General features: G+C 45.5%; 1 protein-coding gene across 9 annotated transcripts; it reads left to right on the top strand.

Moving 5' to 3' along the window:
* Positions 1-3,702: 3,702 nt before the first annotated feature.
* Positions 3,703-59,009, top strand: LOC135916523 (ankyrin repeat domain-containing protein 13C). Of its 9 annotated transcripts, XR_011508416.1 has the most exons (16): positions 3,703-3,870; positions 4,827-4,868; positions 6,789-6,893; positions 7,514-7,645; positions 9,150-9,216; positions 12,933-13,077; positions 20,574-20,729; positions 25,565-25,632; positions 25,914-26,007; positions 29,864-30,013; positions 41,024-41,052; positions 41,253-41,353; positions 48,693-49,270; positions 49,382-49,457; positions 55,952-56,010; positions 57,170-59,009. XR_011508416.1 is itself a non-coding variant. In XM_065449921.2 (13 exons), the coding sequence occupies exons 1-13, from the start codon at positions 3,741-3,743 to the stop codon at positions 48,824-48,826; spliced, it is 1,353 nt and encodes a 450-aa protein (XP_065305993.1). In that variant the 5' UTR covers positions 3,703-3,740; the 3' UTR covers positions 48,827-51,859. The 9 variants fall into 9 exon arrangements, 2 of the variants coding, with proteins under 2 accessions (XP_065305993.1, XP_065305995.1); XR_011508415.1 differs by having other exon boundaries at positions 48,693-49,457; XR_010568968.2 differs by lacking the exon at positions 55,952-56,010.
* The last annotated feature ends 13,080 nt before the right edge of the window (positions 59,010-72,089 follow it).

The following is a 72,089-nucleotide window of genomic DNA, read 5'->3' on the forward strand; positions in this document are numbered from 1 at the left end:
AATTCGTTGAATGTCAGCGCAATGCGTCATAATATCGGCCGGCTAGTTTCCTTTGCGAAAAATATTTTACTGTTACTGACTGTGGCTTGCTGCTGGGTGCTGCTGCTGCTCTTACCGAGAGTCACTCACACGGCGAAAATAAAGCAAATACACGTGCTTGATAGTGGGATCGCACCTCGGGCTCTGTTGTTGTTCTTGTTGTTGCCTATCACCTGCGTGGCTCCTACCCACGATGGGGGATTGGCCAAGAAATGGGGGGAATATTCCAAAACCTCGGGCTCTCGCAGCAATAGCGCCACAACCTTACACCCAGTGGCGTAGCTAGGTCGTCTGGCACCCGGGGCCCACAGGTCTTCTGTCACCTCCCCCCCCCCCCCCCCCCCCGCCTGTAGTCGAGGAAGGCGAGGATATCAAGTTCCGGGTGCCTTCAGACGTATATGACCCCCCCCCCCCCCCCCCCCACACACACACTTTACTGGCCCCTTGCACCCGGGGCCCACGGCCCCCCGGCCCCCCCTGTTGCTACGCCACTGCTTACACCACAATCTTTCTTTTTTTCTGTTCTTCCTTCATTGCATGTTCCGAAGACAGACAACTCAGAAATCAAGAACAGTGTATAAACCGTAATCATCTTAGCACTGCGGAAGAGCATGCATGTCAGTTTCTCGAAGCGAGTGACCCAGTCAGGAGCGCATAGCTAAAGGCTGGATGGGCCAACGACGCAGGACTGAAACCGGCTGATAACAGTGAACCTTGTAACTGTCTTTCGCGTCGTGCTTTTCTCAGCGTACACCGGTCCTCTCCTCACGTTTGTTTTCTATATATAGACAAATATCGAACATCGCCTTGGTCCTCGTGACACCAGTGCTTCGACGTCGGACAGCGCGCGTTGTTGTGAAGTGTTGTTTGCATTTCGTCATAGCCTGTGAGAAGTATAACGTATAAATATAAACATTGCACGAGATTACAAACTGCATAGAATGAGAATAATACGCATATAATTTAGTTTGGGAAAAATCAGTACTGCGGAATCCCGCAAGATGGAGTAAAGTCGATGAAAGGGAAAACATTGCCATCCATCCGACTGTAGCACGAAGCTACAAATTAAAGGAAACCCAGACGGCTTCCTCAGAAAGAAAGCTCCGCAGACGAAGAAAAATTTGCTTTGTCCGGGATTCGAACCCGGGACCAATGTCTTACTGGGGCGGTAAGGTGTTGGTCGAGTTCTGAGGATGGGACAAGTCTAGGGCAGGTCCAGTGCGATTGTTAGACACCTTCTCCCCTCCCTCCTGCACGGCCACACGTTCTCCTTCTCTCTCTCTCTCCCCATCAGGCGAGGCCGCGAACAGCCGGGACTCTCTTCAGTGCGGTGTTGAATGACATCACGGGGGAGGTTGAGTGAGCAGCCTGCCTCATTAAAAGCCTGGACTCGTATAACGGCGGGAGGTGGGGAAAGAAAAGCTCGCGTGATTTGCTGGAAGAATGGCCGCGTACCTCACTTTTTTTAGGGCTTGTTACATCAATACAAGTCAGCTTACATCGAGAGAGCGAGCGAGCGAGCGAGAGATAGATAGATAGATAGATAGATAGATAGATAGATAGATAGATAGATAGATAGATAGATAGATAGATAGATAGATAGATAGATAGATAGATAGATAGATAGAGAGAGAGAGAGAGAGAGAGAGAGAGTTGAAGGCAGGCAGAAAGGTCGGCCTGAGCTAGCGCTTACATCGGGGATATAACGCGTGTTGATTACTTTCACGAAAGGTAGTTGGTTGGTTGGTCTATAGATAATGCGGCTAACCAACACATAAGGCCATAACCACAAAGTATAAAGTTGTGAGTGCGTAATTTTATGCGTTTTCACTCGTCTGTTACAGCGGAACGGCGAAAGCCTAATTGTTTATTGAACTGAAATAAAACGCTTGCTTCGCTGCAACTTTTTACTGTCAAGTTTCACTTCAGTTGGCAGTGAAGTTTCACGAGTAAAACGGGCTCAGCAATGAAATGAACTGCACCGAGAACTTTTGAAGAGTCAAATGCTCAGACTCGATCCATACACTTTATCCATGTCTGTTGCATACCTCACTGCTTCCGCCGATGAAAATACTCTTCAACAACAGCAGACGCTGCGGAGGTATCAAGTACGACGCCATTTTGAAAACGTCGCATGACGCGACATTGTTTGCTTCTTTGATTGGCTAGCGGCGCTAGCGGAGTAACGCAACGCCGCGCGGTCCGTGTGCCGTGGTTGCCAGTTTTTTTTAAAATTATATCATACTATAGTCATTCGTGATAATTATAAAGAAGAGATAATTAGTATGGCAGCCCCTGGAGGCTGCATTTTCTTCTTCATCAAATGTTTCTTTGTTACAAGCGGCATGACGCTGAACGCGTCTGCACGTAACTGGCTTTTCCTCAAGTAGATGTCGTATGCGGAGAAGCCCACTTCTGTAATTATTTGCGTCATAGCCGCGTCAGCCATTATACTTGGACGTGTGGCGCGAATCGAAACAGAGGGCCTTACCACAGTAACGCGAGGTGCCGTCGTAAACGAGTGGGTGATAAACCCACGTCAGCCAAAATCTCTTTGACTAAGGCCGGCCCTACGAACAACTCGCGGAAAGCCGGAGAAAAGAAATCTGCGTGTATTACAATTTATTCAAATTTTAAGGCGAAAACGTTAGGTCTTTAGGTTTCAAGGTCGCGTTGTGAGGCACAGAAAATCGGAGCGCTCGCGCGTTCGTTGTCATCTTCCACACCGCTGCCACATCGACGCCGCTAATCATGCCAAGAAAATGCACAGTTAGTCGAAAGAGTTAAGGCACTCGAACCTACGGCCTTTGGTGTTAATTAGGGCAAATTTGATTAAAACGTAATTAATTAAAATTAAGCCATTCGAGCCGTAGACCTTTGGTGGGAGTCTAACACACGACATTTGGCGTTCATTAAGACGACGTTGATTAGGCCACAGTTAAGGTCGCGTTAATTAAGGCACTCGAGCCCACGACCTTTAGTGAGAGAAAACAAGAAATAAGAAGTAACGCATTCGAATGAGAAAGTCAAGTAACTTAGTGGATGTTTCTTGAGCGCACAAACTTTCGCCTTCACCCTCTTTGACGTAAGCTGTAGGGACTGTCATCTTTTTCTTAGTAATTACGGGAACTTGTTTTTGTCAGAAAAATAACGCCTTGTTTCTATAGCTGTTACCGCTTTTTGATATAGTTTTCTTTCTTTCTTGGCTGATCTTGAAGTGCACGAATTTAATCTTAAAACTTGTAATCCATCAACTGAAAATTAAGCGCAAGAGTAGTTGGTTTAACTATGCTAAATTATCGCCATGTTGGCCTTGCTTTAGGCTTTCAGCTTCTTCTTCTGCCCCCCTTTCTTTCAACCTGATTATGAACATCGCATTTGAGTTCTACTCGACCCCAAATTTGAGGCTTCAATGAATAACGTCGTTCACGCTTTCGTGGAAATGAACAGAGTTTGTGACAGAAGCGCCACTGCCACTACACTCTTTCGAAGAGCAAGATCGCGGACAATTTTAGAAAGTGTGAGGTCACTAAACTTTTCGCACCGAAAAACGCGCCTCTCTCACCTTTTTGTTTGTTTGTTTCCACGTGAGAAGTACCGTCGCGCCGCGTCGCGTCGGCCGCTAACATTTTTTTTTTTTTTTCCCTTGTTTCGTTCTCGCATCGTAACGTACGCCTGACGAGGCGACGCGAGAGGTAAACATGGCGGACAGCGACGGCGACAGTGAAGGCGGCAGCATGTATCCGTTGCACGAAAACGTATTTCTAGGCGATGTCCGTCGTGTTTCGGCGCTCCTGAGGACGCACGACGTCGCGCAGAAGGACGTTCACGGTAAGACGGTCCCACACTACCCGGTCGTCTGCTCTCTCGCGACGAGTTTTCGTTCCGTGCCTTCAGCCGGGCATAGGAGAGCTCGAGAGCTCTGCCCCATCGTTTCGATTTCGGGAAAGCTAAACCGTTGCCCACCCGTTTGAAGGAGCCAACGACGTCGGAAGAGAGTCAACCCCGAAATTAACGAACTTGACCCACTGTTTATCTCGTCGTTGAGACAACCGCCGCGAAACACCCTACGAAAAACGTTCCGAATAGGTCTGCCGCGTCTGTCGGTGTCCAGGGGCGGGCGGACGTGAACCGTGTTTGACCGAAGGAGCTGCAGTTGGGGAGCGCATAATTTTCTTACTGCCGCGTTTCCGCCCTCAACTTTCTTTCGGCGTGCCCCGTGGGCGCACTTGTTAACGGTTGCCCGAGAGAGGAAGCGGTTTAAGGGATTTCCGCTCCAGTCTTGACAGTATATCGGCCGCTCACATGTGCTTGGCCTTGGAACGCTTTCGTTCCGTGGGAAAAACTACGGCCGTGGGAACGTTGACGCTGGGATGTCGGCGAGTTTTACGCACCACAGCGGAACGGCATAGGTTACTAAACGGATTATGTGTCGCCTTGCATGGAGCGACGATGTTTATGCGCGTGGAGCCTGCGACAACGAAGCCGATGTGTGAAACGGGAACTGGTAGAAATGAATGAGAACGTTCTGCTTCGCGTGATGTGGCATCGTGCCGTAGCCTGCTGGTGAACGTACAGCGGCTCCGAAGGCTCGGCGTTCGAGCCTGTGTCATGCCGATGTACTCGACATCGTTAACAAACGTAAAAGATGTAACGAACAAAAAGAGAAACACAGATTCGTGTTCTAGTTTAACCTGTTTCCGTTTCAAGTTCAGATGACAGGACGTGCTTGCGTGACGAAAGTACGAAAGCAACACCTGACTTTTTTTTTCTCTCATTTTTTTTAGGAAACACGCCACTTCACTTGGCTGTCATGCTGGGTCAGAAGGGTATGTCCGAAGAACTTTCTCTTTAATTCGAAATTTATAATGCAAGCACGTAAGCAGTGTTGAGTGGTTTGTACTTATTTGTTTCGTGCTTAACTGCAGAGTGTGACAGCACATTTCTTTGGGCAGTGCATTGACATGTCTTGTTAGCTCAGTAAAGGTCACCTGCTGTATTTGAGACTTGTCTTTACGTCATACCATCTGTTCCTTTATTTTCTGAGCATTGTTCACACAAAAAAATATATTTTCTGTTTCGTCACCCCTCTCGTTTCTCGTCGATTAAGGCAATAACTTGTCGAGAAAGGCCATGCTGAAAGACGTGCACATTTTTTTTTTAAGTTCAATTGTTGACGCTATCCCTTGTCTAGACTATTGTATGAAACCAGATGCAGTGTTAAGTTGAAAGTCGAGTTTTTACACAAACTAGATTGTTCGATAGTTCCAGATCATGCCCAACTCATTACACGTATTGTGGTGTTCCTTTTGAATTGAGGCACATTATGTTTGCTTAACTCACAGTTGTGTTCTGCAGTTTATCAATATATGGGATCAGCTATAATTATATGAAGCATTGATAAACAGGGGAAGATAACCCCTCATTATTTTAAACCCTTCTGTGCCTCGCTATATCCCGAATTCTTACCAAATATGGCCAAATTATTTTTAAAAACCCCAGTTGCCAACATTAATTTAGTTCCTCAGAAAGAATAAGTTCACTGTTCCATGTGTTGCGCATTGCCATCTACTAAAAGTGCAAACAAAAAACTTGGTTTGTCCATGGCATTGCTAGAAAATGCAAAGTGCCGCTCATGGAGCTGAACTCGACCGTTTTTACCAGAAATAATGTGAATGAACACAGCTCCTCCAAGGCAGGGAAGAGGATAACTGCTTTTCTCTACATTAGTTTTTCTTCAACTAATTTGTGTGAACACGTAAGTGGGTGCCTGTTTGTGTTCACATTTCTCTAATGTGTTTGTGTGCCTGTGTTTGTATACATCATGCCTCTTGACCTAAGTGGCTGCAGCTGTAGTTCTATGCAGGATGCTTGCCTTTGCTTCTGTCCTAACACAGTCGAGCTTTGTGTACAGTATGAGAAACTTGGCTTGTGGTCATGATTGCCCTTACTTTGTGCTGGTGTTTTCAATTACATGTACTATGTGAAGCAAAAATGTGTTGTCACAAGATAAGAAAATTCACACAGTTTGACATTTCACTCTTCTACATGGCTTGTTTTGTTTAGCATGATGTATGGGGTAATGAAATTGTAGCCTTTTTCCAGAGTTGAAATTATTGAGACTTAAGGCAAACCAGATTACAGGTTGCCATTTCTTAATTCAGTAACGTTGCATATTGGTAGTTGCCTTTTAATTGCAGGTAATGTCACACATTTGACAATATTCTTGCTGCATTTATGCTTTCTCCTGTGAACGCTAACTAGAGAGATGTTCATCTTTTTATTTTTGCACGTAGGGCAACACATGTGCATGAAACACAGAATCCACATAGATATGTAGAACAAACGTTGCACTCTATTTGTTTATGTATCCTTGATTCCTGTGTTGTACTTTTTGTGGGCGGAAAAATGAATTCCCCTGCTCTTTTGAGACATTGAGAGCTTATTCGGTATTGGTGACCCATGTGGTCCACATTATTCCTTTGCTGGCCACAATTTTGTAGCAACGTCTTTCTCCAATGCTAATGCCTTTCGGAACTTATTGTATTTGTGAGTGGCCATGTATGATGCTCCATCCAGGGCAAAGCGTCTTTTGACCACTCGCAAACGCGAAAAGTGCGAAAGGCATTAGCATCGGGGAAAGGCATCGCTACAAAATCATAGCCCTGTGTGCGTCTTCTTTTGTCTTCTGCAGCAGTGTGAATTAACTTTGCATTACCATGTGTTATGTTTTTTTTTTTATTATTTAGAGTGTGTGCAACTACTTTTGGCACACAATGCTCCTGTCAAAGTCAAGAACAGCCAAGGTTGGAACTGCCTAGCAGAAGCTGTCAGTTACGGGGATCGTCAGACAAGTGAGTTGATTTCTGGCCAACGTTGTTCTATGAAACATTTTGTTTTTCTGTTATCACATTTGCAGTGTCCTTGTTATGTACCTTTAGCAAGGAAGTTTGAGGGGCAACTTTAAGGATCTTTTGAAGATCCACATATCGCAGTGACATTGGTATTTAGTATACTGTAGGACTGGGTGCCAGCGTGAGATGTCCGCTGCGTTGACCAACCTGCCAGCCATGTCTTGCTTGTGTACAAACTGTGAAGTCAAACTGCAACTGCAAACTTCAAACTGCAAATGTACCAAGCAGATGTACTTAACAAGATGGACAGATATCATTTTTGTGAAACAACTTGGTCGTTGCTAAAATAATTTGCTTCAATATTCCGGAGCCGTATTCTCACTGATTACTTTTGCTATATCGCTGTCAGTGTGCTTTGAATGGCTGAGCCAGTGGACGGGATGCCCATCACTCCAGTGAGGCATTGTGGTAGACATCAATGCACACAAGTGAAGTGCATCTGAAAGCAGTCATTGTAAAATACACGGCCTCTGTGTATAATTCACGTTTTGATAAATGTATGTTGCATTAAATGGAACTGTGTCTGTTGTTTCAACATGCTCTCATGTGGGTATGCGCAGTACTCTCCCTGTTAAGGAAACTCAAGCAGCAGTCGAGGGAAGCAATGGACTTCCGGAGGCCAGATCTCGTGCGTATTTTGGAACTCATGGGCGATTTTTACATGGAGCTCAAGTGGGACTTCCAAAGTTGGAGTGAGTTGACTTCACCTCATTTCTTTGCAATTTTTTACATGACAAAACTGTCCATATACAGGTTGTTTAGTGCAGACGAATTTGTTGCAATTAGCTACTTTAAGTGTGATATAGTGTGTAGTAGAACTGACAGTTGGGCAAGTTGGTAATGGTTCATTTCATCAGTTTCCCATCTATAGATGTCATTTGGTCATTCTGATTATTTTGTGTGTGTGACAAGGCAGAATTGTATGAAGGATGCTTGTTAAGCCTAATGTTATAAATGCTGTTTTATAGACTTGGGAGAAGTGCTTTGTGCTTCACCAGCCTCTATAAGCTTCTTTAAATTTTGTTTACAAGTTTTCACTTTGAGAGTGAAGCATCAAATTTAGCAGCTTTATGTGGTTATGCATCCTCAGGTTATTTCTTGATATATGTATAGCTTACTAGAAATGTCCTTCGGTTGCATCGACTTAGGCTAAACCATTTACAATAGTATTTAGTTTGCATATTTTACAGCGTAAGCTGTTATGGGCTCAGTTCGATAGCCGTTTCGGTTAGCGATGTCCGCTGCTGCCGGTGTCCATTGCAGCTATTGCCAGGAATGAGGGGGGGGGGGGGGAAGCAGTTCCCGCCAGGATTGAACCCGGGCCCTGTACGCGGGAGTCGGCTACTGTACCACTTCACCATGCGAGCATTTCATAGCTGGTGTGGAAAAATGCCCTATACAGGTGTCCTAGCGTGTGAAGAGTCATGCAGTGTGGGATGCGTGTCCCGTAGCATCGACACATGCACACTTTGCATTGCAGTTGGATATTATTGCACCAGGTAGCATGCCATGTATCCTGTCACTTGTCACACGATGTGAGATGTGCGCGGCACAGTGTCGATACATGCGAACTTTGCATTGCAGTTGCATTGTATTCCACCAGGTGTCATGACAAGCAGCAGTTGCGTTGTATCATGCCAGATGTAAAGGGATGTGACATGTGCTCCGCATAGTCTCGATACCTGTGTTTGTTCTTCGTTACATGTTATGGCACCTCCTCGAAATGTATGAACTGCTACTGAAGAAGTGAATTGTAGAGCTATACGCATGGCGGCAACCAGGCAACGTCAGGCTCAGCAGAGAGCAACGCAAGCTGCAACTCGCCGGCAATGCCAGGCATACAGTTCGGTTCATTTTAGTGCAAATAACGCAAAGAGATAGCCTCCTATTTTCCAGCTTTCACTGTAACTGTGTAGCTTGTGTCATGCAGGCCTGTGACTTTCATTGAATCTTTGTTTTTTAAAGATTTCAGTGATGCTGTTTTCCTTTGTGACATGTTTGCTTTATCTGCAACCAGTGAGTGCATTTTTAATTGTTGCCTGATATTTTTTATGACCTTGTCTGTCTAATTTCTCTTTTCACGATTGCAGCGGGTTTCTGTTCTCTCTTGTTCAGTTTTGTTGCACTCTTGTGACTGAGTAGTTCCTACCGTTTTGTTTGACCAACTACTTTTCTTTCATGTTTTTTTCCTTCCAGTACCATTGGTCTCAAGGATACTGCCATCAGACATCTGTAAAATTCACAAAAAAGGATCAAATATTCGGTTCGTTTCTGTTCCTCAGTTTCACCACACTCGCAGCTGTCTCTGAAATTATTTATAGTTCTAGGATTCTTATTGCATCCTTTCATAGGTAAAGCTTCAAAGTGGCCTTCTTTCTTAAGCTGAAACTTTCATGCAAGCCTTATCATTTGGTTTGAATGCTGTTTGAATGTGTGTGGGAGGAATGTTGTTGGATGGCCGGATGTTTTCCTTGCCTAAAGGGGCCGCCACTTGACTTTTACAAACTCCCCTTTTCCCGAGGCAACGGAAAGCATGTAATTGAAATTTGCCAAGACCTTCAACAGTTACATTGAAAGGCATCGAAATAATGCTTAAGAGATGATTGGGGAAATGTTTACATTGTATGATGCTGGCAACACTGGTAGCAGAAAGCGATGATGATATGGCATCAGAAAAACAGTAATTAGACATTACCACTTTTCCAGCATGCAAAATAAATTTTTATTAAATTAGTAATTCAAATGCGGCTTCTTCAGATATCTGTGACATGTAACACATTCCTACAATAACTTGCATGTTAATAGACAGGCACTTTTATTTCTTGTCAGAGATTCTCAAGCACTTCAGGGCTGTACTTGTATTGCCATTGTATATTTACGAGTGATTTTGAGGGTGCCTGTTTGCATGACACGTGTTGAACTGATAAGATACTTGAGTAGATAAACTTGAGAGATTGAAAGTGTGGTGAGAAAAACTTGCATTGCTGCACATTGTTACATGATACACATTGCACATTACACATTGCACATTACACATTGCACATGATACTGTACGATTAAAAAATCCGGTGAGGGCAAGGAAATGTGTTGGAGTGTGCCTATGTGTGATGTATTCGTAGCCCCACTTTTCACGAGAAAGTACCCTCAGTTCAGTCAAAAGCCCATCGGAGGTACAATGTTTAATTTAAGCAATTTAAGAAAATTTTTTGATGGAATGTAAGAGATGCTCTGATGATGAATGCGTGTATATTTCTGAGAGCTCATGCCACTTGATAACAGTGGTTCACCATGGAATAGTGCATTCTTTTCTACCATTTTCTGCTCCTTAGACGATACTTTGTAATGTCCAGTAAGCAGCAATTCTGACAAGGCTAGGCAAAGTTGGCTGTGCTTGTGTTTGTGGCAGTTCTGTTGAAGCTGGCATTTGCGTTTTTAAAACCTGGATGAGCATTGGAGGGATGCAAAGATGGTGGAACCAGTCCATGTTAGGGTGGCTTATTTATGATTCTAACCTGGAGGTACAGCATCTTGGGTTAGGCGATACAAGATGTCTGGAGAAGCGCACTTGGGGATTCCACATATAAAGAAAGTGAATTCGTCATTTATGGAAAAGCATCTAAGTTCTTTGCATCAATACCCACTGTGGTGGCTACAGCACTCTCTGGTTGAACACAAGGAGGTTTTGGGTTCGATTCTCGGCTTCAGTGGCCACATTTTAACGGGCTAAGTGCAAAAACACGTGTGTACTTTGATTTCGGGAACGTTAAAGAACGCCAGGTAGTCAAAATTAAACAAGAGCCGTCCATCTCTCATAGTCCTAGTGTCAGTCTGGAACGTGAAACCCCACGAATTAATGAACCAGTCTTTTCATCTATGGGAAGAGTGATGTATTTTCCTGCATTGTAAACCTGTTGCACTTGTAAGTGTCAGACCCTTTCAGACGCATTTATATGTAAAGTTTGCCAGAACGCGTATGTCATTCGCATTGTTTCCTTGCTACGCTCTATTTGAGCTGTCCCTGAAGCTGTTGTTGTTCAGAAAGCTTATCTCGTCTTGCCAAGGTGAGAAAGCGGGCTGCTGTCTTAGATAGCAGGCAGTTTTGAGACAATACAGCACTAGCACATTTGTTATTGCCGTCCCTGAACGGTGTACAGCAGGAGCTCATTTCATTGTTTTCCTTGCTTGAATTGATTCAGCTACAAGTTACTTGTGAGTAGAAAAAATTAACAGCAAAAGGCTGTGTGTTTTTGTTTGTATTCCTGATTAGTTCTGTGTTTTAGGTGTCTCTGAAACCCTTTGTTGCCATTCTGGAAGGCTTATCTCTCCCTCCCCCTAGTTCTGAGATAGTACGGTGTATGTTTTGAGGTGACATAGTATTTGCGCACTTATCACTTTCTCCGGATAGTGTGCAGCGACAGTGCAGGTATTTGTCAAATAACCGGATGTTTTACCTGCCCGAATAGATTGCCCGTAAGGACGTTGCCCTAACTTGTCAGTGTTGGAAACCTTGCCGCTGCAACTGACTTTATGTTGTGTATTATTTGAGTTGTAACTCTGCAATCGCAGTAATAGGGTTGTAGAAGAGCAGTTGCCTTGCTTGTACTACGGATAGTTTCTTTGACGTTTTAAGCACTGTAAGGGCTCATATATATCTGTTTTCTACTTGCGGTTCATTTGTGAAGAAACAACTGCCTCAATGTTTTGGTCCCGGCCTAGCTATGAATTTGCTAATAGCGCTATCATAGAATGTAGAAGTGCTGTCATTAAAGGGCAACTCTGGCGATTTTTTTATGTACACTGACCTTGATAAAACTTGAATTTACCTTTTGCATTCTGATTACCTGTGCCAAACAATATGACTACAATGCAGTTATGTTTCCTGAAAATGAATTTTAAAGAGTGGTTGCATCCTCCCAACTCATGTCCACGAATGTGACTTTTTGCTGACCACCATGTGTTTGTGACGTGAGAGTCTACACCGCCAATTCACCAAGGAATGACGAAGCTGGCTCTTTTTCCTGTGACATGACGGCCGACAATCGTCATTTTGACAAACGTGATGACCGGTTCTTTTCTTTGTCTTACTGTAGCACAAGGCATTGAGATTGGGGCTTGTCAGCTGCCTCGTGCGGTGACGGTGGCGGATCAAAAGCAAATGGCGATCCTTCAGCGCTCATTATCATCGCTGAAATTGTCGCAGAAATTGCCGCTGTCTTGTTTGAAAGAGTTCCAAAGAGCTGGAAAAACTCCCCTCGTAGTTGGAATACATTGTCAGCTTCGCTTGTTTGGCATTAGCACCATGTGTACTGCGTGTTCAGCACGCTTTCTCCATGGTTGCATTAAGGTGGTGTAGGATCTGACGTCATCAACTCATTGTAGACGTCGCACAAAGAAGCTGCCTGTTTTGGTTTCAGTACCTAATTTATTGGTTATATAAAATTATGGATGAGTTTCTAAGCAAATTGAACCACCCTACTGGTGACAGGACTATCAGTGCCATTTGAAAATGACAATATCCTAATATAGCTAAGAGAAATGCTCAAGTTGCCCTTTACGTGGTTGTAGACTGCCTTATGGAATTTGTTGCAGAATTTTGGTTTCACTGTTAAAAAAAAGAAAGGTGATGAAAATTGTGAAATTAAGGAAGTTATAAATTAGGTCTGTGATTCTTTAACTTTACAACAGAATATGTATCAAAATTATGCAAAATATGCACAATTAAGAAGCGAGATTTATAATCACCCATGTCTTTTCACCCTTCGTCACTGGTTTGTGTGTGCCACCGCAGGCCATTTTCGTTGGGATTGACCGCTCAGCCCAGTTGTCATTGGCACACAAACGTTATCGCGTTCACTGGGGCTAGTAACAAGAAAAACGAATTGTTGCAAAAAGCATGGACCTGACATTTCATGTTCTGATTACATCTACCCCTCAACACTGTCCTCTTCCTGTACCTGACATTTTGTTCTGTCCCTTCAGGTTAGACACAACACTCGTCGACTTCAACGACATGAAATGGGAGCGCGGTGACATTACTTTTCTTTTTACGGGCAACGACAAACCGTCCAAGTCGCTAACAGTGCTGGACAACAATCTGAAGGTCTACCAGAATGTTCGTTATGAGGTGAATATTTTGGCTTTGCATCCTGTAGCAGCGACTTTGTCATTTGTGACAGCAATGGCATGGGCTTTGCTCTTGCTTTTGTGCGTGGACTTTTACATACTGTTTGCACAAAAATTGTTGCAAAAGTCATGTGATGACTATATGAGGTCGCAGTAGCATTTCAGCATTACAGTGCATTATGAACACAATTCACAAGCTTTTATATATTTATTGTGACAAGATCTACTATATTAGGGTCATTCTAGTGCTTTTTAGGTGATTTGCTGCCCATTACAGCAAGTATGGGGTGGTGTATGCTAACATACAATATGAATCTTCCCAATTTCAAACATTTCTTTTATTCCTTATGAATAGAGTTGCTCATTGATTGACACTCTGCAGGGATCGCTTTGAAGTTAATAATTGGGAGTACGAACAACTGGATTCGTCAGAAAATAACTTTAGTCCAGAAGTGGCCACAAATAGCTTGTCAAAGCATTGCAGCTCTCATATATTCTTGCATGCGACCTGATCAGGCTGTATTTTTGCCGTTGTCATGCTCTCACTACAGATAGATGAAACACCCGCCATGGTTACTTAGTGCTTTAGTGTTGGGGGGGGGGGGGGGGGAGGTCGTGGGATGGGGCAACTGCATTTCAATGGGGGGGAAATGTGAAAAACACTTGTGTACTTAGATTTAGGTGCACATTAAAGAACCCCAGGTGGTAAAGATTAATCTGGAGTCCCCCACTACAGCATGCCTCATAATCAGATCGTGGTTTTGGCACGTAATAACCCATAATTTAGTTTACAGTTAGATAAAAGTATGCCACATGCGTGTACCAAATCTCCGTTCACTGCCAACTTGAGTCAAAAATGGCTGTGCCTTGATAACGGAACAATTGTACAATTTCTTTGCAACAGTCATTGTCCGGCATTTTCCTAGCTTCATTGTCATCCTTGCTGGTGCTGACATTGAAGGTGGAGCTCTTTTTAGTTGGAGCTGTTTGATAATTCCGAGTGTCAAAAGTTAGTAACAGCAGCCAGTAATGTCTCTCAAGAACATGTCGCTATTTAACCCTTTCAGGATACACATATTAATACCAGAAAGAAATGTTTATATTCCATCTGAATGGGCAGAGTGCATCAGAATAAGCAATCAACAAAAAGAAAGAAGAATATTTTGCCCAGACCTTTTTTTGGTTATAGGGTAGCTACACATCGCAGTAAACTGGAAGTAGGCTTCAGCACAAACCATCTACGACTTAGTTTGGAACTATTACAGACACCTCTCATCATAGGCTAGGTGTATATTGTGAGGGTGTCTACCAACCAGGAATTCTCAGGGATTTTGAGTAGTCCGGAAAAACTCAGGGAATTGTGCTTCTACCAGGGAAAATTAGCTGTAATATTATTGAGAGTCGAAAGTCGCGGTAATGCTGGCTCGAGTAACAGACAGGAATCGTAATGAATCGTCTTTGACACCCTGTCATCGGCTGGAGGAGTTGCCAGTGTACAGTCAAAGTTTGACTTTCCGGAGTCCCAATAATTTGGACGGCCCCGCGGCACCACCACGTACCCCATAGAGTTAATGTGTCAGAACGTCTGAAATTTCGGACGCAAGAACTCTTCGCCATCTGATTTTCCGGTCGTTTCGCCATGACTGCATGTCCAAAACGGCATTAGTCAAAGTGACCACTTCTGCCATTTTGATTACCTCGCCGCCTCGAACCGGCGCTCTCGCACGCAGATTCGTTGGCAGCCTGCGTCAACTGCATCAACGCTAGGCCTAGCTGCTTCAACGTTCGCTATGAAGCCTCTTGCCGTTGGGTGCCGTGTTTTTTATTGAAAGGGTTCGCTGCTGTCAGCAATGGCACAAACTCTGCCTTTGGGTTCCTCGTGATTGGCTTAGAAGCTTGGTAAGCACGGTGTGTTGCATAATGCCGGTGCCCAAAAGTCGGCTTCACCTCTCTACAGAAATCTTATTTGGTGAAGCATACGCAAAAGTATTAGTGAAGCATAAGCGTGGGAAGGCGCTATTACCACGGGAAACAGTATGTATTCCTTAATTATACATGCGTGCGCCCAGTATTTCCTGTCACAGTAAGAGCATTGATATGCCTAATACGTGTACTGACAGGCGTTTAGAGCGTTTTCGAATGTGCCTGTGGCGGTTTTAGCCCTTAACGGCAGTAAATGACATGCATTTATTTTTTCCAACTCGCCGATTTTTTGGACGTTTTCGCGGCCCTAGGTAGTTCGTAAAATCGGACGTGGACTGTGCACCTGACCAAGAAGGTGCTTCATATGGTCTGTGGGGCGAGCGAGTGGCTGAAGGAGGACAAGAACAGAAAGGACCTACGCATTGGGGAATGAATGGGAAAGGAAGCGTGCTACCGCTGTTTTGATGGAGCTTGAGCTCAACAAAACAAAGTGTTGGCAGATGTCAAGATGCAGGTGTCCCTCATCCAAACCAAAATAAACCCTTTAAAGCAGTGAAACAAAACACTGAGGCCTCGTGTGCGGGCTGAGAGTATGTCGGGACAATTGAGGTTGACTTACGAGCTGTTGAGAGGTAATCTCTCTTGAGACATAGTTGGAGCCTCATACCAGTGAGCTTACTATCAGTTGATAGAAATAGCTCATATTCGAAAATATTTGTTTCCGTATGCATCTTCTTTTTATTCTTATTTGAGAATGTCTGGCTTGATTTGCATTTTTTTTTTGAAGGCTTACTTGCTGTGCATTTTGCCAACCCCTTCTTTCTATTCTCCTTTTGAATAACACAAACACTACTGCTTAGTATTCAAATTGGACTACGTCGTCTTTTTAAAATTTTTTCATATGCTTACTAGAGAGTGACAGCATCGGCGATATGGTGTCAGCCTGTCTTGACATAAAACAGTTCCGCGTCACTCAGGGAATTTTGCAAAGGCACTCGGGGAAAACCTGGAAATCTCATGGAATTTGGAAATGTCAACTTGGTAGACACCCTGATTGTATTTGCTTAATGTTAGATCCATGATTTCATTGCTGCCGGAAATCTTCCATCAGCCTGTCTCCTCCGACTGTGCTCTCAAAAGAAAGTGAATCGCGCACCAAACTTTTTTCGTGATGCTGTGCTCCTGCTCTAAACCAACAAATGTCACTTGCTGCCTGGCACTCACTGTTAACTGAAGATACCAGAACTTCAACTCGATACCGACATCCAGCAAAAAATTTTTTTTCTTGTTAGTTGCCCTGTGGAAAGAAAAGGTTAACGTGTAAAGGAACAAATGCTTAATACGTGAAAACCATTTGACAACCTGCAAATACAGCCTTTACAACTTAGCGGCTTGGCTTGTGCCAGGCACTGTCGGCGACTGCTTTTTGCTTTCAGCCCATTCAGGGGCAAATTCACATGGCCGAGTAGTAAATGGCTGTGTCTCTTATCATTTTCTATTTCTTTTCATGCAGATTCATTGTGTTGTAAGTAATTTCTTCATGCACTTCCATAACTAAAGTTACTAAGTCAGCATAGCGACGACAGTTAACATAGCTGCCATGGCGAAAGCAGCTGCTGCCTTACATTATGTTGTAACAGAAAGCAAGGTTGTGTTAACGAGTTGCATTTCCCGCTGGCGGATCTGTGGCAGTGAGGTTGCACAGCTGAGCCTGAGGTCGCAGGTTGGATTCCCGGTTGCCGCGGCCGCATTTCTGCGGAGGCAAAACACAGGAAAACACTTCTGTGCTTGAATTTAGGTGCACGATAAAAAGCCCTAGGTGGTCAAAATTAATCTGGAACCTTACGTTATGGCGTCACTCATAATCTCTGTGTTGTCTCGTGATGTTAAATCCCTCGAATCAATCAATCAGTCATATGACAATTGATATTACTATATATGGTAGTAATAACAAATGTTTACTGCCAAATATAACTGTTGGAGTCAGCATTATCAGTTGTGAGTTTGGTCTTTTGCCTGTTGGTGACTCACTAGTTTCTGGTGCCAACTGAGGGAGTCGTCAAAATGTTGGCAGTACTGTACGTCTTACTTACAGTGTCTCTACGGCATATAGTAGTAGAAATTCGCTACCACCAGCATAGTAGCCCCTTCAAGTGCCAGTTAATTCTGTATATTGGAAGTTTACTTTCACCACATTTCTTGCATCATCAGGATCATGAACAGTGTACAACTACAGAATAAATTATGAATTTTCGATTCTGCAGTGGGTTTTTGTAAAGTTATCAAAATGTGGACTCCATGCAAGGGCTCTGTACAGAAGCATCAAATGGAAGAACCGTTTCATGTCTAGCATAATTCTAAAGTACCTATCCAGCCATTTGGAAAATATGCCAGAGGTAAAACATTGCGAAACATAGTGGAAGAAGCGAACCCGCTGCATGACAACAGATTGAGACCGAAAACAAACACCCAGCCATCTACCTACCAACTTGTTTTGCAACTCTTTACAGTCGCTGACTGATAATTAAGACACGGCGGGGATGGCCATAAAGTCAGAATAAATGAGAGTGCGAAATACCTGATCCACCAGAAAATAAGTGACCTTAGTCTTCAAGTGGCCAAAAAAAGATGTGGCATAGTCTTGGATCGTCACTTTGGGGGATACCTTCAATTTTACATGACTACTGCAAGAATCCGTTACGGCATTCTTGGCATTGTGCCAAGCACGCTACCTTATCACATCGTGGAAACGCTGCCACCCGTCGACGTGTTTGTTGGTAGCCATTCGAAATATCAGGAAAGTGAAAGTACCTTCGAAAGTGATTTTTCAAGAATACAGTTGAAATTTGTCAACACCTTGTTGCATGCACGTACACGTGCCTTTGGCCTGACAGTCCATGATAACAATTTCCTTGTGATACTTTTATGCTATATTTCCTTTCATGTTTCTTGTGCTTTGTTAGTGATCAGAGCGATGCTCCATCCCACGCTGTGGATAGGAATGGAACGGGAACTTGCATGAAAAATGGCACAAATCACAAATTAAGCCCTTATGACTTAGGGGCTTGGCTTGTCCTGCGGTTTGCGTGCAGTCAGCGACTGCTATATTGACTTGGCTTCTGTAGTTTCGGCTTCGAAGAGAGTCGCTGGCGATATGACTGACGATGTATCGAAACAATAGTATCTCTTTTTCTGCTCAATTCGGTGAAGTTAGGACACGGCCATGCCCTCGGAGTCTGAATTATCACATGATGCACTGTGAGGGGTCATCAATTTTGGCCATCTTTATACGTGAGGTCTATGGGGCCAGTGGTGGTGCCGCAGAGCCTTTTGAATAATTAAGCATGTCTAAATTATCAATTGGTGACTGTACGTGTAATTCAAGCGTCCAGTGCAGGCCCAATCAGTAGTGTTCCCAAGATGTATGCGACCCATTATGAATATCATTAATTTGATTGCTGCATTTGCTTTTGATACACTATGTGAACATGCACAATTCTGTAAAGGACACCTGAAACGGGTGGTGTGGGTTGTTTTGAACAAATTTGTGGCACCTACCAGAAATACACGGTTACCACTAGGCAGAAAACGTTTCTTCCAGCTCACATTCCTGATGAGTGAGAATGTTAACTCTCATGTTCTGCAGGAATTTGAGCTAGAAACATATTGTATATCTGAAGGTATTTTTTCGTTTCCTTCTATTTCTTTCAGTCTAAACCTGTAAGCATTTTTTTTTTAAATTTCAGTAAAGTTAGTATTTATGAAATTATATATTATGCCCAGACATGTATGTTTCAAATATGTATCTGGGGGATGCATTTCTGTTGCCTTTTTCTTATTATAGCATTGCTTTTTTCTTATACATAGCATGTTATTATAACCATGATGACATGTTCAGTAAAATTCAATAATAAGTATTAAAAAGAAAGGGCTGGGGGCATTATTTCAGACATGGTAACGAAAGGGTTAACTGGCCCTCACAGATTCACAAGTGGCAACTATGGTATGAGTTCCGTTGTAGACTATGACAGAAACATCAGCCAGAAACTTATTCAAGAAAGGATGGCGTGAAAACACAGGAACGAGCGCAGATGTTTTTCTTTCTCATCCCTGTGTTTTTGCGCCATTTTTTATTGAGTGTGGAATGCGAGCATGTCCAGCATTCATTACTTCTCAACCAGATACTTAGAGATGTAAAACGCCTCTGCAATCCACTCTTTCCTTTCTGTGGCCATTGAACATGAGTCGCGAGTGACTCATGAGTGCCAACTTTAAGGGTTCTCCGTGACCGTTTTATAGGCCACAATGTGTAATCCAAGGAGCAGACTTTCATTTTCGAAGTTATTTCTTTGCCCTTGTCGGGAGTTGCGATTATTAACAAGCAGTGTGCACCTTGTGATTGTCACGATATGGCGTGTGCTCCTGTAGCTGGGCTCTGGACGATGGCAGTCTTGCAGTTATGTTGTGCCTTCAAATGATTGTTAGGATGCTGCTAATCGCAGTAAGATTGAAGATGAGGTCAGATCATTAAATTTCAGTTGGACAGTGGCAACCTGCCAAACCAACCTGGACACTTGCCAGCTGTTGGGCAGCAAGTTTCGTTTGCTGCCTTCTGACAGGATTTGTTTTACTGATAATGTGACATTTTGTGCAGTATCTGTGCCACCTATCTGGAACGGGCAATTTCTGCTTGGGACCCAATATTTTTTGTAGCACACATCACTTATGAGCTAGAACATTGAAACCTTCATCAGCTGTTGGAAGTCAAAGTGAAAGCATCAAGTATATCCGAGAATGTTATTTTCATTTAATGATGCAAAAGCGTCAAATGGCCCACTGAGTGAAAAAGTCGGAGTGTCTTGTCTGTAACAGTGAAATGGCACCTAAATTTGCATTGCCATCGACTGTGATGCCACATTATGAGCGCCCCTCAATGGAGCAGAGTGGGCAAAAGGGGCCACTCGCTGCCGCAGTAGCACGCCAAGTGTTGCGTGAGGGGAGAGGGAATCGCCGTGCCGCCACGTAACTGTCGTTGTTGCTCTCGGAGGCTGGCGTGCAGTCCGTGTCTCCCTCTCTCTCACCCACTGGGCTTAGCTGCTTGGCGCCCCTGCCAGCCTTGGTGGCCACTGCTGCTCCCTCGGTCTCTCATCATGCAGGACGTCGGTGGCATGCGGTGTTGGCGCCGCAGGCTGCTGCTTGCTGGCTTGGGCAGCACGTACCACTATGGCTTATTAGCCGAAGCGCAGAACCCGAAAGACCGCTCAGCAGCCTTCAATTGGACATTGGTGCTTTCGCATTCACCACTCAAAAGAAGTGCTTAGGCTTCCTCGGATTTTCTTTTTTATGTTATCAGCACAACATAGTAAACATTTCCTGTGTTTTTCAGTAGTTTCCTTTCTTCACAAAGTATGCATTACACTCTGAAATTTGTGTTCGAAATTTATATCTTTGGATCATGTGTTTCACGAGCTTTCCATTGATATATAACATGTTATGGTAAACATTTTGGTGAGTTCAATAAAGATATTGTACTAACGCCTTCAAAAAGCTTCTTTTTTTTTTTTCCATGGTAAGGAAAGAGTTGACGTCCTTGTGCAGGATACAGAAACTGAGATTGAGGACGAGGTGGACATACTAATGAGCAGCGACATTGTGGCTGGCCAGATCTCAACCAAGACGGTGACCTTCCAGAGGGCGCAGTCCGGCTGGCTGATGCGGGAGGACAAAACCGTGAGTGGCACAGTCTACTTGCCGCAGCTTAGCTCTTGTGCTCCAATGCCTGCACTTTTTTCACCATCATGCAAATCGCACGCATGTTAAAAACCTGCTGAACACACTATTGTCAAGCCTGATTATGATGAACCTCTGTACAGCAAATTATTCTTGATGTCGAATATGGGAAATTTTGTTAGCAATACCTTCGCATAGTATATACACCAGCTGCATAAAACCTAGGATTCGATGAAAACTGGTCTGGTCAGCAGAGCTGCGTAAAAGATATGAACCGTGACCACAGAAGATTTAAAAACAAAAGAAATTTCGACTTGTGAATATCTTATGAACAAGGCTCCTGATTGGGAGCTGTACTTTCTTTTGTTCCACTTAAACTTTTACATGTTCGTACCCATGTATTTTATGCAAATGTATCAAAATAGATTGCTTAATGGAAGCTGGACATCAGGTGTATTGATCACGGAGTACCTGAACGTTAAGTCATGAAATTGCCTGCAGTGTGTGTGTTCTTTTTTTTTTTTCCCCGCATGCTTTTCCAAGCAAAATTATGCTAAGTGCAAGGTTGCGAAGTCAAATCCCGGCCACGGCGGCTACATGTTGTTGGGGGCAAAATGTGAAAGCACCCGTGTACTTAGATTTAGGTGCACGTTAAAGAACCCCAGGTGGTTCAAATTTCCGGAGTCCCCCACTATGGCATGCCTCATAACCAGATTGTGGTTTTGCCATGTGAAAGCCCATAATTTAATTTTGCAATTATTTATAAGCATCCTGAGGGAATCTCAGGGCCCCATCAAGATGCCCCAGTACATTTTAAACACTGTTACTAAGGTCTGAATTTGAGCGAGTTGGTAAAGTAACATTTTTGAACTGTCATGTCCTCTCCTTTCTGCCGTTTCGTCCTAAGAAGTTCATTATGTTGTTAACTTGGAAGCCAAAAGGAAATAAGGCAATGTTGACGATGTAACAGAGTAAGATGTTTCTGTTTACTCTAGAAGGGAGCCTTGTTCACAAGACAAAAAAAAATTGGTGACAGGCGAAGTATGCTTAAAACAGATGCCTGTGATGATAGGCAAAAAATTAAGTACACTTAAACAGTAGCAAAATGTCTGTTTAATTAAGCATATTTAACTCACACTGACCTTTTGTCAGCATATTGTGAACAAGGCTCCCATGAAGCCTGTTCTACATGAAAGCAATTTTAGCTGAAGAGTAGTGCGACAGCCCCGAATCCTGTTCTTTGTGTGGCGGGTGCCGTTGCAATCACATTTGAAACATTTGGAGAAATTCGCTGGCAGTGACGTCTGACCACTTGTATAGCATCAGCAAGCATTAATGTGAAGAGCATGTAGCAGGGGCAGCGCTGAAGCATCAAGGAGCTTCAACGCTTGAGCTAGTCATGCTTTTCTGGCAAATGACAACCAGTGTCAAACCAACTGATGGGAACTTCCATTATCATGGCACAAAATTGTGTGCACTTGGTGTTGTTCCGCTTCTTGCCCGACTGGGTTGTGTCGCCGATGTGGGTTCGGATAGAGGGGACAAAGTGGCACTCCACTGTTTTTGTTTGCAGTGCATGCAGCTGTTTTTAACTGTGGTTACATGTGCTCGTAGTTAGGTTTCGTATTCGTTCACGAAAGGTCATTCCAGTTTTATAAACCCAAGAGACTGCTGTTTTTCTGCTCGAAGGCTCTGTGGGGAAAAAGGGGACGAGAAATTGGTTAGAAGCCAACCATTCCTACTCACCAGGCTTTTTTCATCTTTGTGGTACAGACTGCGCATGGGCTGCATTCGAGAACAAGAACTGGTAACAGACGCATATCATGCCAAATTGCAGTAGTACAGTTGGAGGACGCTTTAAAACAAGAACTGAAACCAAAATAAATGGGAATCAGCACAGTGTATTTTTACTTAAAAATGCAAAGACTAATGTTGCTCTTCGAGCAACAAAACCTACATCTCACACTTGCTGAAATAGTTTCTGCAACACCTTTTGGAGAACATGGAAACTTCCTCTGCTTGCAGATGCTTTCTGTGAGCACCCATTGCAGACACTCATTCCTTGAGATTCTCATCACAGTGACAAGCATTGTGCAAGAAGGGTGCATGTAAAATGAAAACTCGTGGTGCCGTGCAGTTCCCGTCACTGCTGCGGCACAGTCGCTTGCATGTGAAATGGGCTTAATGAATTGAAACACCTGTGTCCTTTTATTTGGACAGCTTTGCCTTGTTTCCTTTTCACAAAGGTTTAACCTGACAAGATGAAATGTTGTCACATTTTTGATTCAATATTAAACTGAGGGATTATATGAAATCTGTATTTATGAAAGAGGAGGTTGGTGTACATCTAAATGTAGGGGTTATGCAAATATCCAAAATTTCAAATATCACTTGGAACAGCCCCTGCTGTTCAACTTGCATTCGATTCAAGGATTCACTATTTGAAGATGTTGAATAGTGATCTCTTGCGAATATATGAGAAAAAAACACTTACTGAACTGTTAAATAACACAGAACAGTGAACGTTACAACCATATTTTGAAGGGTTGTTGCGCAGGCACACCAGTTCTTGAGTGAACGCACAGTGCAGATAAATTCTGCTTCATAATTTCCAGTCACTCAATATAAAGGGTTCACTTTTATGCTGCATATGGACTAATTTGTTACGTTTTATTGTTTGACCAGTCGGGCCACATTTGCATCCCTTTAAAACAGTGTGCGGTGCTGTAATGTCACACTTCTCTCCTTCTGCCAACACAACACTGTATGTGTCCCCATTTTATTAAATACTACAGTGGAATCTTGATAAACGGAAATCGCTTAAATGGAACTGCCTCTTAAAACGGAGCATCATCCTCATAGTTGGTTAGTTTTGTATTCATGTAATTGCATTCAGCTTAGTCTCTCAGTAAATGGAACTCCTGATAAACGGAACCTATTTCCCTGGTCCCTTCAGTTTCCATTTAAAGAGAGTCCACTGTGTGGCTACCTCTGGGCTTGGAGCACAAACAGCGACAGTATTGGCACAACAAATATACTGGCAAACAACACATTGCTTTTAGATCACTGTAGCATTTTCGGTGGCTGGTGCTGCCGATATTGCCTGCTTGGGAACTTGCCTGTGTACATTTGCTCAATGCTACATTTGCTCAATGCAAGTGTACACCCTTTTGGATCAGTTTACCACTAGAAGACTTCCAATGGGAGGCTCGGGGACCGTCGAGTGAAATTTTTGGACGAACAGAATTTAGTCTGTGTAAAATTGATGCAACATTCATGATATAGTGAAACAAGCCCAAATGCATTAACTTTGTGGAAAACTTGAGTGAGTTGGCAGGTATATATGTCTCAGTGTTCTTGAACGATGTTTAGGTACACAAAGATGTGCGAATCGTAAAATTTTCTAATAAATTGTGACCACGAAATGTCAAATCGAATATGAAATATTTTATGAAGACAGCATCTGGTCCATTTGGTAAAAGAGGCAATCAGGCTAGTACAGTTGAACCTCGATATGACGAAGTCTGTAAAATTGGCAATTTGCTTCATTATATTGAAATTTCATTGTATTGAAATTCGACCTTCTGTGCAAGTAAGTACAGTCGCTGATCAATATTTTTTACAGGGAGAGGGGCTGTAGAATTTTCTTATCCATTTATTGTTTTTGCATTCCTTTGCGGCGGCAGTGAAATTTAGTTATGTTGAAATCACATACAAACACACTTCGTTACATTGAGAATCTAAGTACATGATGTTCTATGTACAAAAGGTTGTCAAAAGTTAAATACTTCGTTATATCGAGAATTTCGTTATATTGTTTGTTATATCGTGGTTATATCGTTACTGTTACTAATTAAATGTCTTGACAACTGAGAAGCTTGTAAATAATAAACAACTGCTTTCAATTATCTAGAAATCCATGGCCATGGCAGTAATGAAACTTGTTAGTATAGAAGGCGCATGTTCAGGACAAGATCTTAAAGGAATGCTTGCTATCCCCCCCCCCTTTCCTTTTGGTGTCCTGTGGATTTTACAACATTTAAAGTTCACAGGTCTGCAGGAACATTAGGAAAAAGTAAAACTGATTCCTCACAAGGAAAACTGCATAGACGAAAGCTTTTGTCCTGGTCTGCAGGTTGAACCCAGAATTGCTTCCTGACTGGGGCATTAGCCCTGCCAACTGAGCTAAGTAGGAGGAACTTAAGAACAACAGCATTAAGGCAAAATAATTGACAACTTGAATATGCTTGTGCAATGATTAAATGACCTCTAGAGGAGGGGGGGGGGGGGGGGAGGCTTCCTGAGCTAAACAAAGGTTTTCTCGGGTAGATGCCAATTTTTCTCATTCAGGATTCTACCTCTGCCTTGCCTGTTTCCGTGTATTTAATTTGCTTGAATCTATTTTTAACTTTGCTGTGCTGAGAGCTGCTGACGAACAAAATTGCACAGTAGGACCGCGTGTACAGACTCCCTTAAGTAAAAGAAGTGCAATTGGATTCATGTGCCAACACTTCTTTCACCATAAGGTGATGTTTGTAACAAAGTGCCCATGCCCTCTGCAGTTGTAGCTGCTGTAATTAAGATGAACTGTTTCTCACTATTGCACAATTGTCGTGCGGTTAAGATGGACATACGGAGGTGGGAATGTTTTCTTAAGCCTAAAGACAAATTACCAGAAGTTGAATGCATGTAACTGCAGGTTGAAGTTGTTAGTCACTGTAGTATAATTGTACACTTTTCACTGCTTTGAAAGCAGTGACCCAGGTATAGAGCTGCGTTTGTATTGGGGCTTTTGATGTGTTACAATAGCTACTGTGGAATGTTTTGTTTTGCAGGAGATGGTCGGGAAGTTTCGAGCAGATTTCTACAGCATCAATGGCCTAACATTCGAGTCTCGGAAAAGGTTTGTGTGCATTTCTTTGATGTCACATAACAAAAGTAGAGGAATTGGCATTAGCATATTGTGCAACTTGTTAGAGGTCGAGATGACAATTGAAAAGACAGTGCAGTAGCGAAAGTGGAAGTTACATTGCTGGTCACATGTGTGGTCACCAGAAGTGACTGGGAGGCACTAATGAGTCACTAATCAATTGAAACGGCAATTATGATTTAATATGTGACTAGCTTGATTCCTACTTAAGTTCATGTTGCCATGTAGTCTGACTTTTGTGTTTCCATTTGCAGGAGGGAGCACCTCACTGAGGAAGATCTTCACAAGAACAGGGCAATAATCGAGAGCTTTACGAGAGGCAACGCGACGGTCCTAGAAAATGCAGAGGTGTGTCACCAGATCTAAGCCAATCACTACATACAATTGTGTTCTGCACCTTATCTCGTTGCCTCTAGGAGGATTATTATTATACTGATTAGGAGCAGCTGTGACCCAACCGTCTATCCGTTTATTATTGTGCCCAATATTACAGGTGGCCAGTTTAACCCTTACCTTGTTTCTATGAACTGTTCATCTGCGTGGTTTTAACTATACAGTGAAACCTCGTTAAACCGTAGTCGGCCGGAGCTCGGAAAAAGTACGTACTAAACGGTAGTACTGTTTAAGCGAAATAGCATGAGATCGCCCACTTACCTGTCGATAACGGAACTCAGAGAGAGTGCGATGAAAGGGGAAAAAACATGCAGTATTTATTCACTTCGCGGGACGTAAGTGTTATTTTCGTTTGATGTCGCGGCGGCCTAGCACGACGACAGCGGCCTCAAACTTACTGAAGCTGCATGCCAGCTTCTCAGCCAGCTCCCCTCTTCTCGGCAAACACTCGCACGGCACGACAGATTCCTCGTTGGCGTTACGTATTCTCCGTGCACGCGCGCAGTAGTGCTGCATAAGTCCCGTGGCGCCTTTTTCATTGCCGGGTGCCGGAGTTCGGAAAACTTTTCGTTTGGAATAGTTACGTTATTGCGCCCCTGTTCTTGCGACGATCGCATTCACGAGGCTGACGTAACGTGCAGCTTCTGCCACTGTCGGGCCTGAATAGCCCGTGCTGTCGATTTCCGTGTCGTACTCATCACTGTCGCTAGTTGACACTTCGGCAACAGCGGCAACGATGGTGAATAGTCGAACCTCGTAGCCGACATCGCTTCGCGGTCGCAGCAGCGCTGCCGAGCAACTTCGCATTCCAAATGCCACACACTGTAGTCAACAGCAGATCCATGTCGCAGGCCACCGCCGACTTCTTCGTGTCACGTTCGGTAGCACGGACGATGTCTAATTTTTCTTCTATGCTGAGCACCCGGCGTCTTTTTTATCCTAGCTTTGACATGACGTGAGTCCTCGCTTGCACGTCGCCACAACGCTCTCTGGCATGGCGTCCATGCGGCGTCGAAATGATGTTGATGTTGATGCGGCTTCACATGCAAACGCACAGGGCGCTTGGAGGCCGTTGTACCGATCTCTGAGGCTTGTTGTTCTGCCGGGCCGCCCGATGGAGACGACGCACCGCCATGTTTGCGCGACGAAAAGTGGAAACGCTACGTTTTAACCGATGCGTACGCAATAAGCTGGTACGGTTAATGCGGATACAAAATACATTATGTTCAATGGCCGCTGAGTCGGGGAATTGACTTTACTACTTTTAAACCGAAACTACTGTTTAAGCGGGTACGGTTTAACGAGGTTTTACTGTAACTGTTTTGGACATGCTTGGCTTGGGTTGTAACAATTATGAACGCGCTTTTAGCATCTGAAATGTTTAAAGCTGCCCCTGTCAATTTCACGTGCTTATTGTAGGGGGCAGCAGAGCATTGTGGTGCTAGCAGGATAATTTTGAAAGAGATGTTGGTGGAGGACATGGCTGTTTTATGTTACCGTTATTGACAGGGCGTTGCAGGTAAGTCTCACCAAGCCACCAGGCCTTCTCCCGCTCAAACCTGAGAGGAGGTGCGGTGAGCCGAAGAACGTGCAAAAACAAAAACAAGTGGCGCTGCTGTCTTGAAGTTCTCGCACCAGCTTGCCATGACGTTGTGGATTTTTATGGTGTCTGGTTGAGCCTAGTTATTCTATTAGGAAATGTGAACTAAATTACATTCTAAAGGAGCCAAGGTCTTCACTTAGCATGTTTAATCAAATTTTACATTGCTGCAATGGTTCAAAACATGAGGAATCTACGACGTCACACTGACATGCGAGTGATGGCGTTTTGGATTGAAGTTCGTGAAGTGGAAGTTTGGTGGTCATATTTTTTTTTCTCTAATAATCAACCTCTTATGCAATAGTATGGGAAATAGTTTTGAAAGAATACTTGTCTAAAACAATTTTTTGTTCTTCAGCATCATTTTAACCCTTTAGGGCTGGATTTTTTTCCGAAGTGCAACAAATTGCACATTAGCAGGCTTTATATACAGATGCTTTATATAAAAATTTATTGGCGATATGTTGCTAAAGATGTTGCAAAATTTTAATCTTCAAAATAAAAAATTTAGACATGGTACAGTCAAGTCTCTGTAATTCGAACTTGAAGGGGCCTGAAAATTTGTTCGAAATAAAAGAGGTTCGAATTAAAGGAAGCTAATTGAATGGAGGACTTACCTGTGCATTGAGCTAACACGTGAGTTGGAAGTATTTACAATTTACAATCAGTTATTAGGTGTATCGGTGCTCGTACTGTGATAAGAAACGGCGGGTGCATGCATGTATAATTAAAGGAAACGTACCACGTCCCGTGACAATTGCCCCTTCGAATTTTTGGTATGCGTCACCGCGTAACACTTCTGTATTGGTGCGAAGCTGATTTTCGGAAACCGGCATTATGCAACATGCCATGCTTTCCGCACCTCGAAACTATTGGCGAGGATTACAAAGGTGGAGTAGGCGTCATTGCTAACAGTGGCGAATTGTTTCAATGAAAAGCACTGCACTGAACAGCAAGACGCTTGTTAGCAAATGTTGAAGTAGCTAAGCCTAGCATTGCCGCTGTGAGGATAGGGCTGCCGGTGGTTCTGCATGCGAGAGTGCCAGCTCAAGGCGGTGCGGCAATCAAAATGGTGGTGGCGGTGGCTTCGATTAATGTCGTTTCGCACCTGCGGTCATGACAAAAAGTCTGGACAACCGGACGGCGAAGGTTTTTTGCGTTCGAAATTTCAGACTTTCCTATATATTGACTCTATGGGACACATGGCGGTGCCGTAAACGTGCCTGAATTAGTGGGAACGTCTGAAAAATTGGGGGTCGGGAAAATTGTTCGTTGACTGTACAGGACACCTGTCACTAACAGAATTAATCGGTGATACGAGTGTGCACAAACCTGCGCACAAGTTTCCGCCACGGTATTTTTTTCTTTGCACGTGGCATTGAGGGTTCTCTCCTAAGCTCTCTGGCGAGGTCAGAGGAATGCTTGTTGGAGGCACTGCCACATGATTTGGTGCGCTGCTGAAAGCATTGTCAGAGTGCAGTATGTTTGAATTAACCGTCGCAAATGCTTGCATGTTCGAATTATCATGTGTTTTCGCCCATTGGAAGTGCATGCTCCAAGGAGAGCAGCAGACGCCACTCACATCGAAGTATAGAGGGGACGGCATTTTGGCTGGCTCAATGCAAGCAGCATAGCGTGACTGGACGTAAGCGACGCTCGCCCGTGTGCCGATAACGTCGGACTATAATTGTACCTTTAGAGTGTCCATATAATTGCTACTGCAATAAAATGTTGCCGGAGCCCATGTTTTAACAAGGAAACTTGTCTTTGTCAGGGCAGCAACTTCCTTTCTTAGCGGTGTTTTTAGGTATGCACATGGGGGAGGAGGAGTGTGAGGCAATACTCTGAGGAAACCTTGTGGGGACAATTTAAGTGTAAGAATTGATATGGATTTCAGTGCAGTTGTTGCCACAGCTTATTTTTTTAATTAATACCCACAGAGGGGGCATAGTGCATTGCGCTGATAAGCTCTGGGCCATCATGTCAAGTGCCGACCACAGCAGCCTCCTTTTGATGGCGTCGAAATGTGAATACGCCCACTTACCCTGCATTGGGGGCACGCTAAAGAACCCTAGATGGTAAAAGTTAATTTGGAGTCCTCCACTCTGGTGTGCCTCAATCATATAGAATTTTTTTTCGCATAGAAGCCCAGAATTTGATTTTAATTTTAATAAATTACTGACGAACTCCTCCTTGTGATGCCCTCTGCAGCCGCAACGGAGAAAGTCACTACCTCCGCCTCCACAAAGAGATGTCACGTTTGAAGATTACATCTCAGCTACACCGGGAAACCCGCCCATTCTGGGGCGAACACCAGTCAGCAAGACAACTACCAAAGTTTTCAAGGCCACCCTGGCCATGGTGAGTGTGTAAAAAGAAATGTTACTTTGCCAACATTAGACAAAAAATTTTCTGTGTGAATGAAAGCAGATGAGCTTCCCTGAAAAGGTATTTAATAAAAATGTGTTCTGCAGATGAAAAGAATGAAATAGGATATTTTGATGCTTGTTCTTTGCTCGTCGTATAGTAGGAAACGCCGTGGAGCATTATCGAGGTGTTGCATCTCCAGTACATGGATGGAGTCTAGGAATAGTGCGAGCCCAGTCGGATTGAAATTGATGGGTTTCCAGTTCCATTATGTGAGCTAAGGTGTTGCCAACCAAACACAAGGAAACCCAGTCCAAGGCACGCTGTACGGCAGCTTAATAAACTGTCTGTAATCAGACTGCTGTCTGAACTATCCGCAGGTAAATTTAATGGCATCTTCATAGCGCTTCTACTTAAAAGCGGAAGGGAAAATTTTTACACCCTTCCCCAGCTGACTTTATTCCTTAACTATAATCACCATATATCTCTCATGCAATTCCTTTCTATGGCATTCTGCGCTTACTCCTTTTTGGTCAAGAACACTATGTCTTGCTCATACGTGCATGCTGTTCATGACTTGAAAGTACCATGCTAAACCCACACCACACATAGAGTTGCCTCCGTACGCAAGTTTTTCGTCTACTTGCCTTCGCATGTGTGGATGTTGCGAGACAGCTTGTGCGTGTCGAAGCGCGTTGTAAGCTTGGATATCTGTTCAAGGCAGATATGGCTGCTTGGGCTGGCTCGGGTTGCCATTAGCCTGGAGCCACGTCACCCAGGTCCAAGTGTCTTTACAGCGAGAAGGCTTGTCGTGGTACGTCGCAGCAGCCATGGTATCTATGATGTGCAGCAGATGCAACTACGTGGAACTGTAGTGCATATAGGCCATTGTTTGCTATGTGCATGGCCGAGCTGGCCATGCACATTTGCTCCAGTCTGGCCATGCTGCTTGGTGCAGGCTTGGTTTGTTCTGTACCAGCTTGACCAATGGATAGGAGCTAAATCCATATTGCGGATATTGAAGCACTGTCGATTGCTCAACATGAAGCAATGTCTGCCAAGGCATCTAGCCATGAGTGAAAGCGTACTGGTGCATGTCTCTTGTAGGTGCAAACTGCCTTTTCTCGCAAGGTGCGGCAAGTGCAAGACACATAGAGGTGGCAGCCTATGTGTGGTATGGGCTTACAAGGGGCATTGACCAAACATTGTCGCCGTGCTTTTATTTCTTTATTGGACAGCTGTCAAACCATTAGTTAATACCGTAGTGCATCAATTCATCGAGAGTGCAACATAATTGATTACTTTACATTTTATTGTGACCAGTTGAAGATGTGCGCTAAGAGCAGCATGGCTTTAGATGAGAAAAAGAAGTATATTCATGTCACCAAAACTTGATGGAGCAGTCTTGTGGTACCAGACACTGCTGATTGGTGTCTGGTATACTGTGACCGTGCCACCGAAAACTGAGTCTTGATTCTGCACTGAATGGGATGAGACGGGAGAACAAGTTCCCATACATTTCCAAGAGAAGTGCTTAATTCGAAGCGTCAGTTTGGCATCTTTTGCAACACTCATTGTATGGCATTGTACTCCTCAATTGTTTGCGTTACTGCGGGACTGCCCCCTCCACTTTCAGGGATGGGAATAATCTCTTTAATGCAGTTAACATTCTTTGCCTACTTCAGCTATTTTGAGCCTGCCTACCTATCTGTCTAGCCCATTAGACCGACCAAGTGACCCAGGTTGTCTGCCACCTTAGGCCTTGGTCATGATGCCATTGTGGTTGTTCTATTGTCGTCATTCTGGCTTTATGATCTGATTCTCGTCATGTCATTGTCAAGCCTTCTACACCAACCGAGTAACCTAATTTATCTAACAGCTTGGGCCACGAGCTACTTGGTTGTGATGCTGTCGTGGTCGTTGCGCCGTCATTCCAGGTTTTTTATCCTACTCTTGTCAGGCTGTCATCACACCATCGTCGTCATGCAGTCATATGTCGTCAGGCTGTCATCACACCATTTTTGTCATACAGCCGTCATGCACTCATCACTGTCGTGATGCCATTGTAGTTCGATTGTCGTCACTCCAGCTTCGTCATCGAACTCTCGCCATGCAGTCATCATCATGCTATCATTGTCACACAGTCTTCGCAATGCTGACGTCGCACTGTTGTCGTCATACAGTCGACGTCCCGTGTCCCCACATGTGTGTGTCATGCCATCGTCATCATGGAGTTGTCATCAAACCATCATCGTGATGCCGTCGCAGCCATTCCATCGTCGTCTTCTACCTTTGTCATCTGACTCATCATGCCATCATCGTCGTACCATAGTAGTCATGGAGTCGTCGTCACACCGTTGTTTTATGAGTGGCTGTGATGATGTTAGGACCGTCACGTTGCAAAGCGTGTGACGCGAGGAAGATGGAGGAGACGGTGCATGATGAGCAAACACACAATTATATTAGACGGCTCGTGAACACGAAAAAAAATATCTTAACCTAGACCCACACATACAAGGTTGTTCGTAAGTAGGAAATAATGTAGTCTCACGAGGTTGTGGTTAAGTCTGGAGTGTGGTGACACGTGGAGTCCTTGACGTGAAACACTTGTTCGTCGAGTGATGACCGGCGTGGTGGTAGAGCTGACGCAGCAGCACGGGGCAGGAAAAGATGGACGGCCCACAGCTCCGTGGACGCGAACAGGCCACTCTGGAGTCTCGAGCAGGCCCCAGGCGCTCGTTTTGATGATGGACGCCTGGTCACCCGAACCACGCGCGTAGAAGCGGGTTCGAGGCTGCAGCAGGCCGTTCCGGGGTCTCGTGCGAGGCAACGACCTGAGGCGTTCCCAGTCCCGAAGACGGACGCCTGGTCAGGTGAACCTCGCCAGGAGAGGTCGGTTCCGAAGGCCCGGTGGCCCTAGTCGCGCCGGCGTTCCAACGATCTCCGTTGCGCGAGCCCCTTTTTCATGCGCTGCACGAGCCTCCCTCGTCTTTCTTTTCCTCTGGTTGAGGCCGGCCGCAATGTCGTCTGCTCTTGCGCTTGGTACTTTGTGAATACTTCTTCACAATCACCCCCTACTTAAGAAAGTTCTTTCGTTCAAAGAACTTAAGTGTACTCGATAGCCGCTGGTCCACCGTAGCAAACGCGCACCACAAGAGTATTACCACTGCACCACAGTTCCGAGCACCGCACACTCGGCAAGTTTGAGTACAGATGACAAATACCACAGTGCTACAGTGTCGAGCACCGCACATTCGGTATGTAAGAGTACATACAAAGATTACAACACTAGAGTTTCGAGCACCCGCACACTCGGCATAATGACAACATGAAGAAGTCACAACACCACGATATAAGGTGAAAACAAAAATTCACTAAACTAACATGCCAGCAAATGTTGTTCGGCATTAAAGTTACACCCAGTTGAAGTTCATGCTTTTGAAACGCCATGTTTAAAACACCATGAGAGAGCGATGCCAATAAACTCGCGTCGGCCGCTGGTTGTTTTCCTTGAAACGGTACGCATGTCGATCATCATTTTCGGTGTCATCAGTCTGACAAGCAGCTGACGCTTTCGTTAATGGCGGTGATATGGGCAGTCGTTCCTCATACTTTTTCAGTAAATTTATGTGGAACAGTGTCTTTCTTGTCCCGAGGTCAATGACGTAATCGACGTCATTTCTCCTCTCAAGTACAGTGAATGGCCCTTTCCACGTAAGAATCAATCTGCTGTTGTCCGAAGGCAGCAGTAGCAAAACCTTGTCTCCAACAGCTAAATGACGTGGTCTGGCCTTCTGGTCGTAGTGCTTCTTCTGGACAAGTTTTGCTTTTTGAAGCTCCTCCTTGGCCAAACGACAAGTGTCTTCAAGACGCTTCCGTAGCTCAACTACATACCCGTATGAGGTTTTTGTGCCATCGTCAAGCTGATCACCTGTCCATAAGTCTTTCAATATAGCCATGGGCCCTCTGACATAACGGCCATACAACAAGTCGAAGGGCGAAAAACCCAGGCTTGACTGAGGGACTTCTCGATAAGCAAAAAGCAAGGGTGCCAAGTAACGGTCCCATTTTTTCGGGCTCTCTTGACACATTCGTCTTATCATTTGTTTAAGGGTGCCGTTGAACCTCTCCACAAGGCCATTTGCCATCGGATGATACGGAGTTGTTGGCAACTGCGTAAAAGAGAGAAGACGGCTCAGCTCCTTCATCAGGCGTGACGAGAATGATGTGCCTCTGTCACTGATGATCTCCTGTGTGACTCCCACACGAGAGAACATCTCTAGAAGTGCCTCAGCTATTTTTTCTGTTTCAATGCTAGGCAGTGCCACAGCGTCAGGATACCACGTTGCCATATCGACCATTGTCAGAACGTACTTATTCCCTTTCTCTGACATGGGAGTTAATGGTCCCACAATGTCAATGGCAACTCTCTGAAACGGGGTATCAATGACGGGAGTACTTCCCAATGGTACTCGACCTATTAGATGTTTAGGAAAAGTCCTCTGGCACGTATCGCACGATTTAACAAATCGCGTGATGTCTGATTGGAATCCAGGCCAGTAGAACTCTTCGCTCACACGGTCTGTGGTTCGCTTTATTCCTTGATGTCCGGCAAGGATCCCTTCGTGAGCCATTTTCATCACAAAATGACGAAGGCTTCTGGGCACGACAAGCTGTTCCATTTGTTTCTTTGACCGCAGTGTGTATTTTCGATAAAGAATTCCCTCCTTTACAAAGAATTGGACGTCGGCGAACCTCGTCCTTATTTCTTGGTCCACTACTTCAAAGCATTTACATAGACTGCTGTCCTCCCTTTGCCTGCTTTTCAAGTCGATTGGGCTGATGTCTAGGGGGTTTATAGCTGGTACTGGTAATGAAGGCGGACTTGATCTTGGCTGTCTGGTTGTCGCCGCCACTTCCGACTTGTCCCTGGTTTCACTAGCAGCCGATGATAAAATGTCAGGAGAGATGGATTCATTGGTAGAGCAGTTTCCACCTTCTGCTCTAAATGATTCATCTGCAGCGCTCGGTGTATAAAGATGTCTTTTCCCTCCATTGTCAGGATTAGAGGCGTTCCATACACCTTTCACATTTCCCAGGACAATATCATATAAAGGGTTGTCCATGCATAAAACCCGAGTCTTGCCTGTGAAGAAAGGTGACGCGATTTCCACGGTTGCTTCAGGTAGCTTCAACACTCTTCTGTCCAGAAGACAGACCGAGGAAATTTTTCCTGTCAGCTTACTGTCTGGTACAAGGGACCTCTTGACAATAATAGAGTCACATCCCGTATCTCGCAAGACAGTAGCGGGATGTCCTTCAAGCACACCTTCGGCAGTAGGCATAGACTTTTCGTCTTGTTTACGCGTCTGCGTTCTCCCGCGTTCCGAACTTCCAGGAACTCGACGCAAGGTCTGTGTCTCTTCGGTTACTGCCTTAGACATGTTTACTTGCTGCATCGAGCACGAAACCTTCTCGGTACTGTTGCCTTTTTTGGGGCAGTCACCTGTCTTATGCCCAGTACGGCGGCACATTCCACAGACAGATGTATTTGTATTTGGACCCTTCGTATTGGTCCAGCAATCAGCAGCTCTGTGACCGCGTTTACCACAAAGAAAGCAGCGTGGTCTTTCCTTCTCTTCTTGTCGCTCAGGAGTTCGAGCTTGACCTGGTGGCTTGCTAGGTTCTCTCTCGTTGTTACCTTTGCCAATGTTAACTAACCCCTGCGCCTCCATGTAATGATCAGTAGCTTCCGCTAGTTTGTCAATTCCTTGACAATTCCTTTCTCTTAAAAAGACTGCCAGTTTCTCATGGCAAGTCATCAGAAACTGTTCTGAGACAATCTTGTCCCGCAGAGCATCGTATGTCCGGTCTGTATTGGCCATTTCTTGTCAGTGGTCGAAGTATCCCAATAGACGACCGGCGAACTGTCTACCAGTTTCGGAATTATCTGGTTTCGCTGACCGAAACTTCCTTCGGTAGCCTTCCTCCGTGAACCTGAAGCGTTGCAAAAGCGTCTGTTTTAGTGTCGCATAGTCCATGGCATGATCTGGTGCCATTCTGCCGACAACACTTAGAGCTACGCCTGTCAAACAGAGGCTCAGCGATAGGGCCCATTTGTCTTGTGGCCAGCCCTGGCTCGTTGCGACGCGCTCAAATCGTTGAATGTATGCATCCAACTCATCGCGTTCTTCGTTAAATGGTGGGATTAGCTTGTGCGGACTTTGGTAGCTCTCGGTAGCACCTGCGTGCACTCTCTCTGTAAGTTGCCCGGTAGTCATGCTACCTGCTGTTGCGTCTAACTCCCTCAACTTTAACTTGAGCTCGAGCACTTCCCTTTCAGCCTTTAACCTAGCTAGCGCTTCGGTATCAGCTTCTTTTGCTGCATTGCGTTCAGCTAGACGTGCTTCACGCGCTTCCCTTTCGCGTGCGCGCTCTTCGTCTACCCATTGTTTCAGTGCCGGGCCAGTCAACCCCAGTTCTTTTCCAATTGCCGTAAGCTTGTCTGTCTCCATCCTCACCCGTCAGACACGCATATGCAATGTGCTGCTCTTCTCGATAGCGTAAGAGCAGTCCTGTTCGCGGACGCCAGATATGTGATGATGTTAGGACCGTGACGTTGCAAAGCGTGTGACGCGAGGAAGATGGAGGAGACGGTGCATGATGAGCAAACACACAATTATATTAGACGGCACGTGAACACGAAAAAAAATATCTTAACCTAGACCCACACATACAAGGTTGTTCGTAAGTAGGAAATAATGTAGTCTCACGAGGTTGTGGTTAAGTCTGGAGTGTGGTGACACGTGGAGTCCTTGACGTGAAACACTTGTTCGTCGAGTGATGACCGGCGTGGTGGTAGAGCTGACGCAGCAACGCGGGGCAGGAAAAGGTGGACGGCCCACAGCTCCGTGGACGCGAACAGGCCACTCTGGAGTCTCGAGCAGGCCCCAGGCGCTCGTTTTGATGACGGACGCCTGGTCACCCGAACCACGCGCGTAGAAGCGGGTTCGAGGCTGCAGCAGGCCGTTCCGGGGTCTCGTGCGAGGCAACGACCTGAGGCGTTCCCAGTCCCGAAGACGGACGCCTGGTCAGGTGAACCTCGCCAGGAGATGTCGGTTCCGAAGGCCCGGTGGCCCTAGTCGCGCCGGCGTTCCAACGATCTCTGTTGCGCGAGCCCCGTTTTCATGCGCTGCACGAGCCTCCCTCGTCTTTCTTTTCCTCTGGTTGAGGCCGGCCGCAATGTTGTCTGCTCTTGCGCTTGGTACTTTGTGAATACTTCTTCACAGTGGCGTTACTCCAGGGTTACGAGAAGAGGGTTAACTGAGAGGCCCGATTTTTATTAATCATATCATAAGAAGCCAACAAACAAAGACACCAAGGATAACACAGGGGAAATTACTTCTACTGGCTAATTGAAATAAAGAAATTATAGATTAATGGATAAATGAAGTGGGTAAAAAAACAACTTGCCGCAAATAGGGAACGATCCCACATCTTTATGTGTTGCTACGGGTATTTATGTGTTGCTACTAGAACTAACCCTGGGAGTGATAGCCAGCACCACCGCTCACAAACCTTGGCGGTCGATGTGGAACATCCTTTCTGCCGCAGGCGTCACGAGTAGGTCACATACTTAGCTTGGTTATGACGTACTTCACATAGTTTGCTTGGTTATGATGTGCTGCCATTAGCAGCAAAGAAACTTCTATTCCCGCAGTACAGTCCACAGAGGGCACGCCTTAGCCACGAACTTGACCAACTGGACGACCAACCGCTGTCCGAAAAAAGAATTCTGCAACATCGAAAGGACCTACCGTCACAGCAGAAGGCCGTGCAAGCGCTTTTGCGCTTCTTGCGATCTACCGGCCTGTGTGAACGACTTTAACTGGAACGCCTTTTGTGTGTGTGTCTCCATGTGTGCGCATTCGTTTTTTTTTTCTTTTTTTTAGCCTTTTCCTCTCTGTCCTCTTTCTAACCCCTATCCCTCATCCCCAGTGTAGGGTAGCAAACCGGAGACTCATATCTGGTTAACCTCCCTGCCTTTCCTCTTCATTCTCTCTCTATTCACGCCAAGACCACCCGTAGCACATCTTGCCCCAGCACTACAGATAAGCGCAAGACAGTTTACAACGGCGTGGAATTTCTTTCTACTCTTCTCCTCTGCAGAGGTGATAAAGACAATCTGCAAAAACCTAACAGATATATGATGCATAATCTTGTAGTTGCCCAGATAGGCTGAGAGTGATTGGTCCCGGAAGAGGTGCATGACTCTAGACGAACTGGTGAAGTATGTTCCTGGGACTTCTCATTGGACCGTCCTCAGAAATGCCAAAAAGGTGGAACTGCAAAATGTGTTACAAGGACCGCAAAGTTGAACAAAAACCAGATGTTTTGTGGGAAAAGTGCGGAGTGCACCTATGCTTCACAAAATCTAGGAACTGCTTCACTGCGTGGCATGAGTGATGAACTGGTTTTAGTTTATTTTTTTAATCCAAAGAACAGCGGTGTACTAAGCATTTTTTGAACACTATTCCTCTGTTATTTATCTTTGAAAGGTATATTCTGAATTTCCTTTGATATTGCTACGGGATAGTATTTCCAATGATGAAGAGCCGAGCACTTCCTTACGTCACATTTGCGTATAATTCTTCCCGGCACGACACCACCGGATTTTCTCCATTTTATCTACTCTACGGGCGCGAACCGACCTTGCCCCTTGACACAGTACTTCCTCCTGCTGCGACCTCAACAACCGAGTACGCGCGCGACGCCATCGCCCTCGCCGACCAGGCACGCCAGCTTGCCCGTGCTCGGCTGACGGACTCGCAAACCACGCAGCGGCGTCAGTACGACGCCCGCCACCGTGACGTACAATTTTCGCCTGGTGCACTCGTGCTCCTGTGGTCGCCCTCTCGTCACGTCGGACTTTCAGAAAAGCTCCTTTCGTGTTACACAGGGCCCTACCGCGTGCTGTGCCAGGTGACGCCTGTGACTTACGAAATTACTCCTGTCAGCTCAACCACGTCATCTACTCTGGCATCTAGTGATGTCATGCACGTCAGTAGGCTCAAGACCTACTACACTGCTTCAGGCCTTTATTCGCTCGGGGACGGCGCTTTTGCCGCCTGGGGTAGTGCTACGGGATAGTATTTCCAATGATGAAGAGCCGAGCACTAAGAAGACGATGACGACGATTGGAAGCTAGCGCGGGCTGTTGCCTCTTGGCCAATTGCGCCATATTGCCTTGTAAATATACTTGTAGATAGCTTTTCGTTGGTGTCTTCCTACGTAACAATATTAATGTTTTTGTGGATATCATCTCTTTTTATTGTTGTTTTAATCAACTGGCAGCAAAAATGGCACTTTCTAGAATTTTTGTTATATAACTAATAATTTTTTTAGCAACATATGTTTTTGGAAAGAGCATTTCATTGTGCATAGTATACTTTGTTGCAATGGGTGCTGGAATATTATTTGTAGTTGTAAATAATTTTTTTTCTGGACCTATAAAGAACTACCATTTTCTCATTGTAACAAAAGAGTTAAACGCTGGAAAGGTGTGGCATTACAGTGGGTTGAGACAGAACTGCATGTATTTTTTTTTAATGCGAAAGCAGTTGCCTGTGGCATCGAAACAGCGTCTAAATTCCCATTGTTTGCTGTACCTTCTGCTGCGCTGGCATGCCAGGTGTTATGTGAGGGGAGAGGCCATTGCTGCGATGCCATGTCACCCTTGTTCTTGCTCTCAGAAGCCGCTGCGTGGTCTGTATCTCTCGCTCTCACCCATACTGCGCTTAGCTGCTGGGCTTAGCAGCCGGCCTTGGTGGCCACTGCTGCTTCTTCGGTCTTGCATTGCACAGGATGTCAGTGACAGAGGCAGTTGTCACTGCAGAGTGCTGCTGCATACTGGCTCGGGCATCACGTACCGCTATCATACATTACTACTCGCAGCGCAAGGACCGCACAGCGGCACTCAATTGTAGATTAATGCTTTCGCATTCGCAACTCGTAAGAAGTGCTTAGGTGTCCTCAGATTCATGCACCTTGTAAGTTTTCTTTGCATGTGAAGTTTGGCAATTTCACATCATACCATGACCCTAATTTTCCATAGAATGGACTTTGGATATAACGGGCTTTTTTCGTTGGAGTATCACAGTCCGTTGCAACTGGCGTTGACTGTACATGTAAAATTCAGAAAGGCTTTTATGCGACAATGCTGGACCCGTTCGAATGAAATTGGGTGCATTTTACAGAGAAAGTTAAATTATAGTTAATCTAGAAAGCAGAATTTTGATTTAATAGCACAAATGTAGAAAACATAGTGCCAGAAATTCGTTCAAAAATATACTAGCATGAAGTTTACAATTTCGTAACTCTGCATCAAGAACAGATATTACAGTTCTTTAAACTACATATGTTAGAGCATCTCGAGCAGACAATTGTGATATACATGAATTTACAGCTTAAGTGAAATAGTCTCAATGCTTACAAGGGTTTTGTAAAAGTTGTACTCAAACATTAGTACTAGTATGCTTTAGAGTGGTGCATAATACATAAATTTTGTATACTTTAGATATATAGCTAAGTGCATTTTATATAATCATGATATCGTTCTTGATTGCTGAGTTTCAGAGTTGCAAACTTGATCATTTTTTCTGAAACATTACAATTTTCAAGAATTTAAAAATGAATTGATGGCATAAATTGAAAATGTGCCTCCCAGATTTACTGGGTTATAATTTTTTTTTAAATGCCACAAATGTCATGAAAATCAGTGCAGTAGTTTATGAGAAAAATGATTTCGCCTTTCCCATGTATTTAGAAAGGAGCTCCCCACCTAGAGCTTGTATTAGTAGTTGCTTTTTTATTCTTTTTGATTTCTTATACTATATATTCTTCTTTGTCTTATTAGTCAGGTCTGGCAGGAGCTTGTGATGCATATTTATAGATAATAAATATTTGATAATGATGATAGTAATGACTTTTTCTTTTTCATTTCAGAGTCAACATTTCCCTCTCACTGTAAATTCGTGAGTACCGATTGAGTTTTTCTAGGTTTGGCTACATTCTCGCTGCATTAGTGACTGTTGCATGATTCCGAGATGCTTCCCAATTCCATTTCCCCTTATCGTGACTGATAATTTTTTGGCTATGGTTTGTGGAAGTGGCTGTTTATGAAAAATGTATCCAGTGCACTGACTTGTCTGTTTATTTTTTTCACTTTTGGCAGCCTCCTAAATGTGCTGGAAGTGATAGCGCCATTCAAACACTTCAACAAGCTTCGGGAGTTTGTACAGATGAAGCTACCTCCTGGTTTTCCTGTTAAAATAGGTAATATTCCTTGTTTGTTTCATAGATGAATTAATGTTCCATGTTTACCTGATTCTATCTAAAGGGCCCCTGGAGCTAACACATACCCAGTTTTTATTAGTTCAAAGTAAGAATAATGTGCTGACCAAGTCATACACACAGTCCGATTTTATAACAAAAGATAACATGCCTCTGATTTTCACGATTGGAAGGAGATGCAATCTGTGGTATTTAGCATCCCAAAGTGTAAATTTATTGGTACTTAATGTCAATTGTTGCTACTGTCAGACAGCTCTTTAATATATTGTCTATGGACCACAGTATACCTTACCCACTGTGGTTCGATGCTTTTGATAAATCCACATTTCTCGAACAACTCTGCAAACATTGCAAGCAGAATGGTGGCCTGTGCCTCGACTGATAATTTAGCCAGTTCAACTGGCACTTCTTTTAAATCTCTTGAATGACAAAAATATGTGAAGGGACTTTTTTCCCGCAATCTTTAAGTGTAAAGTAGCTCCTCTTAAAATGAACAGCAAAATTAAAAGTTGCACATCATCCTTGCCAACCTATGTGGAAAGTTCTGTTGCCGTCTTGTGATGACTCTGATGGTAAGCTGTTGTGAACTCCGCAAATGATGTTTCTACTTTGCATCTGATTGTAAGACGCAGGCAATATTCCGTTTTTTTTATTAAAAAAAGAAAAAGTGATCGTTTGAATCTGGTAAATGGGCTGACTTACAATGTTGTACAACCATTGACCTTGAGTGCCGTAAAACCGAATAAAGGGCAGTTCAGGATATTGGTTGACCCCTGGCGTTGAGATGAATAAAATTGAAATAAAGAAAATTCCTCAATTCAGTAACTACTGTTACGTTTCGCCTACGACGCGCGGTGTAGCCTGCGTGGATGCGGCGTACGCCGGGGCTTCGTTCAGGGCGGCGGACATTTTGGCCCGTTCGGAGCGGCCGCGACGCATCCCCGCCGAGCGCGTCCCGGCATGTTCAGTGCCACGTGTCTTTGTCTGTGCGTGTGTGTGTGTGTGCCCACGCTTGTCAAAGCGCGGCGGCCGGGGAGAGGAGCTCCCCCAGTGTGAAGCGAGGAGGTCTGACCGGCGCCGGCCCGGCTGATGCGTCACCTCCTTGTCCCAACGTGTCTCTCAGTCCGTCCGTCGCCGCTGTCACGTGGTGTCGTCCTGTGACCTTCCTTCTTGCCCGCGACGCCAAGAGTATAAGAGCAGCTGCCCCCGGACGCCAGGAGAGAGGCTCCGATTTCTTCTGTTGAGTAACGTGCTCTCCCGTCTCTCTACTTCGGTCGACCTGACCGCCCGCTCTTTGCGATGCTAGAATAAACAAGTTGTTCTGTTAGCAGTCGCCTCATGCTTTGCTGGGACCTTCGGATGCTTCCAGTGTGCCCCAGGCCGCCAGGCCAACGCTACCCTTGGGGCTTGCGACCCATTTGCAACAACGGGCGCCAACGGTCCGGTTGCAACAACGGGTGTCAGCACTGAGGTTCCAACAGCTGGTGGCAGCGCTGAGATTCCAACAGCCGGTGCCATCGGTGCGGTTCAAACATCTGGTTGCCAGCGGTGAGATCGCGACAACGAAGGCCAGCAGCGAAGATATGCGGTTGACTGTATGCTGAGCAGCACAACGACCATCCGGGAGCAGTGCAACGAGCCCTGTGTGATGACTGGTTGCCTGCAGCGGAACGACTGCGCTGAATTCTTGGCTGCGAGGTTTGGTGAGTGCGGGACTTTCTTCTTCTGAGTTTTGCCAGGCTTTTGTTAGTGTCAGAAACAGAGCTGGTAATTGTGGTTGTCGTTGCTGCCGGGTTAGTTTGCGGCAAGACAATAGTAGGCAGTAGAAAAAGCAGCATTCAGAGCAGCCATGGATTTGAAGTCGTTGCGCAAACCGAAATTGTTGGAGCTTGCAAGAGAGTTGGGTCTGGATGTCTCAGACAAACTCGGAAAACCAGAACTGCTAAGGGCTATTCTTGAGTTAGGAGCTGAGGATGACGAGCTGTCGGAATGCCTTGAGACCATTGAGGAGAGGGAGACGGCAAAAAGACAGGAGCGCGAACTTAGAGAACGAAAAGAGAAAGATGAGCTTGAATGAAAAGAACGAAAAGAGAAAGAAAAAGAAGAGCGCGATCACGCTTTGGAAATGAAGCGTCTCGAGGTAGAGATGGAACGCGCTCGTAATGGAAGTCAGGCACATGGTGCAGGAGAACGAGTATTGTTCAAAATGACTGACCTAATGCGGCCGTTTAAGCTTGGAGAGGACATTGGTTTGTTCCTGGTTAACTTTGAGCGAACGTGCGAGAAGCAGGGGTTCTCTCGGGAAACGTGGCCACAGCGCTTGCTCACTTTGTTACCCGGCGAGGCGGCCGACGTAGTCGCTCGCTTGGATAGAGAGGAGGCAGAGGATTTCAACAAAGTGAAATCGAGTCTGCTAAAAAAGTACAGGCTGTCCGCGGAGGCGTTCCGTCGGAAGTTTCGAGAAAATGAGAAAGGCAAAAGTGAGTCATATACAGAGTTTGCCTACAGGCTAATGTCAAACATGCAGGAGTGGCTCAAAGAAGAGAAAGCGTTTGGTGACCACGAGAAAGTTCTGCAGTGTTTCGGGCTAGAACAGTTTTATAGTCGGTTACCTGAGAACGTGCGCTACTGGGTCTTGGATAGGCCAGACGTTAGTACGGTGGCTAGAGCTGCTGAGCTAGCCGAAGAGTTTGTGACGCGTCGGGCTCGCGGAGCTAACGACGGTCAAAAGGGTGAATTTGGCTCCAAGTTTGAGAGGCCGAAGTTCACGCCCATAAGAACAAAGGGGGACACACGTAGTGCGGGCGCGAGTGAAAGCAGTCCGACCGAACGTAAGGAGACGGCGGCAGCCGAAGCTGAACGCAGAAAGCGGTTCGAGGCGAGGCAAGCGCGCGTGTGTTATACGTGCCAGAAGCCGGGTCACTTTTCGGCGCAGTGTCCGGAAACGAAAACAAAAGTAGTGTTTTTGTCATTATGCAGCACTGACGAGAACATGAAGCTTCTCGAGCCTTACATGCGAGACCTCCTCGTGAACGGGAAGGAGTGCCGAGTGCTTCGCGATTCCGCAGCTACGATGGATGTAGTTCACCCCTCTTACGTAGAACCCGATATGTTCACGGGCGAGTGCGCATGGATCAAACAAGCCGTGGAAGCTCATAGCGTGTGTCTGCCCGTAGCAAAAGTGCTTATTGAAGGTCCTTTCGGAGCACTTGAGACGGAGGCGGCAGTGTCATCTATGCTGCCCCCCCAGTACCCGTACCTATTTTCGAACAGGTCGGATCACCTCCTGCGCGAGAAGGGGCTTTTGTTTGGTGAGGCTAGCGTTCAGGCCTTAACCAGATCGAAGGTTCGGGAGCTCGCTGCAAAGGCGGTAGTTGCGGGGCCGACGTTGTCGAACGATGAGAAAGGGTCAGAGGCGCAGCAAGCTGATATTCAGAGCACGCCCGAACTGAATAAAATTGAGCCTGTAGCGTTAAAGGCACCAGATACTGGAGAGGAAATGCCCGACACGGGAAAGTTAGAAGAGCTATCTGAAGATTTGCTCATCGCGCCTACGTCAGACGGACTTAATAGGTTGCTAAAAGTCAGCCGGTCGGCTTTGATAGCCGAGCAAAAGAAGGATGGCAGCCTAGAAAACATACGCTGCATTGTCAAGGAAGGTATCGCCAAGAAAAATGCTCGCTTTGTGGAAAGAGGTGGGGTCCTGTACCGGAAGTATGTAGACCGCAGGGGAGTGGAGTTCGATCAGCTGATCGTGCCTCAGTGCTACCGTCAGGATCTGTTGCGCTTGTCGCATGGGGGTTCGTGGTCCGGACACCTAGGAGTTAAGAAAACTAAGGACCGTCTCTTGCAAGAGTACTATTGGCCAGGGTGTTTTCGGGACGCAGACCACTTTGTGAAGACATGCGACACCTGTCAGCGGGTGGGCAAACCAGGGGACAAATCGAGGGCGCCGTTGAAGTTGGTGCCTATCATTACGGAGCCTTTTAGATGGCTCGTTATTGATACAGTGGGACCTCTGCCGGTAACAGCCACGGGGTACAGACACATTTTGACTGTGATCTGCCCAGCGACAAAGTTCCCTGAAGCAGTGCCGCTTAAAGAACTCAGCTCAGTTGAGATAGTCAATGCACTACTGTCCATATTTGCGCGAGTTGGTTTTCCTGCGGAAATCCAATCAGATCAGGGCACAGTGTTTACTAGCGCTTTCACGACAGCCTTTCTCGAAAGGTGCGGGGTAAGGCTGTTACACAGCTCAGTGCACCACCCCCAGTCGAATTCCGTTGAGAAGCTCCACTCCGTCATTAAGCGCGTGTTGAGAGTATTGTGGTTTGAACAACAAACTGACTGGGAGCTGTTTCTGCCTGGGGTGATGTTTGCATTGAGGAGCGCGCCGCATGCGCCTACGGGGTTTTCGCCAGCTGAGCTAGTGTACGGTCGCTCGCTGCGATCTCCGCTTCGCATGCTTCGAGGCGGATCACTGCCCTCTCCAATGGCTGCAGACCATCTCTTTCACAAATGGCCGCCTCCTGCGCTGGAGCCTCGCTTAGCAACAACATTCCTTTGAGGTGCGTTACAAAAAGGGGAGTCTCAACGGTAACGCCGATGGCTTAAGTCGAAGCCCCTAACGTGGGAATCAGCCTCAAAATTGTTTGTTATTGATGTTTTTCTTCCTGAGGCAGGATTTTTAACGTATTGCTTTTGTGTAGTGTTTCAAAGTAATGATGTGCTTTCTAGTGCAATTTTCCAATTTGTGGACGCGTTCTGAGTGCTGCTAGTCTACTGTAAGGAACTAGGCAGTACTATAAAAGGGGAAAGAGCCTGGCACGGCTTAGTGAGGGTTGTGCCGTGCTTGCTGACTGAGCGGCTGAGTTTCGGCGCAGTTCTAACGCTTGCTGGGAAAGAGAACAAAAATGGCAACTCTCCTGAAGTCACTTTGCAGTGTCCTGTGTGAACCTGAATGTGAGAACGAGGCCTTCTCGGTGCGCTGCGCTCAAGAAACGCCGAGGGACGACCGACTTCGGTTATGAGCATCATCGAGCGACATCCCTCCGGACAGCGGATGCAGTCCCCTGACCATCGGGATCTCCCTCCCCCGGCGGGGCGGTCTGTTACGTTTCGCCTACGACGCGCGGTGTAGCCTGCGCGGATGCGGCGTACGCCGGGGCTTCGTTCAGGGCGGCGGACATTTTGGCCCGTTCGGAGCGGCCGCGACGCATCCCCGCCGAGCGCGTCCCGGCATGTCCAGTGCCACGTGTCTTTGTGTGTGCGTGTGTGTGTGTGTGCCCACGCTTGTCAAAGCGCGGCGGCCGGGGAGAGGAGCTCCCCCAGTGTGAAGCGAGGAGGTCTGACCGGCGCCGGCCCGGCTGATGCGTCACCTCCTTGTCCCAACGTGTCTCTCAGTCCGTCCGTCGCCGCTGTCACGTGGTGTCGTCCCGTGACCTTCCTTCTTGCCCGCGACTCCAAGAGTATAAGAGCAGCTGCCCCCGGACGCCAGGAGAGAGGCTCCGATTTCTTCTGTTGAGTAACGTGCTCTCCCGTCTCTCTACTTCGGTCGACCTGACCGCCCGCTCTTTGCGATGCTAGAATAAACAAGTTGTTCTGTTAGCAGTCGCCTCATGCTTTGCTGGGACCTTCGGATGCTTCCAGTGTGCCCCAGGCCGCCAGGCCAACGCTACCCTTGGGGCTTGCGACCCATTTGCAACAACGGGCGCCAACGGTCCGGTTGCAACAACGGGTGTCAGCACTGAGGTTCCAACAGCGGGTGGCAGCGCTGAGATTCCAACAGCCGGTGCCATCGGTGCGGTTCAAACACTACAGAACATGCTTTATTCAATCAATACGCTCATCCGTCGTCCGAGGTGAAAACTGCACGTGAATTGTTAGGATTGTTGTCCAGGCACGACCGCTACTCATGTACGACATCCCACAGCACATCATCGGGGATACTCAAGGCATTTGTTATGCAGGACTAGGCATTGTGCATGTTGTTTTTGTTTTATTACGTTTACTTTGTAAAGGAGGTCCCATTGCAGTCTTCGACTTCGGGACCTCCTTCTGTATGTTAACATCTTGTTAACCTCCGCACAGCTCTCAATCAGCTAGATGGGAAGCCGTTCACCTTGAAGAAGATCTTGGGACCATGGCCTCGCATATCGCAGCTACAAAAGGCCACAAAAGCGCTGCTGCGATATCTGCGATATCTGCGACCGGATTGAGTGAGCGCCTGTGATTCGGACTGAGTGACCGACTGATATCTCCAGTGGACTTTCTCTTCTTTTCATCTTTCCGTCCCCCTTTCCCTTTCCCCAGTGTAGGGTAGCCAACCGGGCTCAGTCCTGGTTAACCTCCCTGCCTTTCTTTTATCATTTTCTCTCTCTCTCTTTTTGTAGTCTTTCTAATCATCTGAATAAAATCGATTCTGATTCTGAATGAGCGGCACACACTGGGCACTGAAGATGCACGCTGGTGATCGCTGCAGGCACCCTTGCGTTGACTGCCAGCCATTCACTCATTTCGGTAGTCTTAACTCCCGTCAGTAGCAGCTTCAGGTTTCTTGCATCTTGTTTGCAGACTGCGGTGGCCAACGAGACATCCCATCCCCACCCACAGTTATTGTGCACAATGCTTGCGAATAAATTTCACCGCAATGTCTTCAAGTTCAGCATGTACAGCGCTGCAGTCGCGGAACTTAAATTTTCAGTGAAAGTCAACAGTCGCGCCTACTGTGGATGCACGGTTTGACTTTATGTTCATGGAAAAAAAGAAAAAACGGTACATATTGTATCTTTTTCAAATACGGCACTAAAATTGAGTAGAGACCTGCGAATTTTGTGTCCAAGACAGTAATAATGCATGTTGGCGCATCGCTTGTGAAATTTACATGTCTGCTATACAACAACAAATATGACACTTCGTTTTCTTTCTCCCGTGTCTCAGTGGCCAGATGACTAGTGAAATCATGCAAAAGACTGTTATTTAATCCCAAGCAGCACTTTTACACTTAGCTTTTTGAAGAAAAACTCGACTAGGTTCCTATGGTTGATGAAATTCAACTACTTAAGCAGATGACCTTGAGTACATCCTGTACCACGATGAAGTGCGAGCATTTCAGGCAGCAGCAAAAATATGTTAGCATGCGCACCTGCATAATTTTCACCTTAAAGTGTAAAGTTAAATGTTTCCATAGCACAACCACCAGGTAAGAAAATACAACTGTGTCTCCTTTGTTGTCGACTGTACAGTGCCATGTACATAATGTGAAGCTTGTTTTGCATAGAAGTTTTGTTCACCCATATCTTTCCCAACGGTTTATGTGCAGACATACCCATTCTACCTACGGTGACTGCCCGGATCACGTTCCAGGACTTCGAGTTTCGGGACAACATAGACGATGCACTGTTTGAGATCCCCACAAATTACGCGGAGGACCGCAACCGGTTCCCAGACTTATGATGCCTGGACGACTTGCTTTTGGTGACTTTCGAAGAGCGCCACCGCGTCGTCATGACGCGGCGACCCCGTCTGACCCCTTCCTCCCGTGTCGTCCGCCATCGCCTTCGTCCCATGTGCATCGAAGTTGTCGCACTGGACATTCCCGTCACACTCGGTCACGGCAGCACTTTCTCCTCAACGTTGTCTGTCGTCGTCGATGTGTGATGCCTCCCCCTTTCCGGCTGCCCTCAACATTCCCATCGTGCTCACAGAAGCAATTTCTAGATTTGTGTCGGTGCTGATATACGATGCCCCCAACACCACACCAACCCGCCCTTCTCCCATGAGGTTAAGTCAACTTGCCCTGGACATTCCCATCACATTTAACTTGCAGCCGCACTTATCTCCTCAACATTGTTTGTCATCTTTGACATGTGGTCCCACGGCCTTCCATCAGAGAGCAAGGTGAACTCATCCTCTGTATATTCCCATCACACTTGATCACAACAGCTTTTTTTTTTTCTTGACCTTGTCCATAATCCTTATGTGTGTCAACACCACTCCCCCTCCCGCCAGCCTCCTCCCCACTTTGCAGAGGCTGAGGTCACCTGTCCGTACCCATCATTTCCAACACTCCTGCGCCCCTCCAAAGGTGCGTAAAGACTCCTTTAGTTGTCCTCATCGTCTGTCAAACACATACCATGTGGATTGCTAGAGAGTGCTGCCTGGCGTGTCTCTCTCGTCAACCCTTGTTCCTGCCTTGATGGGCTTTCCGGACAAACAAATGGCATTGCGTGCTGTGTGAATCGTTGGCGATGTCATGACGACTCTATGCGGAGCCTTGCAGGGCATGGCTCCCTAAGTTTATTCTCATGCTTTCTTTTTTTTTTACGAATGGCCTCGTGTATGGAGTTATTTTTGCAGTGCACGTATTGCTGCGTTTGTCCTTAACTCTGACGAGAACACAGCTTTGTCAATAGCACCTATGTACGATGCATGACTTGTGCAAGCTTTGATGACAGATTGTGTTTTTATAACAAGGTGGCTTTCTTTTTTTTTATTATTGCATTTATTGCTGCTCAATCGTAATGGCTAACACGGAAATGTCGGGCTTTCTGGTTCATCTCGGTTTTAGAAATGACTGAAACGACTCAACTCTGACTAGCCCTGCATTTCTAAGCCGACAGTGGACCAACCCTATTAAAAGAAAGAAAAAAAAATCTGTGCGCATCCTCATAGCTCCTGTGTCTTCTGAACTATTCTTACGGAAAACATGGGAGTCCTGTCATTTACGTGTGGGTAATGCGGAGAGTGTGGAATTATGAGAATCCGTACAAATCCTTTTCGGTAAGGAATGCAGGCATCCTTTTCAGTAGGGAATGCAGGCAATATTCCTCAGCCTTTTTTCCTTTCCAGGCTAGCTGCTTGTTTTGAAAACTGGCTATCAGATCTGTAGACTTCTGTCTTGTCAGGTTTGCAAGCTTCTATTTAAACCTAAAGTGATGAGTGTAACTATAGTGCCAACCATCATCGATGTCATACATGAAAAGCTGAGACAACAAAGTAATTACCTCAGTGGTTTACTCTTAAGGGCGGTAAGACACGGTGCGTTATAGACATTATACAATGCTGCAGAATGCTGAAACCATTACCAAAGCCAGGATATTGTTGTTTGAAAGCATGCTCCTACTGTATGTAAGCTGGTGAACTGCAGGAGCACTTAGGATTTAAGCGAAGTGGTTTGTTGTAAGCGCTCTGCATCAAACTTTGCAGCTACGTACTAACAAGTGACAGTTTACAGGCGAAAGTCGTGAACAAATCTTTATCGCTGCCTTGGTTGCAGCCTCACTTTGTTCTTGTTTGTTGCTGTGACACCTTCATCACCTTGAGCACTGTCGTACATTTACCACATTGCTAATCTGGATGTTGCAAAACAGGTTACTGTAAACAGAGTGTTACAAGAACGATGCAGCATAAATGCATACGTATAAATGTTCTTTCAACTTAACAGTTGGCTTGGAAGCATTTTGTCTCATAGATGATTGTACGAGTGGCCCATTTGTTACACAACTGCGCACAAGTGTTAAGTGTGGCTGTCAATGTGATGTCGGTTGTGTGCTTAAGCATAAGTTGCTGCTAAACTCTGACAACAGGTGTGGAGTCTGTGTTCCTACATTGTGCAATGTGCTCCGCTGAAGCAAATGGGGATGCGCACTCTGTTGCGTCTGGCGTGATGCACCTTTGAGGCCGTGGTGTATGGCTATCTCCCTTGGCAAGCGTACGTAGCTACCGAGAGGCAACTGCACTCCCTCATTCCTTGTCAAGTACATCATAGACATGGTGCTAACGAAACTTTGCGTTGCATTGGATTTTTTGAAAGCTGGCTTTGTTGCCAAAATTCATTCTTGAAAGCTCCTTGATCTTCAGCCACAGTAATGCTTGCGTGTGTGCGCGTGTGTGCGTGTGGTATCTCAGCACTCTCACTGCTTTGTCTTGTGTAAGGCAAAGTTCCAAAGTTTGCGTCATGGTAAAACGTGTGCCATGCGTTTGTATGCTTGTACTTACATTTTTGCAGCTCCAGCTGCTACATGTAGCTGCTGATCATTCAGCATTGTTTGGAACTACTGTGCACGTTCTACTCCGACTTGAGTAGCCCACCTGAGGCTACTTTTTGCCCGTTGTTTTTTTGTTTTATTTCATGAGGGAAGCTTTAGAGAATGCTGCCTTCTGACCTACTATGTGACACAGCTTTTACGTATTTGCTAACGCTGCATTTCAGCTGTTGGAAAAGCTGTTGCAGTATTTCGTGAGGCGAGCTTGTGTTGCAGCTTTTATCTGAAAACATTTACTAGTGCTCCGGGCCTGAAATTTGCAACATTTGTGGTGCCTCGAGATCCGGGCCAGTACTTTGCAATGTTCCACTTCATTTACCATTCTTTCTTTCTTATCAGGCGTCGTGGTGAGTGGCCTGTCCCAGTGATAATGCTGGCTTCCAACCCGTTGGAGCCAACAACAAAAGGCAAAAAGAATTAAAAATGAATTGATTATCTGAAATTGCGGCCCCTGGCTTCATATTTGAACGATCTCTCTTCTGCATTTTCTGTACACTCTTATCGCTTGTCTTATTTCTCTCTCTATATATTTATTTTATTTCTTGCATTTTGAGCTAATTTTGCAGGCAGTGTTGAGAGAGGCAACCGAAATATTGGGGTGATAGCTATAACATTATCGATGTTTGGGCTTTTCATGGACCACTTTGTTAATAAGACACTGTCAAGGAGTTAGGGTGCACATTAATCCATTTACAAGTTACTGTGCACACTATAATTGGCACCTATGTTAGTGGGCTACAGGTGCATGTGTGTCTACCTGTGTGAGATGATTACAGAATATTTTTTGGTTCTGGTTGGAGACCTTCGAGACTATTGCCTATTGCACCGTATTCCTAGGAAAATGCCGTTAATGAATGGGGTAATGCATCTGTCACACTTGGTAATTTGTTGCCTCAAATGGATGATCTTTCTTCACTAACCTGCCTGCGAAACGTGTTAAGCATGTTGGCCCGATTGAACAGGTGTCTAGAATTCTTGAACTAGAATTATAATTCTAGTTTTTGGCACGGCTAGAATTTGAATTCTTTGCTGCAGAGTATTTTGAAGTCTGGGAAATGCTGGCGTTACGTATGCTTGCAGTTGCGTGCACTTGCACTGCTGATTTCAAATTGACTTTTCTCCCATCAACGATCTAATAGCTGCTGCCCCTCTCGACAAGTGTTAGGATTTATGTTTTGTTAATCCTGACAATTGTGCAACTGAAAAGAATAATAATAAGGAGCAATGTGGTTTTAGGAGCACAGCTCGTGGTTTTTGTAGTCGTTTAGACTTTTTAGTCTTAAAGGAGTACTGACGTTACACATTCAACTCGTATTGTGTGCATGTCAATTGAAGAAGAGAAGAAAACCAGAAGCATCAGAGCACCTTTCGCCCTCGCCTCTTACACATGCACAACGCTCACTGCCTTTACTTTCACGCACAATACAGGTACTGGAGCCTAAATGATTGGCCTGTTACAATTGTGATTTGGAAAGTTTGGGATTCTGGTTCAGTCAAAGAAATCTTGAAACATTGGTTGGCTTGCTATGTTCTCAATGTGTTTGGTGTTTGTTAAACAGAACCGTGACTTTTAGTCCATTTTTCATTAAACGGTAGCATTTCAACAGGCAGTACTTGGGACAACACATTACTGTATTTAGTCGTTTTCATGAAGATGCTTGAAATAGTAGGCCGGAATGTTCGCTGAATCCGGGTTAGTTGAAATATGAAAGAGTGCACTGAGAAAAGAAGATTGGGTCTTTTTTTTTTAGAGAGAGGAGGAAGGAGAGGTTTTAGGCAAGATGTTATGCCAACTAAACAAGGAGCTGTGTCAGCTCAAGGAATTCCTCTGAAATGCTGAGCAGTGCTTTGGGCTTTACTGGTGGCTTTATACCTAAATTTATCCCTCGTTGATTTCACGTTTAACTTGGTGTAATAGCTGCCTACAAAATTTTCCAGGCTTGTTTTCTTTTTCTTGTCCTTACATTTCAATATTTCTTCAATTTTTTTTCAAATTTCATTTTTCGTTGATAATAATCTGTTTGTCTTGGCTCAAACTTTGAATGCATATGCTGCGTGTACATCTCCTTTTTAAAAACATTGATTGCGTTAGTGTGCATTTGTGGGGTGTGACTTATGAATCGTGAAAACGGATACTTCTTGTGTAGTGATAAATGCAGACACATCTTCTCCATAATTCGTGGATGGTGTAAACACAACAAGGTGTCACTGTTACCTGGAAAACAGGGTAAAGTAATGGCACAGGGTAAATTCCATAGGATTTCATAATTGCTCGTAGTAAGCATTGCACCAAGACAAAGCTCAGTGGAATTTGGTTGCACCAAAATTGAAGAAATTAATGAAAAAAATTCCTAAATGTTAATGTGCTGCAGGTGGGAGTGATTTAGTATTAGAGAGAACTTGTGCGCAAGAAGGCATTATCTGTATGTTGTCACGGCCTTTTTATCACTGTGTTACTTACACTACGGCATGATTCCAGCAAGCATGCTACCCTTATTGGCCATACAGGATTTTAGTAGCTTGGACCCTTTAAATTCTGACATAAGAGTTAATATGTACATAATCTTTTTCATTGGTTTGTTTTTGTTTTATTTGTCAGAGGTGAAAATGAAAAGTCCGAAAACGCTTCAAAGCCACCTAATGAGTGAGAGAAAGCATATTCTTTAAAATTTTCCGGTTCAAGAAGGAGAAAGCTGGAAAATTAGTGGGTTGAGCAGCTCCGACGGCAGGCAAGGTTACAATGTGTTGTAAACAGAATAAGCACTTGTACAGTTAGTCGCAAAAGTTTCTGGCATGCGAGTTTCAAGACGAATATGAATTTCAACTTTAATAAGGCACAAACTTGTAATTTGGTGAATATATGTCTAGGTAGCAGCCGCTGTAGTGTAGGTAGTGCTACACATTGAAGCTTTTGAATTCAAGGCTATGTGTCCAGGCATCATGGGAATGCACCTTTTATTCAAATACTGTGTCTCGTAAATTTATTTGTCGACTGTACATCAAAAGAAGTTGCTCGTATTTGCTCTTTGATAAAAGACATATTTACTGCTGGAGAGATGAATGCAAAGCAAAGAACTGCCCATGTCACTGTTTATGTTGCGGACAGTGTCTGTTGGTATCAAAAGTTAACAGAATCTCTGAAAACATTCGATAACCATGCAGCCTGAGTAGGGTGGCTTGGATCTGAGAAGTTGCAGTTCACAGTACAACTTGCGACCGACTCAGTATTGTTCTCATCAAAAGATGCAAGCCCCAAATAATAATGCTAATAAGTTTATTTCACCACCACAATATACATGGTGGCAGGTTGCCCATAGTAAAAGCTACCTCTTGGACAGCTTGACTTGGCCATCGCCGCCTGGTCGTGAACTTTGGCAGCAGAAACACTGGGTGACACTTTCAAATTACAGTATGTGTGTCTGATACAATAGTACATATGATCCCAACAGGTAGTTCCCACGTGAAAAAAATAAATCACGTACATAAAGCAACAAAGAGGACAATGCAGTAATTTGCTCTATAGATACAATGGAATGCCAGTCAGTAAAAAATATTCCAACAGCTTCTTGCATGAGGTGGTTTCTAGGGCAATATTGTTGTAACAAAGGGCATTTAGATGTTTGGTAGTATGTTTTCAAGTGTTTAGCAGCCATGTGTTCTGTATGTTCTAATGTGCCACTGATCAAGATTTCGAGTGTTGTGTACTTTGTAGCTTTGTTCAGTGTTCATGAAAAAAAAAAAGGATGTATTAGCACTCTGACTCTTCAAAGCATGGCATAAACAAATATTGTACAGTTCAGCGATCGGAACTATTTTATGTTTAGGAAAAAGCTCTTGTGTATGGAATGTTTCAGGAACATTTCCTGCTATTCTCGGAAAGTTTTTTTGCAATATGAGCAACTTTTTGCTGTTTACTTGTGACATTTTCCTCCACACTAAATTACTGTAATTGAGGCGAGAACTAAAGAGTGAATTATATATTGCCAGCATTGTTCTTGGTGGCAGTAGTTGACAATATCGACAAAGTAAACCAATAATTTACGAGTTTGCTGGCAATAAAGTAGGTATAGCCATCCCAGGTCATTTTTTCATTGAATACAACACGCAATGTTTTAAAAGTAGGTACTACTCTTAAATAAACACTGTTGAAGCAAATGTGTTTTCTCAGTGTAACTGGCTTAGTTATTGCTCTAAAAATAAGTGATTTTGTTCTCATGACAATAAATGTAAAGAATTTTTTTGTCCATTTATATAAATTTGAGAGGGCAGAATTCACAGTACCTACTCGAGCATTTGCTTCAATTTCTGAAAAAGACGTACTTGTATTGTCAGCATAGATGATATACTTTGCAGGGGTAAATATGTGCACAGTATCATTAATGCAAATATTTAAAAAAGAGGACCCGGTACGCTCCCCTGAGGAACACTGTAGTGAAGTGGTTTCATTTCCAATATATGCCCTTTATTACTGACAGCTTGTCTGTGATTTGAGGTGAAATTGAGCAGAAATTGAGTTTTTTTTTTTTTTTCACAGAACCTGTGCCCCATGAACTTTTGATGCCAGCTTTATGCATACTGAGGAAAGAAAAGTTTGTAAGTCTCTTTGCCTAAACGTTAAAACACAGCTGATCTGGCAAACAACGGAGCAGGCCACACGCTATTTGGGTGCTACAATCGTTGTGCACCTTGAGTAAAAAACTCGACTTTGGTAATGAATCCCATGCAAACTACATGACCAAGAGAAACTAAATGCAAAGGCACTGCTTTAAAGACTTTGGAACTTGTGTTCAGTCTGCATTTCTTTAAATTCTACAATATTGTATGCTAAAGTATTGCTAAAATGTTTGTGGGATTAGAGCATGAGCATTGCTGCAGCATTCACATCAAGAGTTAATAATTGTCAGGAGCGGGGAATGGCTTGCGAGAAACTACTTTGCTCACTGTTGCACAGTGTGTCTTTGTGGGGGCTTCTTTGCAGATTGTTCATGTTTCATCGCCGCACTTTTGTGTTTCTTGCATTTGGTGATTGTTTTGTTCAATTCCAGCAGCTCACAGACTGTTCTGGTGTCAGAGTGTAACACAAATTTTCTCACTGTCATTTTCACTTGGTGTCTACGTGAAATCTGGCAGCAGTACTGCATGGTATTGCTTATGCTAACGGCTCTCATTGTGTCTCACCGAAAACTGTGCGAGCTGATATTCAAAACAGCCTTTTCTTTCGTGCACATCTGTCTTGTAACTGCCAGCTTGCTCTGTGTTGGTATTACGTGGGCACAAAGTTTGAAATTAACAGGACACCCGGGGGAGGACGGGTGGGAGAGTTTTAACGCACTTCTATCACATTAGCTATGGGGCACTAGCATAGCACATACTAGCTCAGCCATGCCAAGGGGTACGCACAATGTGGCACAACTGTTGCATGCAAAGATGGTTAAAGTTGTAGTAGTTATGATAGCAGCTAGCTAAAACTTTCTCTTAAACCCATTTAAGCTGGTAATTTATTCTTTGATACATTTATTTACATTTCTATAGTGGAAAACATTTTATATTTTATCAGACAGAAAGAAAGCGAAACTTCCCCTTATCGAACTTGGTGGAGGTTGAGTCATCAAGCCCACATCATCAAATGGGTGTCATGGATTTCATGCAATTTTCATGTATGTGGGACATTTTTACACATCGGAATTTGTTAACACTTGCTAAGTTATTTGTATAGAATGCAATCTAATCATCCTTTTTTGATAAATAATAGGCGAATGCTGACTAGGCCCTGTCAGACTCCTTGCATGGGTAGATGGTGTGTCAACTTCAAGATGGTGCCAGCACTGTGTTCGTTGCGTATTTCTTGTTTATTGGTTATTATTATTAATATTATCTTTTTTTTGGTTTAACAAGCTTTCACTCGGAGGATGACTGAAATTGTTGTTATTCCAAAAGTGGGGTTGACTAATCCAGCTTAATTTGATCAACCTGTTTGGTGGCCCTTAAACAACTGTTGTGCCATTGCACATCTGCTATGTATTGTGCATATGTTGTTTTGGTGAATCGCATTGCATCGTCTGCTTCGATGCATCGCACACGACTTAGCTCACTCACGATTCGCTCTCTCTACATGCACCTGTATAGCCAAACTTTCTTTTTATTCCCGAGTTTGGCAAGGAGCCTTCAAGCAGCAATGTGAGCTGTGTATGTTGGTACGGCTTCACCAGTCATTTTGATTTTAATGTGTGCATGTATGCGTGTTGTTTGTACATGTGTGAACCATTATTGTACAAAGGTGTAATATATTCCAGAGACCATATGCAAATACCTTCCGCCAAGCATCAAAGAATGAAGTGAAGCCTATAGAGTCAGAGGGAAACATTATTTTATGCCTATAATAGCTAAAGGAAAACTATACTCAAGTGAACATTTCAAAGTCGAAACCTCCCCACCCCCAATAGTGCTGTGTAAGGTGGTGGCGTGTTGTTCCCTGCACGCGTGTTTCCCGGTTTCTGCCTGGTGGGGGTATGGAGACATGGTTGTTAGGTAGGTGTGGTAACGAAGGTGGTTGCAGTATACCACATGATGGTGTGGGGTGCATTTAGACCTGAAGTGTGTTAACTTCAATTCTCCACTGTTACTTATGTCTCCAGTTTGTAGTTTTTTCTGACAGACCAATTGGTGTTCACAGCTGATGTGGCATGACGATAATTGTCACACCGTGTGACACTGAACAATGCATGTGCGCTCTGTCTAGATCTGAAGTGTGAGCTTCCCATTGGTGCTCAAGGCCTCTGGTTTGCAGTTGTTCTGAATCAGTGTTAATTCGCTTTTAACGTAGTGACAGTATCGTCACACCATGTGACACACTGAAGCAATGAATGTGCACTTTGTTGGAATTTAACAAACTGCGCTGATTAGCTTAAGAGGATGCTTGAACAGCGTTACATAAAAGGGATCATTTCATCCCTTAGGTACTGGCCTCATCCAGTAAATAAACAAATAAAAGGAAGAAAGGGAAGGATAGAGGTGGTAGCACTGGGTAGAGCACCTCTTGGCAATGGAACCTCAAGGCTATGCGATTGGTACAGTGTGGTTTAACCTTGCTCATCCCCTGTCAAAGCAGGAACTGGAAACACGCTGCCTCCAAATACAGATTTAAACAGTGCAGGATAATATATAGTGTAACTATTTTGACTATTTTTTGATGACATGAACTTAGATGTTTATTTTAGTATTATCCACATTTAGACAAAATATAGTAGCCCCTTCCTGTAAAGCATTTTTTTACTGATGTGGAAGCTGTTTTTATGTTGCAGTAAATTCATAGCTTTAAATTTATAGACCCACCATCCCTTTGCAGTAAGGAAAAAAAAGGACATTGCATCATCACATTGGTTGTTTTGTGCGAACCGTATCTCATCTGTTTTGCCTGTTTGAATTGTGATTTAAGGGGTTTTGTCTATATGGATTACTGTGCTTGTTTGTAGCAAGCAGAATGAGAGAGAAAAGGAAGAATTGATTTTGTTAATTGTGTATGACTAAATATTGGTCAAAAAATGGAAAGAAAGATGTTTGGTCAATGCAATAAATATATAATAATAAAAAAATGACCTGTCATTCAATAGCGTTGCCTTTGCTGTATCGAGTATTGACTGCATTGTAAGAACTAGCCCACGGGAAGCTTATTGCAGTGTCGGTGGACTTGTGTAACAAGGGAGTGAAAGTGTCCTTCGGTTAGAAACGTTTAGCAGGTGCTTTTCAGTCTGAGAAAATGGCGCTCCTCCAAAGCAGGGTGAGGCTTAAAACAGATACATACACTGGGCCAGCATCCGTTTCCTTGCTCACTCTACTTTTTTAGCATCATTTCCTACAATGCTGTTAAATGTTGTCCAGCTTCCTGGTCTTCTGAGAAAATTTTTGCTTGAATTTTGTTTGCAGCTATGTTCTGAATTAGAATAATTTTATCTTTTCTTTTGTTGTGCAAATGTTACTTTTGCTAGAGAGACCTAAATGGAATAGCAGAATGGGTAGCAACATGTGACAAAGTGCAATGAACAACTACATGCCGGAAACATCCTTGCATTGCACAAAAGAATGAAAAAAAAATTGTGTTGACGATATTTTGGCCATGGGAAGATAAATTGTACCTTTTCAATAAGAGTCCTGCACGTCTCCGTTAAGAGAACATTTCGGTTTAAGACATCTCAAGATGTCAACCATTATCCACTCTGCTGCTAGTGTTTACACCTTTTACTGTTTCAGTATGCCAGGTGTTCTTTAAATGCAGTTGCATACCTGCCAACTCCAAGATTTTTCATAAATATACAAATTAGGGCGTGTTTTATGATTTCACGTATGTTATGCCAAGCTTTATGAATACTAAGTCCCCTTTGCAAAAACGTTTTGGACAGCAGTTACCAAAAATTTCATTGCGAGTCTTATGGTGCTGAATGGATGCCATATGAGGTACTTGCTCTGAGCAAGTTTATGCAGACAAGTTCCTGAAGCAGGTGAAATTACGAACACCAAAGTTACTGAAAAAGTCACTTTTATCGAAGTGTGCTGCTTGTCAATATTTATGCCAAGTCTGTTGGTGTCTCTTTGCTTCTTCTAAAGATAAAGCATTTCTTTAATAAATTTACGTATGCATCCCTAGAAAGTCACGTGTTCAGGGCAAGCTTTAGAAAAAAGGGCTAACCCCCGACCTCCTCCCCTCAGTTTCGTGTCCGTGGAACTTTACGAAACTGTTCACAGGTTGGCGCGTATGGATTTGCATTCTTAGCGGACTTCAGCCACATGGTGTCCATCTTTATGCCGCATTTCCTTCAATAAAAAAAAATAATTTGATGCTGAGCGGAGTCTAACGCATTCTAGCACTGCCACGAATACACTCTCTTCCTGGACACCGAAGGAGAAGTTCTCAAGGTTAGCAACAAGGATAGCACCAAGGAGGTTATTTGGTCCACAGCTTTATAAACGGTGATTTGGTTAGCACCATAGCGTTAGTGCTAGTGTACCAACTCTAGGAGGAAAGCTATGCGAAAGTGGCAACTGCAATGGTGCCGCGGTGTTGCTACTCCCTAAAAAAAGTTTTCACCCTTTGGGGCTTATCTTGTCCCCAAACGGTAATCATCTGCCTTGCTTGCGTTTCCTCTCTTGAACACTCGGCGCTCGCTACTTTCCTGTCGCGAATGCGGTGTCAAGCTGCAGTATAACGCGCATGCCGTTCGTTACTGGAAAGTACCGGGCTCGCCGCGAATGGAAATGCGGACAAGACAGGTGCCGATTACCGTTGTGTGGCAAAAGGGTGTAATTTTGCTTAAGAGTAAGTCTAAAAAAAATCAAAATGTGATGCAAGAACAAGCGTTTAGACTTGGCACATACGCATGGACATTGTGTAAAGATCATTCCGCGCAGTTTTGACGGTGCGTGAAAAGGTGCGTTTGCAGGCGTCTGAACTAGATGGCGCTACCATACTGAGGAAGGTAAAGTACTTCAATGATTAGAGGGAGGCTCTGGATGATTGCGCGTCTCATCTGAATCGTATCTGGTACGCATGTGCACGGCGTAGCAACGTGGCGGCGCCCTGCGATTACCGATTCTCGGGGGCCAACTTTAAAAGGAAGTACTTCGCGCTCCGCGGCTAGGTAGAGTAGCGTGTAGCGTGATGTGCTAGCGCTCCCTGAGGTAACTTTTCCATTACACAGAAACTCTGCATAGATGGCCAAACGAGCGCCGCGATCGTGCCTCCACAGCCGTGGTCTCTGCGATTTACCCCCGCGCGCATTTCGAGAAACGCGCGCCTCAGTGGATCTCGGAGGCCATGCCACAGCTATCAAGTTTATTTGAAGGTCGCCAGGTGGCGATGCGGTATTACGGGCCTCTAGATCGAAGCACTCGCAAGCTTTTGGCGCGCTGTTAAAAGGGGCCCCGAACCACCTTTTATCGAAGTGGAGAAAGGCATTTGAAGTGAAAATAGTCTATTTCAGAAATACTTTGCTGCAAAAATTACTTCAATGTGATCAGCAGAAGCGGAGTTATTGGCAATCAAACACTGCCTCTACCGTGCTCCCGTTCCTTCAATGCCTTGAACTGCGAAGGTGACAGTGGGGCGTGTGCACAACGCTCCGCCTTCTGAACACAGAATTTTATTGCGTCCGGTATTCCTGTAAGCGCGAGCGGATTGCCGGTTGAGCGGGCGCGTGAACGTAAGCGCCAGATTGGTGGCGCCACCTGGTGGTGAAAAGGTCAACCATACAAACACAGAGCCAATTGTTATATTCTGCTTAGCTGCTGGTGCAAATTTTCGACAGCAGCGTAATCGCGTTCACAATTAGGCCGCTGCTGAAAATTTGCTCCAGCAGCGAAGCCGAATATAGTGGGGTACTGCAATTTTAGCTCTGTGTTTGGATGAACTCTACGCCACCACGTGGCTGCACCGCTCCGGCCACTCACGTATACGCCCCCGCACATCCGGCAATCCGCCCAAACCACCCCTGTTTGCCGGAATAGCAGACAGGCTGCTTAGCTTGTCCGGTATTCCGGTAAAACGCAGTTGACGCGGAGGCGTAAACGTGAGCGGTCTGCATGGTGCAGCCCCCTGGTGGCGGAGCGATAAAACACAAACAGCTAATAGAGACGTTTAGCGTGTCCGGTATTCGGGCAAGCGCGGGCGGTTTTCCGGTTTAGCGGGGGCGCCAACCTGAGCGGCCAGATTGGTGGCGCCAGCTGGTGGCGCAAAGCTTAACCACGCAAGCACAGAGCTAATTACTATATTCTGCTTAGCTGCTGGCGTAAATTTTCGATAGTGGCGTAATCGTGTTCACAATTACGCCGCTGCCAAAAATTAATACGGGTGGCGAAGCAGGCTATGGTGAGTTACTGCAGTTTTAGCTCTGCGTTTGTCTGGTTGAGCTCTACAACACCAGGCGGCTTCACCGCTCACGTTTACGCCCCGACCATCCGGTAATCCGCCCAAACCGCTCCCGTTTACCGGAATAGCGTACAAGCTAAACGTCTCTAATATTGCATTAACCGAGCGTATTCTCGTTCGCTCGTGGTGTAAATTTTTGGCAGCAACACGATTACGCCAGTGCCGAAAATTCACACCAGCAGCGAGGAATACGCTCGGTTTCTGTCTGTCTGACTGTTTCTGTCTGAGCACTGCGCCACTACGCGGCTGCACCATGCAGATTACGCCTCCGCCCCAACGCCCGGTCCGTCTGCGTTTTACCGGAATACCGGACTAAAGCCCCTCCATCCACGCGCCACCGCCGCTTTGTAGGGGCTTTATACCGGACAGGCTAAGCCTCTCTAATGTCACCGTGGCGCGCAATTCAAATTTCATTTTGTGCGTTAACGTAGACGCCACGACTTCCGCCTTTGGTGCCTACCACGCGCTAAACTTGAGCCAAACGCGGTTGCCCTCAGTGAACCGCAGTGCTCTCAGCCAGTCGACTCGTGGCGGCAACCCGCGGCGGCCGCGGTATCTAAGCCATGTGGCCCACCCCAGCTTGATGTCAGGTGTCGGCCAATAGTAGCCCTCTAAGGGAATGACGAAATAAAAGCGTCCAGAAGAGAGTGAGGATAGGGCCTTCTGTTCAGAAGAGAGCGTTTGAGAGAAAGGTGACTTCGCGATTAGCTTGCGAGCTCCACGCACCGCATACGACAGCAAAACTTGGTTGAGATGTTCGGAGCAGCGTATGCTCCCGCGGACTGTTGTTTCGCCAACCCCGAAGGGTGGTTCAGGGCCCATTTATAGAGCTGTGGTTATCGCAATTTTTCTCGCGTCAAGAGGTCGTAGAGGCTTTAAAGCAACCTTGCACATGAAAATGAGTGCGCCAGGCTGTACGGAGCTTAATTATTAGAGACCTTTAGCGTGTCCGCTATTCCGGCAAACCGGGGTGGTTTGGGCGGATTACCGGATGGTCGGAGGCGTAAATGTGAACGTAAAAATACAGCGTAGGGCGCGCGGCGACGGTGTTATCGCTCTTGGACTTTTACACGAAACATCACGCCGACGGCAGCAATGCGCCTGGGGGTGTCCATGCAGTTGCTATCTCAATAAAATCATGCTAGTGGAAGTCTCGACTACGCTAAAACTTGCTACGGTCGCTGTGCATGGGTGGATATCACTGAATTCGAGCAGTACTTCTGTGTTGGCGCACTAAATACAAGCACCACTCTTTTCACAATTTCATATTTCCCCATTCCTTCGTTCTGAACGTTTTCCCCCCGTTCCTACTTCACGCCGTCCTCTCATTCTCATGTTTTAGAGCGCAGCAATTAAGCGCACATTCCTGCGGCGAGCGTCGGCGTTAGCCCTCGTAATCTAGTGAGCGAGCATAGCGAAGGATGAAAGCGAACGCGGAGTGCAGTGGGAAAGACCGGGATCGTGAAGAGAGCAGGAGGAAAGCGAGAGGAGGGTGCAGTGGAACAATGAGGCGGAAAGCGAAGAAGAAGGGTATGGCTAAAGCCTGAGAAGAAAAGCGTAGTGCCGCGCAAGATGGGCTTTGCGGCGGCGACCGCTACGAGATGGCGCCAGACTATTGGCCTCGAGCTCCACCACTGGAAAAGCTGGCGCCACCGTCGGCGTGACGTGCTAGGAGGGATCACGTGGACATAGCGGCCGCGTCGGCTGCTTCGGGCGCGCCGAAGGGAGTTGAAAACGAGTTTAAATTCCCTCGGACGCTGCGGTCCCCATTTAGTGGCGAAATTTTCCCGCTTCGAGTGTCTCCTTTACAACGCTTGTAAGCACTACAATAGGTAGTGGGTGCCTTTGAAGGCGCGCAACATGGTAGGCTACTGCTCGGTGCCGCAGGGCCGGACGCACGTAACGGAGGCCGGTGTCAGCCTTATTCACACGTAGCCGCAGGACAAGAAGCTGCGTGAAGCTTGGCTCGCGAAACATAAAACCGGCAAACAGTCATCGGCTGCAACTCGGGTATGCAGCAAGCACAGACGCGAGGAAGATTTCTGCTACGGCGCCCGGTCTGCGATGTTCTGAAAACGCGCACTGAGACGCTCGCCCGAGTCCGCTGCCCGACTATGTCATGACGGTTTGGTGTATGAACTTGTCGATGCTATAGATACTGGCAAGTTCAGTGGACTGGAAAGGCAGCTGTAAGAAGCACATTTAAAAAAAAAGGCATGGTATATGGTCATGTTTGTGCTATGAATTAATGCACTGGATTACAAAAAAGGAGCAGAGGGAAATTGCACGCTGAGTGCACCGATAAACATGCAGTGCGACGCAACTCGAGAAATAGTATTGAGAGGTCAAAGAATTCAGAAGAAAAAAAAAGATTGAATCGTCGCGACGGCACATCACAGTCCCCGTAGGCGTCGAAGTCTCTACAATGAAATTATTTTTGAACAGCTCTGATAGCGCCCACGCAACAATGGTTGCTTGTATACTGTCAAATGCTCATATTCTGCGGCCTAAAGCTCATGGCACGGTGCGAAAACGTGCGCGCGGAGAAAGCGAAACAGTGCGCGGACAAGCAAGCAGACGCGCAGTCGGTCGCTGCGAATCTGCGTGATCGCTGCATTGAGGCTTCGTTCTATTACGCTCCATTTAGTTATACAAACACTATAAGAACATATTTCACAAAGTTTGCTCTCAGTGTTTACCTACCTTACACGCAAGAGGCCGGTTCGGGAGACTCCATCGCGGCGACCGCGCGCAGTGGCGTTGACTGTACGTATTCGGTAAAGAGATAGCGTCTGTAAACGATTGTGTGCTTTCAGTTTGTCCAAGATTATTATTTAGACAGTAAGAAACTTCTCTCGTTTCGAAAGTACTTACAGAAATGACCGGGAGAGCTCGCGCGTGGTGTTTTCAGTGAGCGCTGACAGCAAAACCTATGAGGAGCGCGCCACGTGATCCCTCATACTACGCCAGCGAGGCGCTTCCGATAGAGGGCGACTCCGTAACTCCTCGCCGCCAATAGCGTGCCGTCGTCTGTTCATCGATGGCATGCGGCGAGCCCGTCCAGCGATACCATAATGACAACAAAGCGCTGCGTGAGCGGAGGTCTGTCTGCGGCGGCTGCTGTGAATCGCGCCCACGCGTCACCCACGCGCTGCCTCTCGCGATTTCCCGATTTGCTAGTCAGTAGCGCCACACTTCGCTCTGTTTGCAACGTGCCGCACGAGACAGATTGTCCGCGCCAGTGAATATATCGCGAAATGAAAACACGTGTACAGCTGCGCTCAAGTTTCCCGTTAGGGAGCATCGTAATCGTTGGCGCATTCTTTAAATCCTTTTTTTCGCTCACTACATTCCTTGACTGTTTCCTTTTTTTTTGCATGCGATGAAGTTTTCTCGTGTTAGCACTGGTCCTTTATCTTGTCTGAAGCCTGTTGCGTATCATATGTTCAACCACACAATGGATAAAGCGGGAAAGGGCGTGAAGGTGGGAACTACAATCTCGGAAGCAGCAGCCGTCGTTCGCCAAGTTCATGCTAGATGGCGCCGCTATGCTGGGAATTTTGAACGTTGCTGGCCTCCTTGAAACCCTTGGGTTCAGGGAGAGCAGGGAGAAAGAACATGTCCGCAATAGAGCTTCGTAAGGAGCGATTGGAGGTTTGGTGGCACAAAATTATGGAGACCACAAACAACGGAGGCATACAAAAACAAAGTCCCAGTAGTCGTTGAGAAGGCTTGATGCTGAAAATTCTCTCTATGTTCGTGTGTTCATTTTTTCTTCCGTAAAGATAGGTAAGACATTAGGCAAAATAAGAACAAGAACTTGGTGGCGCAACCCATCACCCCTTCTCAAAGGGGACGCCGATAGCGTCCATCCATCCTTGTGTGTGTGTGTGTTTTTTTTTTTGAGGATAGGTAGGATATTAGACAAAAAAAAGGTGGGGGGGGCTGAAATGCACGCTGTGAAGGTGGTTGGCCAGCGAAGCTGCAGCTGTGGTGCGTGTCACCTGATTCGATAGGCCAATTTGACGTAGTCTTGAACGATTGAGCAATGTGCCCTACATGAAGTGATTGACAGCAAGACAAATGCACTGTACCAAACCTGTTTTCTCTGAAAGGATATTGATAACTGCTTCTTGCTCTTCAGGCGTCCTAACCTTGCGTGGCTTGCTTTGGGCAGGAAGCGCTGCGTCGTGCCTAGCCTGAGCACGACGCCGTTGTGCGTATTGACGTTGCTGTTGCCGTCGTCGCTCAGCGTGTTCACACTGTTTTTCAGGAGTCCAAGCCCCATAACGATGTAACAATGCAAATGAAACCAGTTGCCAGGCGGGTTCTTTTCGTACACATGAAATTGTAGTGGCGTCACTCCCTTCTTCGTATGCTACAGCTGCTGCTTTCCTGCAACTGCAGCTTATGCAGCCATAATAACTGGGAAACGCATGCGGTGAACGCTACGGCTTCGTATTGTTGAACGCACCTTATCATCTATCACGTGGTTTTGACACTTGTTTAGTGCTTCTATTTATTGAAACGAATACTGGGGTGTGCCTTGCATGCGTAATTATAACAGAGATAGGCACTTTTCGCTTCAATTCGTGGAATGGTTTTCTGTCGACTGTTCTGTAGACGGAGACGAATAAATCACGGGATCCGAGTCATATACTGCTTCGCTGTAAAATAAATGCTTGATGGTACAACCCACCTCCCCGTTTAAAAGGGGACGCTCATAACATACACTCGTCCGCAGCGCCGCATAAAAATTTAGCGCCGCAAGAAACACTATTCTTCATGAAAGTGCTAGCGCAATATGTCATCGTGCACCCGAACCAGTGATTGATGAGCAAGAGTACGTACGTCAAATTCGCTGTGTGCTGCAGACCTGAACTTCTTAGCGCAAGTCCTTTCAGTCAGTCAGTCAGTCAGTCAGTCAGTCAGTCAGTCAGTCAGTCAGTCAGTCAGTCAGTCAGTCAGTCAGTCAGTTTCTTTCTTTTTTTTGCGAAGAGCTATTTTTTTCCTTTTGCTTTTTTAATTTCCTTTTATTTGGTACTTTTTTCTTCCCTTTGGACGCACCACACAAGCAACAACAAACTTAGAAGAGCTGAGATTGACAAGCAGTGCCATTGTCTCGAGATTACAACAGGGACGTTTGCAGCAACTTTGCCGTTGCTAATCTCACATCTGTAGGAACTTGTCTGAGGTAAACATGTTCGAAGCAAATACCTCTCTGGTGTCTTTTCACCATAAGAAGGTTTCCAACTATATCCACAGAGACCGACGAGCGGAACTTTTTCGCGAAAAAAAAACACATTTCTTTAAATTTGACGCGACATGATCGCAATATCGTAGAACGAGCCCAGATTCGTAAATTTTACAATATATTTCCGGGAGAGTGGCCAGGTATGTTTACAACAAGGAGATGTAACACTCAAATAATTATTGACATTTTATTTTTGACTTCAATATTTTTGCGTGCAATGAAGCTTGAGTCCCCACGAAACCCAAGAAAAAAAAAACATACTTCACCCCTCAGAGCGCCCTAAATAATTTTATATTAGTTTTTCTATAGACAGCTTTAGTTTCGTTTTCAAGGAAATAGCAGTGTCCGGACGTTATGATGCAGAATGTGGTCACGTGGAAGCATGACATTGAGGTGTTTAGGCAGTCGTTCCGGCTTGCTCGGTTGCCTTCAGTGCTACTGCCCAGTGAGCAACCCCCCCCCCCCCTCCTCCCCACCCCAAATTCATGTGTTAGTATGTGGCCTGCCCCTCACTCTGCCTGATCAAGTGCGTGTCCACCCCGAAAAAAAAAAAATGTCGGGTTACGTCACTGCCTTTATTGATGTGCGCAGTACGTACTTGTGACGGCACGTAACATATATAATCTGCTCTTCATATTCCAAAGTGATCACTCTCGCTCTATACATAAAATTGAACAACTTGCTTCCGCTGCAGTTAGTTGTTGCTTTGAGCTACTAGCCTGATGGCGCGGGATCGAATCCCGGCCCCGGAGGAAGCATTTCGATGGGACGAAATGCAAAAAACGCTCGTGCGCCGTGAATTTGGTGCAGTTTACAGAACCCCAGGTGGTCAGAATCAATCCGGAGTCCCCCACTGATGCGCGCCTCGTAATCAAATCGGGGTTTTGGCCTCGTAAAACGGGATGATTAAACAAAACAGTTCTCATTTGATTATAGCTGTGCTATTACTAAGCCCCATTTTAAAATAATTTTGTGGTGTAGCTAGCCCTCACTATAGATGGCGGTTTTCAACTTCCAGTGCGCCGAATGACGCCAAAGGGAACATGCGTACGTGCCCATTGGAAGTGCCTTCTCGGCGCATGCAGGAGCAACGCGCCAAAGCGGCAAGTTTATTTGATTTTTGATTCATTTGGGTCGTTAGGAATGTCAGGCTAAACGAGCAATCTGTGTATATTATTTTTCACGTCTTTTTCAGTTTCTTGGTCTTTTTGGTTATAGATTCTTTCTGTACGACGCCTTGTTAACGCAGGATAATGGTAATTAGATGCAAATAATGAAAACGGGAATACCGTGGAGATTTACAAGAATCAGAAAAAATAAAAGAAATTAGAAGAGAAAATCTGTACGATAACAGAAAGGGCAGTGCCTTGCTATTTGAGGCTCGAGCTGGTCGCCTAAGGACAAAAACACAGCGGAGCAAATATTCGCAACAAGACGAGGCATGTGTCTGCTGCGGGAAAAATTCCAAATCGCTCGGCACATCCTAATGAAATGCGAATCGTCTTTCTTGGCTGCGCACGGAAAGGTAGCGCCGCCGTCCCCGATAACCGGTAGGCTCGGCGCACGCTTAAGAGCGCCGCCAACACGATAGCGCACATCCTTTTCCAGAAGCGCTTGGATTTAGAGTGGACGAAAGCACCAACCATTCAGCATTCGAGATAAGGAAAAGACGTTTAGAGTATTGGCACAAAAAAAAAAAAAGAAGGGAAGAGATTGATACGACCGGATGCGTTACAGGCATATGTAGCGGTACATGGTAGATAGAGTCGTCAAGAGAAAAAAAAGATTAAAGAGATGCATAAGAAGACGCATAGAATGAAAAGCATGTATAGCATGCCTGATTAACTCAAGCAGGCTAGGTGACTCACCGCCCCATTTCAAAGGGGGTGCCAGTAAATCATCATCATCATCATATGCATAACCAACATGTTGCCTGTTTTGAATACCATTTCAAGTTGTTTTTTGTATATGTATGAGACGTCATGGTCGTTTGCTATCTTGCGTGGCCGCTTCCGGTCATCTATACGACAGGCGCACGCTTAAGATCATATGGTTTTGGTTCGATTTTGTTAACAATATAATTTATCACTGCTTGTTGTTGGGCTTTTTGGTTCAAACTTGTTCAGATGTAAAAGACGCGATATAATGACGCAAGAAAGGGGCAGGAAATAACGTCACAGCCTATCACTGTTTGTTGCTGGGATAAGTTGAGGATTTAGGAGTTTCATCTTTTGTTCTATACTTGGTCGTGGGCATTATTCTGAGACATCCGTCTCTGGATGTCATAGAGATTAGCGCACTTGCTCGGTTTTCGGGTCTTGCTACGGATGGATCACTAGACGCCCTTTGAAGCTATCACGCTGGTAAACGGATGTCCGTGAGAGCGTGTGCGTTAGATGTATGTAGGGCTAATGATGTGGTTGCGTAGGAATTAACCTACATCTTTACTGTTGTCTTTGAAGATGATACGTGACTTGTGCCACATTTCTGCAAAGTTTCACACCTATCGGACTCATAATTTGGGTAAATTTCTTCCATTTCTTTCAGTTATTTCTTTCTCTTTTCTTGTTCTTGCACTCACCCCTTTGTGGGCTGTTCTTGCTGACATAAAAAAGCTTTCCCTTAGCATTAGGAGGCTCTCTGTTAAATTCTAATACGCTGTATATTCTGCATGCCTGATCGACACGGATATTGAAGACGTCCGGTTGTGTCCTTGCATTGATATGTTAGTAGTATGAACCTGCAGCAGTTATGTGAAGTAAAAGAAAATGCTTCGCCCGAAAGGCGAAGCATCGATTTCGATAGCAAATTAGTGGACAGATATATGAAGTAAGGATGATAGTTTTACCGACCGTATAGAGTTGTAGACATATAGGTATACTAGCTAAATTAATAAGTGTGCTGTCACGCGTGCACAAGCAAACATAAACGCGTTCTACACCGGGCCGCCCGGAGTAGAACGCGTCCCTTCCTCCCTAACCGCCCAACGGAACCTTGCGCGGGACTGAAGACGGCGCGCTTCCTCCCCGCTTTCCTCCGTTGCGTGCGCGAAATTGAGCCGCGATCGCTCGCTCACACCTCGTATGCTTTCACTCGCACATATAGCGCACGGTGCTCGGCAGCGATTTTATCGCCCTTGGACTCTATACGGAACCTCACAGCGATGCCGACGCCGACGGCAGAGATGCGCCTGGAATGTACACTTAATTGCCGTCGCATTAAAAATATCAGTGGTGATTTAGCGGTAAATGTGAGAGAAATGCATTAGCAATACGTCGCACCTCTTTGACGTGCCGGTTCCGTGATTTAAACTTGTGTTCACCACTTGCGAAGTGTTGTTCAGGAGTTTACTCGACACACGTACGTCCTGCCTCTTCGAGAAGCGTGACTGCCACGCGACTGGCTTCGCGCACTTTTGCCAACGTTTCTCCCGATATGCTTGTCCAGCTTCGGTTGTTTACTACAATGTATTAAATAGAACATTTATCGTTTTCGTTGCAACGTGCCAGCGCTGCAGCCGCGCCCGTTGTCTTTTTCAGAAGAACGTGCTGAGCGCGCCTACGCGGCATTAGACAGTTTTAGTTACACGTACGTAGAGGCTTCACGTACGCAAACGTGAAAAGCCTACGTAACTTACGTGCACGCCATCTGAAACGCTTTTAGTTACACGTACGCGACGCGCGCCAAGAGGGACCCCGTAGCTCCATCTATCGGGATATGTGAACACGGCGGTAGCCAATTCAATCCTGTCGCCGTGTTTCGATGCGAGCCGTCTGCGCGCTCGCGGCCCGCTATCGCTTGTTCGTGATCTTGCGGAAATCCTGCGCGAAGCTGTCTACGTGCGCAAGAAACGCACGCAAAGAATTGAATCTCACGTACGTCCGTGAGACGCGCGCGCATCCGCTACGTTCTACGCATGCGCACTGCTCACACGTAGAAGCTCTACGTACGCAAAGCCTCCACGTACGTGTAAAGGCGCGCTCACACTAGCGGGAGACTTCCCGCAGCGGCACAGCGTAAACGACGCCGCTGCGTCGCAGCTGCTCGGAATGACGATCACACTGCGCGCGTTTTCTCGCTGCGGTTCTTGGGATGTAGAGAGAGGAGGCGTTGAGGGAGGACCCTAACGAGGCAGGAACACACAGGACAGCGCGCCGAGCAACAGCCGAGTGTCCCGCAGCACGCGCGCAGCCTCCTGCCTCCGCCGACGGGGTCACTGAACAGGGACCGACGTCACGGTTCACGGTCGGCCCCCATTGGCTGTTCTCGTCAGCGGCACGGCAAAAATAGGTACCCGACCCATCGCTCTGCGGGACGGCAGAGCAGCCTGTCTGCGGGAGAAAAACCGGTTTGTGCGGGAAGCGGCGTGCGGGAAACGTTCTGCGTTGCGCGCTTTCCCGCTAGTGTGAGCGCGCCTTAACTAAAACTGTCTAATACCGGGACACGATCACGTGTTGGGCTGACGTCTTTCTGGCTTCGGCATTATCGCGTGGCCCTCCC

Source organism: Dermacentor albipictus, chromosome 9, assembly GCF_038994185.2.
Source record: "Dermacentor albipictus isolate Rhodes 1998 colony chromosome 9, USDA_Dalb.pri_finalv2, whole genome shotgun sequence".
NCBI lineage: Eukaryota > Metazoa > Arthropoda > Arachnida > Ixodida > Ixodidae > Dermacentor > Dermacentor albipictus.

Bases quoted from the DNA above. Each gene is read 5' to 3' on its own strand.
- LOC135916523 (XM_065449921.2), top strand. From the start codon at position 3,741: ATGGCGGACAGCGACGGCGACAGTGAAGGCGGCAGCATGTATCCGTTG. The intron at 20,730-25,564 runs GTGAGTGGCACA...TTTGTTTTGCAG, and splicing joins TGATGCGGGAGGACAAAACC to GAGATGGTCGGGAAGTTTCG. The intron at 41,354-48,692 runs GTAATATTCCTT...GTTTATGTGCAG, and splicing joins TGGTTTTCCTGTTAAAATAG to ACATACCCATTCTACCTACG.